The 72,089-nt window shown below is 39.2% G+C and overlaps 2 protein-coding genes across 5 annotated transcripts; both read right to left on the bottom strand.

Moving 5' to 3' along the window:
- Nucleotides 1–7,313: 7,313 nt before the first annotated feature.
- Nucleotides 7,314–18,782, bottom strand: prkra (protein kinase, interferon-inducible double stranded RNA dependent activator). Of its 3 annotated transcripts, none has more exons than XM_079821896.1 (8): nucleotides 18,717–18,782; nucleotides 17,987–18,174; nucleotides 17,818–17,899; nucleotides 17,662–17,728; nucleotides 14,978–15,095; nucleotides 14,806–14,900; nucleotides 10,982–11,144; nucleotides 7,314–10,895 (listed from the first exon to the last, which is right to left on the bottom strand). In XM_079821896.1, exons 1-8 carry the CDS (start codon nucleotides 18,737–18,739, stop codon nucleotides 10,738–10,740), a joined length of 894 nt encoding a protein of 297 aa, XP_079678022.1. In that variant the 5' UTR covers nucleotides 18,740–18,782; the 3' UTR covers nucleotides 7,314–10,737. The 3 variants fall into 3 exon arrangements, with proteins under 3 accessions (XP_079678022.1, XP_079678023.1, XP_079678024.1); XM_079821897.1 differs by having other exon boundaries at nucleotides 18,416–18,762; XM_079821898.1 differs by lacking the exon at nucleotides 18,717–18,782 and adding an exon at nucleotides 18,338–18,393.
- Nucleotides 18,783–37,257: 18,475 nt separating this feature from the next.
- casp10 (caspase 10, apoptosis-related cysteine peptidase) lies at nucleotides 37,258–70,068 on the bottom strand. 2 transcript variants are annotated; one of them, XM_079822284.1, is made up of 12 exons: nucleotides 69,713–70,068; nucleotides 57,295–57,393; nucleotides 56,488–56,786; nucleotides 51,990–52,095; nucleotides 51,759–51,894; nucleotides 51,441–51,499; nucleotides 50,293–50,320; nucleotides 48,973–49,038; nucleotides 48,833–48,888; nucleotides 48,225–48,336; nucleotides 42,155–42,653; nucleotides 37,258–38,803 (listed from the first exon to the last, which is right to left on the bottom strand). In XM_079822284.1, exons 3-12 carry the CDS (start codon nucleotides 56,784–56,786, stop codon nucleotides 38,647–38,649), a joined length of 1,518 nt encoding a protein of 505 aa, XP_079678410.1. In that variant the 5' UTR covers nucleotides 57,295–57,393; nucleotides 69,713–70,068; the 3' UTR covers nucleotides 37,258–38,646. The 2 variants fall into 2 exon arrangements, with proteins under 2 accessions (XP_079678410.1, XP_079678409.1); XM_079822283.1 differs by lacking the exon at nucleotides 57,295–57,393 and having other exon boundaries at nucleotides 69,713–70,050.
- Nucleotides 70,069–72,089: the final 2,021 nt, after the last annotated feature.

Here is a 72,089-nt window from a genome sequence, read left to right as displayed (position 1 = left end):
CTCAGTTTGTTGTGTATGGGGCGGCACAGCCGCTGACCAGTGCCCATGCTGACCCCTGACCCCGCCCAAAGCACCAACAGTGGCACTGAGCATCAGAACTGGACCACGGAGCAATGGAAGAAGGAGGCCTGGTCTGATGATCACATGTTCTTCTACATCACGTGGATGGCCGGGTGTGTGTGTGTGGCTTACCTGGGGAACACATGGCACAGGTGCATTATGGGAAGAAGGCGAGCCAGCGGAGGCAGTGATGCTTTGGGCAATGTTCTGCTGGGAAACCTTGGGTCCTCCATCATGTGGATGTTACTTTGACACGCACCACCTCAGCATTGCTGAGACCATGTCCAGCCTTTCATGGAGACGGTATTCCCTGTGTCTGTGGCTCTTTCAGCAGATCATGCGCCGCCACAAAGCACAAATGCTTCAGGAACGGTTTGAGGAGCACAACAACGAGTTTGAGGTGTTGACTTGGCCTCCAAATTCCCCAAATCTCAATCCAATCGAGCATCTGTGGGATGAGCTGAACAAACAAGTTCAATCCATGGAGGCCCCACCTCTCAATGTACAGGACTTAAAGGATCTGCTGCTAACATCTTGGTGCCAGATACCACAGCACACCTTCAGGGGTCTAGAGGAGTCCATGCCTTGACGGGTCAGGGCTGTTTTGGCAGCAAAAGAGGAACACAATATTAGGTCATAATGTTATGCCTGGTGGGTGTAGTATACAGTGATCTACTGGACCTCATTCATCAAACGTTCAAACAAAATCATTCTTGCGTTCAATTTGACCGAGCAGATCTGAATGTTTCACTTCGTTTTAATTTCTTAGATAATCATAAAGAAGTGTTTTTATTTTGTGAAATGTCGTCAGTAGGTTTGAGAAAAACAGTGTCAGTGACAGATGACCTCCGCCATTAGTAGAGCCGCACGTCTTCACTCACTGTGCCTTAACACATATTAAACCATATCAACACACCGAGCACAGTCCACACACACACACTCCATCCATGAAACGCCGTCTTCACACAGGTGTGCATCTACAAGACTTCATTTATTTGTGATTCTTGTGTTTTCTGTCCAGTGGACGTGGAGAGGCTGGACTGTCTGAATGTTTCTGAGCTGAAGCTTGCTGAGATTAGCCTAAGGTCCTGTTAGTTTCCCACCATTGCATGAACACACGCCCCAGCCTGCCAGTGATCTCTGATGCCTTATGTCCTCTTTAATGGTGTCCTGATGCCCCTGAGGCGTCCTGCACTGTGTGTGGGAGCTTCTGTCCTGTGGTCAGCTTTCCTCTGAAGAAGTGCAATTGTAGGACGACGACATCTCTCTCCGTTCACAGCTGCTCGACTGCTCTTTCTCCTGCTCCACACCTGCTGTTTCACATTTAAATACATCATAAGAAATACATATTTATGTTCTAAGCCATGATGTGTATCCCGTGTCCATTATTTATGATCAATCTCATTATAAAACCAGAATCTCTCTTAAATTAAAGAGGCCGGCCATTAGTCAAACACACTCAGCACATCATCAGTTCATTATTGGGCAAAGTCAATGAATTCTGCTTTTTGACTTTTGTTATTATCATACATTGTAATTGTCCAGGCTGTCCAGATATATTTAATAATAGTTTTGGCATAGCCTATTATTATTTCTTAAAAATATTTGGTTTGGTTATTTTAATGGTCCACTTTAGACATTCTACTAACTATAAGCAAAGACTTTATTATATTCATATAAACTGTGCACTCTGATTATTTATGAATGGGAGAGAAAGTACGATCAATGCACAATATGGCAATCGATGATTAGTAAAGTCTTCGCAGCCCCGGTTGCTATAGAAACAGGCCGTGTTCTGAGACGAGCGTGCGCATGCGCAGCTTTGTCCAGCCTGAAAATGCGTTTTTTTTTTTTTTTTACATGATTCAAGCATTTAGAAACAACATTTATGAGACAGTTGTCAGATTTCATTGGTGATTTCAAATACGAAATTTCATCGTATGCTTGGCAAACAGTTTTGGAGAATTTGATGTTTCCCCATTCAAAGAGAAAGGAGCTGCACTTGCATGACCGAGAGGCGTTTCCAAAATGGCCGCCGAGCGAAGTGACTTGTCTTAAAGGGACTTTAACCTTAAAATAACTTTGCAACTACGTCAACGAACTATTATTAGTAGTACTTCCGTTCCTTGATTCTGATTGGTCAATAGCTGTGTTTTATTCAAGATAAAACACGGCTATGACTGCTTCACCCAATGATTCTGTGTAGCTGCACAACAGCCTTAGCACCTTGTGTTTGTTCTCATTGATACTGTTCATTGGAGCTTATATTATTGTGTGATAGAGAGTACAGGTGCTTCTCAATAACCCCGGCTCGTTTCCTCACTCCTCCATCCTCCATCCTATGAACCGGAAACCGATGGAGCTCAGCCATCTTGCAGGACATCTCAACTCTTCCTGAGGAGTCATGAGCGAGGATGCACAGGTGAAGCCTTTGCGGAAGTGTTTTATCGACTAAAGGAAGGAAGCTAGGAAAGGAAACGAGGAAGCCTGACCCTACCTGAGCCTGTGCACGTTGTGTCCGAGCACAACCCGACACATTAACTGTAATTATGAGCCCGATTTAAACCCGACCATTTTTTTTTATACATGTAGACGTTCTGATGAGAATGAGCGAAGTGGAGCGATGTGATGCTCAGCTCTATAATCCGCTCTATGCCATGAACCGCTTATGATCCGCTCAAATCCCGCTCAGACATGACATTTCTCTGTACTGTAGCTACTATACCTGTTGTAGCCATTAAACAATGTATTTTGTTTCATATTTATGTTTAAATATTATGATGTTATTTTTAAATTTCATCTCGGCTATATTGATTGTGAAACGATGCCAATATGTCAGAAGACAGAAATGATTTTGAACACCTCATTAAGTTTTGTTTTGTAGAAAGCCTTTCTTTAAAGTGGATTTCGTTTTGTATAAATTGTATCTTAATTTTAATCAATGTTGCATCAGCCAATTGCCTGGATTTAATAAATAAGAAGCAAATAGACTATAGCAGACAATAATCGTGACATGAAGGCGCCAGAGCGATAACGATTGCTCTTGAACATGTCTCATAAATAAACCCAAACTCAGCAGCGACTGCCTCAGACATGAGGAATATGTGTATAGAAAGCTTGAAATGTCCACTTTTAAACAAAACAATTAGAACGAAAAGAAATAGTTAAGCAATGTGCAGTGTGTGGCGTCTCAGAGCGGTCCTGCGCGCTCCATCACTGCATGTGCTGTGAGTTTAACACACACTTAGACTAATCCTGACTTGTGCAACTTTGTACACATTGGTTTCTTAGTTGTAGTATTAGTTCTTACTTTGCTAAAAATATATATTATTTCTGATTATGGCTTCAGCCACGCTCCTAAGCTGTTAATTCCCTGTAAACTACAGCTTCACGGGACTTATTGCTTTAATTTAGGTTAGTGTTCTGGGCTGTGTTTCCCAAAAGTTGATCGTAGAACAATTGCCTCCAGTGGTCTCTACGATCAACTTAGGCTTACCATGTTTTTGGGAAGAGTAAAGACCTGTACACACCCGGACGAATATCGCGTGCGTTTTTCGGCGCGTCTTGAGTGTTCACACCCAAGCGATTTCCACTGGCGATGCGGCGAGTGAACGTGCACATTCAGTAGATGATGCGCTCCCGGTACACAAAGTGGTGCTCCGGCACTTTACGCTTCTGACACTCGCTCGTCACACAGAAGGAGAAGAGAGAGTATTTACGTGCTTGCCAAAACCACAGATATATTATGTCTATGGCCAAAACCATTCACACACTTTTTGCTAACTGGCAAGCAGCATTAGCAGCTCATCTTCTTCTTTGTCTACTTACTTCCTCTTCGTTGTATCAGTGTGTGCTCGGCAAGACCGTTTTGTGCTTGAGCGCCACCAAGTGGTGTTTTACTGTAACTTCAGCAGCTCCAGCCACGTGAACTAAAGCGCCAATCTCATTGGTCGGCCAGTTTTTAACGCGCCGCGTCAAAACAAAAAAACGAACAAGGCATTTTTTTTTTAAATGACGCTTTTACGCCTGGCGTTTTGCGCGTCGGTGTGAACCCTCACATTGGCGCCCTTTGTTTAGTCACAAGGCGTTAAACGTCGGCGATTAAACGCGCGCGAAAATCGTCCCGGTGTGAACAGGCCTTAATTCTTTATTAAACTGGATGTCTATTAAAATATGGCTACAGCAAGTCCAATACTCCAACACAACATTCAGGAATCTCCAGAAGGAATGTTCACACTTAAAAAATGCTTTTATTACTTATTACATGATTCCATAAAATGATACGTGAAAGCCATAGATGAGAACAACTAACCACATATTAAAGTATAGACCTATCAATATCACACTCTGATAACTTCCTAAATCACAAACAGTAACACACACACCAGCGGTGGATCTTGCTCAATTGTCGTAAGTTTTGGCTTATCTTGCGCTGGCTAATGTTACACAGCACCATGCAAAAATAACGGTTTACAGTAACAGATGCGACTGCTAATGTGGCATTCACAGACACGACAGATTTATTCTGTGTGTTGAATGGCCAGTTTGCGTGATCAACAACATTCAGTGGCACGAGCCACTCAAATACAGATGTGCCACCAACTGACTACATTTGAAAAATATGACCAATTTGTAAATGCGTTCACTAAATAAGGCTCTTTATTCAGGATTTGATGTCACAATTACGTCAGTATAGCAGCTGTCAGTCACTGCTGGAGGTGCCACAACATTGCCAATAAACATCCAGATCCACTGGCTTCTCTGAATGAACCGCAAGTCTCTCGCATTCACAGAAAATAACTTACACCTGCGGTGGATACATTATTATGACCACTAGACGGCCGCACACCATCATGAAAAACTTCTGGTTCATGTCAAAGGGATAGTTCACCCAAAAATGAAACCCATCATCGACTCACCCTCACGTCGTTCCTCCATTGACGGCTACACAACTACCACGATCATAAAGATCGAGAAACTGATCCATGTCGAGCGGTTTACTCCAATCTTCTGAAGAGACTCGATCGCTTTATATGATGAACAGATTTAATCAAGGCTTTCATTCACATTCATCAACTCACACATCAGTTGTGGAAGACACTTCAGCAAGAGCCAATGAGGTTCATTCTCGTGTAACGCAGCACGTTTGAGCTTCCTCAAGAGCCAATGAGGTTCATTCTCGTGTAACGCAGCACGTTTGAACTTCCTCAAGAGCCAATGAGGTTCATTCTTGTGTTACGCAGCACGTTTGAGCTTCCTCAAGAGCCAATGAGGTTCATTCTGGTGTTACGCAGCACGTTTGAGCTTCCTCAAGAGCCAATGAGGTTCATTCTGGTGTTACGCAGCACGTTTGAGCTTCCTCAAGAACCAATGAGGTTCATTCTCGTGTTACGCAGCACGTTTGAGCTTCCTCAAGAACCAATGAGGTTCATTCTGGTGTTACGCAGCACGTTTGAGCTTCCTCAAGAGCCAATGAGGTTCATTCTGGTGTTACGCCACACGTTTGAGCTTCCTCAAGAACCAATGAGGTTCATTCTGGCGTTACGCCACACGTTTGAGCTTCCTCAAGAACCAATGAGGTTCATTCTGGTGTTACGCAGCACGTTTGAGCTTCCTCAAGAGCCAATGAGGTTCATTCTGGCGTTACGCCACACGTTTGAGCTTCCTCAAGAACCAATGAGGTTCATTCTGGCGTTACGCCACACGTTTGAGCTTCCTCAAGAACCAATGAGGTTCATTCTGGTGTAACGCAGCACGTTTGAACTTCCTCAAGAGCCAATGAGGTTCATTCTGGTGTAACGCAGCACGTTTGAACTTCCTCAAGAGCCAATGAGGTTCATTCTGGTGTTACGCCGCACGTTTGAGCTTCCTCAAGAGCCAATGAGGTTCATTCTCGTGTAACGCAGCACGTTTGAGCTTCCTCAAGAGCCAATGAGGTTCATTCTGGCGTTACGCAGCACGTTTGAGCTTCCTCAAGAGCCAATGAGGTTCATTCTGGTGTTACGCCACACGTTTGAGCTTCAGCAAGAGCCAATGAGGTTCATTCTGGCGTTACGCAGCACGTTTGAGCTTCAGCAAGAGCCAATGAGGTTCATTCTGGCATTACGCAGCACGTTTGAGCTTCCTCAAGAACCAATGAGGTTCATTCTGGCGTTACGCCACACGTTTGAGCTTCAGCAAGAGCCAATGAGGTTCATTCTGGCGTTACGCAGCACGTTTGAGCTTCCTCAAGAACCAATGAGGTTCATTCTGGTGTTACGCAGCACGTTTGAGCTTCCTCAAGAGCCAATGAGGTTCATTCTCGTGTTACGCAGCACGTTTGAGCTTCCGCAAGAACCAATGAGGTTCATTCTCGTGTTACGCCACACGTTTGAGCTTCCTCAAGAACCAATGAGGTTCATTCTGGTGTTACGCCACACGTTTGAGCTTCCTCAAGAGCCAATGAGGTTCATTCTGGTGTTACGCCACACGTTTGAGCTTCCGCAAGAACCAATGAGGTTCATTCTGGTGTTACGCCACACGTTCGAGCTTCCTCAAGAACCAATGAGGTTCATTCTGGTGTAACGCAGCACGTTTGAGCTTCCTCAAGAGCCAATGAGGTTCATTCTGGTGTAACGCAGCACGTTTGAGCTTCCTCAAGAACCAATGAGGTTCATTCTGGTGTAACGCAGCACGTTTGAGCTTCCTCAAGAGCCAATGAGGTTCATTCTGGTGTTACGCAGCACGTTTGAGCTTCCTCAAGAACCAATGAGGTTCATTCTCGTGTTACGCAGCACGTTTGAGCTTCCTCAAGAACCAATGAGGTTCATTCTGGCGTTACGCCACACGTTTGAGCTTCCGCAAGAACCAATGAGGTTCATTCTGGCGTTACGCCACACGTTTGAGCTTCCTCAAGAGCCAATGAGGTTCATTCTGGCGTTACGCCACACGTTTGAGCTTCCTCAAGAACCAATGAGGTTCTTTCTGGCGTTACGCCACACGTTTGAGCTTCCTCAAGAACCAATGAGGTTCATTCTGGCGTTACGCCACACGTTTGAGCTTCCTCAAGAACCAATGAGGTTCATTCTGGTGTAACGCAGCACGTTTGAACTTCCTCAAGAGCCAATGAGGTTCATTCTGGTGTAACGCAGCACGTTTGAACTTCCTCAAGAGCCAATGAGGTTCATTCTGGTGTTACGCCGCACGTTTGAGCTTCCTCAAGAGCCAATGAGGTTCATTCTCGTGTAACGCAGCACGTTTGAGCTTCCTCAAGAGCCAATGAGGTTCATTCTGGCGTTACGCAGCACGTTTGAGCTTCAGCAAGAGCCAATGAGGTTCATTCTGGCATTACGCAGCACATTTGAGCTTCCTCAAGAACCAATGAGGTTCATTCTGGCGTTACGCCACACGTTTGAGCTTCAGCAAGAGCCAATGAGGTTCATTCTGGCGTTACGCAGCACGTTTGAGCTTCCTCAAGAACCAATGAGGTTCATTCTGGTGTTACGCAGCACGTTTGAGCTTCCTCAAGAGCCAATGAGGTTCATTCTCGTGTTACGCAGCACGTTTGAGCTTCCGCAAGAACCAATGAGGTTCATTCTCGTGTTACGCCACACGTTTGAGCTTCCGCAAGAACCAATGAGGTTCATTCTGGCGTTACGCCACACGTTCGAGCTTCCTCAAGAACCAATGAGGTTCATTCTGGCGTTACGCCACACGTTTGAGCTTCCTCAAGAACCAATGAGGTTCATTCTGGCGTTACGCCACACGTTTGAGCTTCCTCAAGAACCAATGAGGTTCATTCTGGCGTTACGCCACACGTTTGAGCTTCCTCAAGAACCAATGAGGTTCATTCTGGCGTTACGCCACACGTTTGAGCTTCCTCAAGAACCAATGAGGTTCGTTCTGGCGTTACGCCACACGTTTGAGCTTCCTCAAGAACCAATGAGGTTCGTTCTGGCGTTACGCCACACGTTTGAGCTTCCTCAAGAACCAATGAGGTTCATTCTGGCGTTACGCCACACGTTTGAGCTTCCTCAAGAACCAATGAGGTTCATTCTGGCGTTACGCCACACGTTTGAGCTTCCTCAAGAACCAATGAGGTTCATTCTGGCGTTACGCCACACGTTTGAGCTTCCTCAAGAACCAATGAGGTTCATTCTGGCGTTACGCCACACGTTTGAGCTTCCTCAAGAACCAATGAGGTTCGTTCTGGCGTTACGCCACACGTTTGAGCTTCCTCAAGAACCAATGAGGTTCATTCTGGCGTTACGCCACACGTTTGAGCTTCCTCAAGAACCAATGAGGTTCGTTCTGGCGTTACGCCACACGTTCGAGCTTCCTCAAGAACCAATGAGGTTCATTCTGGCGTTACGCCACACGTTCGAGCTTCCGCAAGAACCAATGAGGTTCATTCTGGCGTTACGCCACACGTTCGAGCTTCCGCAAGAACCAATGAGGTTCATTCTGGCGTTACGCCACACGTTTGAGCTTCCTCAAGAACCAATGAGGTTCATTCTGGCGTTACGCCACACGTTTGAGCTTCCTCAAGAACCAATGAGGTTCATTCTGGCGTTACGCCACACGTTTGAGCTTCCTCAAGAACCAATGAGGTTCGTTCTGGCGTTACGCCACACGTTTGAGCTTCCTCAAGAACCAATGAGGTTCATTCTGGCATTACGTCACACGTTTGAGCTTCCTCAAGAGCCAATGAGGTTCGTTCTGGCGTTACGCCACACGTTTGAGCTTCCGCAAGAGCCAATGAGGTTCATTCTCATGTTACGCCACACGTTTGAGCTTCCTCAAGAGCCAATGAGGTTCATTCTCGTGTTACGCAGCACGTTTGAGCTTCCGCAAGAACCAATGAGGTTCATTCTCATGTTACGCCACACGTTTGAGCTTCCTCAAGAGCCAATGAGGTTCATTCTCGTGTTATGCAGCACGTTTGAGCTTCCGCAAGAGCCAATGAGGTTCATTCTGGCGTTACGCAGCACGTTTGAGCTTCCTCAAGAACCAATGAGGTTCATTCTGGTGTTACGCAGCACGTTTGAGCTTCCTCAAGAACCAATGAGGTTCATTCTCGTGTTACGCCACACGTTCGAGCTTCCTCAAGAACCAATGAGGTTCATTCTCGTGTTACGCCACACGTTCGAGCTTCCTCAAGAGCCAATGAGGTTCATTCTGGCGTTACGCCACACGTTCGAGCTTCCTCAAGAACCAATGAGGTTCATTCTGGCGTTACGCCACACGTTTGAGCTTCCTCAAGAACCAATGAGGTTCATTCTGGCGTTACGCCACACGTTTGAGCTTCCTCAAGAACCAATGAGGTTCGTTCTGGCGTTACGCCACACGTTTGAGCTTCCGCAAGAGCCAATGAGGTTCATTCTGGCGTTACGCCACACGTTTGAGCTTCCTCAAGAGCCAATGAAGTTCATTCTCGTGTTACGCCACACGTTTGAGCTTCCTCAAGAACCAATGAGGTTCGTTCTGGCGTTACGCCACACGTTTGAGCTTCCGCAAGAGCCAATGAGGTTCATTCTGGCGTTACACCACACGTTTGAGCTTCCTCAAGAACCAATGAGGTTCATTCTCGTGTTACGCCACACGTTTGAGCTTCCTCAAGAACCAATGAGGTTCATTCTGGCGTTACGCCACACGTTTGAGCTTCCTCAAGAACCAATGAGGTTCATTCTGGCATTACGCCACACGTTTGAGCTTCCTCAAGAACCAATGAGGTTCGTTCTGGCGTTACGCCACACGTTTGAGCTTCCGCAAGAACCAATGAGGTTCATTCTGGTGTTACGCCACACGTTTGAGCTTCCTCAAGAACCAATGAGGTTCATTCTGGCGTTACGCCACACGTTTGAGCTTCCGCAAGAGCCAATGAGGTTAATTCTGGTGTAACGCCACACGTTTGAGCTTCCTCAAGAACCAATGAGGTTCATTCTCACAAGACGTTTGTTCTCGCGTGTCAAACAGGTTCGATTACGCTTCGGTTTCTGTTCGCTTATTAATGTTTATTTATATAAAACCCTAAATTTAATCTGTTCATCATATAAAGCAATCGATTCTGAAACTTATGACTAAACCGATGGATTATTTGTTAAGATTTACAAACTTTTCAAAGCATCAAAGTGGAATTTGCGTAGCTATCATTGGAGGGTCAGAAATCTCTCAATCACATTAAAGCATCTTCGTTTGTTTTTCCGAAGATAAACGAAAGTCTTGCAGGTTTGGAATGACATGAGGGTGAGTAAAAGACAATTTTCATTTTTGGGTGAACCAACCCTTTAACACAAATAACACATTGAAAACACACTGTAAACCTATTAATATGGTGTTTACAATGGCTTTATGAAGCAAAAAAAGACATTGGTCAGGTTTCATGAAGAGGCAAACACTGTCTTTCAGTTCATCTGACTGAATACAGTTTGAGGTTCAGCGTAAATAAATTACTATTTGGATGTAAATGAAACAATTTGCTTCATCCAAGAATAAACTCAGGGTTGTGACCCAGAAATTGATTTATTTTCTGCATAGAGCCGTGTCTCTTACAGCAGAATGTGTGGGTTGGCTGCAGTGCTCGTGTGAAACAGACCCGGGTCAGTCGCTCCGCAGCCGCTTCAGGGGTCAGAACGTGCAGGTCTGCTCTTGGAGTTCTGCATCACCAACATAATGTGCACGCTGGTTCCAGACATGTTGTTAGTGTTTATTAGCGACCATCTTGATGTACTGCAGGGCGTTGTGTGCCGCGGCGTTGTGGGCGTTACTGCTGGTCATCCCAGAGCCGTGGCACACCGTCACCGGCCTGGTGGACAGCTCCACCAAACACTGGTACTGCCCATTCACTGTCAGCTCGTCTGCAAAACACACACACACATATCTAACATTCCCAGCACTGATGACACAAAACAACACAGGAACAAAGTGAGGAACATGAACGTACCGATGTCTATGTAGGCGACCTGGAAGCCCAGCTCCAGAGAGACCTCCAGCAGCATCTGAATGTAGTCTGTGTTTGGGATGCTGAGAGGCGTCCTCTTCAGGAGGGAAATCTTCTCCCCCATCGACTGCCGGAAGCTTTCCACATACACGCGAGCAGGTGGACTCTGGGGACGCAGGGGACAGCGGTTCATGACTGGACATCTGATCTGATTTAAATCCCTAATCATCTTAAGTACAATCGCGAGCATATTGACGAGAGTGTGCACCTCGTGACTTGATGGTGATGATTCAATGGCAAAATAATTCCTCATGCTGAAATATTGATGCAACGGCTTGCAAATGCAAGTCAAATTCTATTTAAAAGGGTTTTCTTCAACTTCAGGCACTTTGATGTTCCAGGGGCTGGTTTATCTTTGTTACATGAAGGTCACAGTCTTTTTGTCATTTACTTTTGCTACTTAAATGTGTAGATCTTATCGTTTTATCCTTGTCCCAGAGCCAGATCTTCAATTCTAAACTATGCAAATTCATCATGAAGACCGAACGATTTCAGAGGAAACTGCAGGGGTTCTTGAGTTGATGAAAAGCTAATTAATTACATCATAAAAATGTTAAATTAAGATAAAGACACGCTGCATGTTTCAGAGTGAAGCGTGGCACTGTGTTCTTCATTCATTGTGATTAATTGGTGATATTGGCAAATAAGACATGTTCCTAGGTCAACAATATATATTTTTTTGATCCTGGAACAACATTCTTGTCTAAAAAATTGTGTCCTAACCAGGGCTTGACATTAACAGCCGCCATTTGCGGTGGATTTCAGCTGTGGCGTGTCACACAGTCACTCCCACAAGCCACTTTGGCAGGTTAAATTGTATTGTGGTCTTCTCATAAGGCATCTGTTATAATCGCATTGTGCATTATAACCAATCACTTGTGATTCTGTTGAGCTTATGAATATAATGTCTAGTAGGGGTGTAACGGTACACGTATTCGTATTGAACCGTTTCGGTACAGGGCTTTCGGTTCGGTGCACTGTAACTTTAACAGTTAACAGTCGACTTGTTGTAAGCACGGAACTAACTTCAATCCGAGTTCCCACACGAACATATTAAGTATTCAGTCCATTTTATCACGAAATTCAAACGATAAATGCAGTTTTGACGCTCTTTAATGTGACGTGAATGTATAGACGCGTCAGTTCATCTTCAAGCGGCAGCGCGCGTAAACGCGATAATCTCTTCCAAAAGAACAACACACCTTAAGAGATGTTATTTTATGTTTGAGGATACATTGAACTTGTATGAAATGTATCATATGTGGTGTAATTGCTCAATCGGTGTTTCAATGGTGGAAAGACAATAAAACAGCTTGTAAACAATGTAATGTAGCATCACATTTACCTCAGGCAGTCATTCAGAGTCCACAGCTGTTAACTCACTAGAGAGATTAACTCTTTCACTAAATATATGACCTATATTAGCCGGTATATTCATTATATTCTACTTAACCTGTTAGTGATGTCTTGTTTATTTAATGTATGTTTAAATAAATCTGTCATGAAAATGACAGCCACTGTGTATGAATGATTATATTTCAACAACGAATTGGAGAAAAAAAAATTATTATTAGATTTAGAAGTTAATGCAAAAACTGCCTTATGTGAAGCTTGAGCTAAAAATAAATAGCAACTGAATTTAGGCTAATAATGTGGGCTCTGTTGTTAATCTTTAATAGCAATGTGTAAGTAAGGGCTCCCTATAAAGTTTACAGCATTATCTTTAAGAAACTTTTAGTTATAATTTAATTAATTTAAGGACAGACACTATTTTTTTCAGTAAACCACTATTGAATAAAAATAAATAAAAATAAATTTTGTAAAACTGCTGTACCGAACCGTCAGTTTTGTGTACCGCTACACCCCTAATGTCTAATAATGAGAGGCGTTCAAGATTAGTCAGAGTTTTGTTCACTCACTGAAATCTGCGCTCTCATCATAAACAACACAGCAGAGATGTGCGTGCGATGTTCGCAGGAGATTCATTCATCATACAGTGTTTTTATTCTATATGTCGTTCCAAACCCGTAAGACCTTCATGTTCGAGACACATATAAAGATATTTCTGATGAAATCCGAGAGCTCTGATCCCTCCATAGACAGATATTTAATTATCACTCAAGTCCCAGAAAGGCAGTAAAAACATAATTTAAAAGGTCATGTGACTCCAGTGGTTCAACCTTAATGTTATGAAGCCACAAGAATACCTTTTGTGCACAAAATACAAACACAAATAACGCCTTTATTCAACAACCTCTTCACAGCTGTGTCAGTCACGTAGTGTAAACAGTCCCGAGATGAACGAAGACCTTACGGGTGTGGAACGACATTAATGACAGGATTTTCATTTTTGGGTGAACTATCCCTTTAATAAAATAAACTGTCACATGAAAATATGGATGTGTATTTCACTAGCTAGCTACTGTATGGGCTCATTCACACAATATGCTAGATTTAAATATGTCATAGCTGATTGAACACTGGATGAAAATACTGCTTGAGAATTAATTATATTTACACCAAAAAAATCTATCTGTTAGTGTTTCTTTGTCTAGATTAGAGCTCTACACACAACCTTATCAGAGCTAAATAGGCCTATTTGATGATCTGTCATGTTATATATTTCATGTAGACTTGATTTGGGTGTGAACAGTGGTCATTTACATATAGACAACAACATCGTGACCAGTGAAATGCTGTGGTTAGTGACTTTGGAAAACACTAGCCAAAGAGGCCGGTGAGCAAAAATGTTAATGTCAAGCCCTGATACTGCCCATAAGTTATCGCTCAGAGGGAAACGATGGGTGAATAACACTGATGTAGCCTGGGTGTAGTGAGCATAAACTGTAAACTTGTTCCTCAAACCGGACTGGTTGATTTAGCAAAGACGCACTTGGTGAAATCATGTTCATGACTTACTGAAATCCATGCAATTAGTGAATCTTTTAAAGGGATAGTTCACCCAAAAATAAAAATTAGCCCATAATTTACTCACCCTCAAGTCATCCTAGGTGTGTATGACATTCTTCTTTCAGACGAACACAATCTGAGTTATATTACAAAAGTCCAGGCTAATCCAAGCATTAGAATTTGATTTATAGTTGCTCTGTTTTTGAAGTCCATAAAAAGTGCATCTGTCCGTCATATAACTGCTCCACGCGGCTCTGGGGTGTTAATAAAGGCCTTCTGAAGCGAATCGGTGCGTTTGTGTAAGAAAAATATCCATATTTAAAACTTTATCAAGTAAACTTTCGACCGATCGCCTTCCCTGTTCAATTTATGGAAAAAGTGTTGAAAGTTCCCCTGCCGATGGAAAGACTAACGCGATCAGGTCATGACGTCACGAACACTTCTTGAGTTTCACTTTCAACATTCAACACTTTTCCACAGAAGGAGGTCGGTCGAAAGTTTACTTGATAAAGTTTTAAATATGGATATTTTTCTTACACAAACGCGTCAATTTGCTTCAGAAGGCCTTTATTAACACCCCAGAGCCGCGTGGAGCAGTTATATGACGGACAGATGCACTTTTTATGGACTTCAAAAACAGAGCAACTATTATAAAGCTTGGATTAGCCTGGACTTTTGTAATATAACTCAGATTGTATTCGTCTGAAAGAAGAATGTTATATACACCTAGGATGACTTGAGGGTGAGTAAATCATGGGCTAGTTTTAATTTTTGGGTGAACAATCCCTTTAAGCTAATCACAAATATGTTTAGTGAAAGAATCCCAACACATCTGTGAATAGATGAATGTCACTAACCCATGTGATCTCTGGAGATCCGGACAAGCTCTGCAGTTTCCCCAGCATGCGTTCGGCCGCTGCGCGTCTGGCCTGCTTTTTGGAGCTGCCCGTCCCTGATGAGCAAAACCACATCACAGAGCATCAGACCTTCCGCACGGAGCTCAGCCGGACATCAGTGAGTGAAACGCACCTGTCTCCTCCAGTCCCTCCAGCCGGCAGGTGACGGTGAACTCCTTCATGTGGTCCGGCCCCGCCTCCAAACACACCACATACTCCGGCAGACACCACACCCTCTGCATGGCCAGCTCCTGACACACCACATGACACGGTTTAAAGTCACCATGAAATCTAAATTGACCATTTTATTTACAGAATATTGCAGTATTTATTATAAATGATTTATCTGTCCACATTTTTTTTAAATACATGTTCCCTCATAATCTTTAAAGTGGGAATGAAATGGAAGTTGCACTACACTTTGCTTCTCTATTGTCCCGTAGATCCGAGTGAAACGTCTTCTCAAACAAGAACAAATGTAGGGGCGGGGCTTGATTTTGTCTGTGGGGAATTGATTGGATGGTTGTGGTTTGCTATTGGTGGATCTCAAATGTTAGTCTAGAGCCCTGCTTATTCAAAAATTTGATTTCATGGTGACTTTAATTAAAATAACATCCCCCTTGACAAAGGCGGAGCAACCTGTCAATCACATGAGATCTACCAATAGAGACAGAGCGTATTTAGGCCACGCCCACACCGGGGGGGGGGGGCAATCCAACGCTCTCCTTTGACTTTGCATTGCGTGAGGCTGCATCCTTGTCCTTTTGGACTTATAACAAAAAACACAGAACAATGTCTAAAAGCTGATATGTGACAAAGTGTACAGCAAACAAGCTAATAAACACAGAAATAAGTTTTTATAAGCTGTCAACCCAAAAAAACCGAGAGTTTAAGGAGACAAAAGTGGATAAAGGCAGTAAAACGTGACGCTTCAGCAGAAGAATGGGTACATTTGGGGATCCTGACACTCAGTATGCCTATGTGTAGGGTTGGGAACCGAGAACCGGTTCTTATGCAGAACCGAAACTGATTTTTGAAAAATACCAGAACCGCGCGAAATTCCTAAGTTTCGGTTCCGAAAACGGTTCTGGTGCAATGTGTGTGCGAAGCGCTGGAAGCGTATCCTTTCATAGCGAGTGACAGCCAGTGTTGCCAACTCCGTGATTTTCCCGTTTTCCACTGTTGCCGCGGGCTGTGTTTCATGTCCGCGGGTTGAAACGATTGTGCGGGTTTTGTTGTGAAAACCTGGCAACCCTGGCTCACCTCATCATGAATATTAATTACGTTGCCTGCCGCTTCCAGGAGGGCAACGCAGTTCAGCACTGAAAGCCCTCGCGCTATTTACGGTTTTGCGTCTGATATTTTCTCGTTGACCACCAGCATAGCGAAGAGAAAGTCACAAGTATGGATTCATTTCCAAAGAATGAATGATAATGAAGCAAAATGTAACACGTGAAAAGTTAATAACATGCAAAGGAGGCTGCACTAGCAATTTGACAAAACATTTGCTACAGCACAGAGTGCCTCAGGGCTTATACCAGATTTATAGTGTAAGGCCTATATATATATATATATATGTATGTCAACCGTTGAGTCACCATGGTTTAGGTAAGCGTTTAGGCACAATTACCTTTGTAATGCTGAATTGCAATTTATTATTTACAAGTTCACTGAATAACTGAATTACTATTAAATTAATATATAACTAATTAATAAATATAACTAATAAATATAATTTATAACTTGGTTTTATTCAGAGACAGAGAGATAAAATGTAATAAGACAATTTCAGAGGTGTTCATTTGAAAAAAAATGTGTTGCAAGAATGGCTTAATTAATTCTGTAATATATGTACAGTTCAGGACTTTTTTGACATTGCCAACCTGTAAATAAATTTTAGAGCAAGTAATAAACACAAAATGGATTGTTTGAGTTGCGTATTGTGCCTTTTTCCTTTACCACTATTTGTTTAATAATTTTAATGGAACCGGAATCGTTAGGCGGAACCAGAACCGGAACCGGAACCGAAAAATTTCTCACGATTCCCAACCCTACCTATGTGTGCAGTAAATATTTTGTCCCTGTTAAGTCAAATATCCAAAAGTCAGTTTTATATATTATATTTCCTGTCGCTGATTATGTTCCCCTCTAGTCGCCGTAGTTATCAGTGTAATATAACGTGTCGCGCTCTGTCTCAATGGCCTGTATCCACTTTTTTGTCCTTAAACGCTCGTTTTTTGGGTCAATAGCTTATAAAAACTTCTGGGCTTTTGGTTGTGGGTTTTGTTTAGCTTGTTTGCTGTACACTTTGTCACATATCAGCTTTTAGACGTTGTTCTGTTTTTTAGCTAGAAGTCCGAAATGACAAGGATGCCGCTTCACGCAGTGCAAAGTCAATGGAGAGCGTTGGATTGTTTTCCCCCCCGGTGGGCGTGGCCTTCAGATTATGACGCGTGTCGCTCGGTCTCTATAGCAAACCACAACCATCCAATCAATTCCCCACAGACAAAATCAAGCCCGCCCTACATTTGTTCTTGTTTGAGAAGCCGTTTCACTCAGAAAGGATGATCGCAAATTCCTTTTCAATCTAACTTTAAATACTGACAAACACGTCCGAAATTGCATACTGTCTGAATTTGAACTTACTTTGCGATCGTTAAAAAAGTACGTTCTATATAGTATGAATGAAATTCGGACATACTATGTTGGCAATGGCATACTGTTTTCCTCACACTAGGAGGTATTTGAATTCGGACGTAGCAATACTGTTTCCCATGATAACTATAATTGTTGTGCTTCAGATGAAGAGCTTGATACCTGCAGTACTCCCACAGGATTGGTCCCATCCCCGGCTTCAGGAGAAAGGCCATTGTCTCTCTGACCACTGTGAAAGATTCAGAACATTTGGATCAGTGTGAACTGAAGTGAGTGATATATAATAGTTTGTATCGCTCTCTACAGTGTGTGTTTTACTTTGGATGGGGGTCTCGTTTCAATAATTTTAAGGCGGCTTCTGCAGCTTCATGTTTAGCCGCCTTTTTAGTGGATCCTTGCCCTTTAAGAACAAAAAGATTATCTATTAAAGTACACTATATTATACTCATACCATTTATAATAATCAAGTAAATAAAAGATGCGTGACCTTTGCATGAGACGTCTCCAATGGTGACGGTGAACACGAAAGAAGGCTGGTGCGCGTCTCCGTCAGCGTGAGTGTGTAAGAGCTCGTACTCGGGCGCGCTCCCGATTTTGATGCCATACTCGTGCAGGATCTGGATTGGTGTTTTATCCGGACAGCAGACGCGTGGATGAGCCATGGCGACACTGGGACTAGAACAAAATGGTGTTACTACCTCGACATAATAAAGAGCGAACCAAACGAAAGGACACAAACAGCCCAAAAACATATACAATGTAAACAACAACACATCCTGCCCATTAAAACCAGTCTGGCTCCCAACCGCTGCAGATATTACATTAAACAGACACGTACGTGTTGGGATACAACAATCGTTATACATATATGTAGAAGAAAGAAGAAAAGCTTGTGTTAAATGTAAGGGCTCCTTACTGAGAATCAGCCATTATTGCTACCCGTATGCCGCTTCTACTTTGATTGGCAGAAGCACTGGCCAATAGAATTCTTCTATACTGACTAAGCCCCGCCCCCCAAACAGTACTCGCCAGAGCCCCTCCCCCAGGAGAAGCCGACAAGCTAAGCTCAAATGCGTAACGTTGCGGAGGAGGCTAGAATGTGCCCTTCCTGATTGAAAGTCAATGGAATAGACTGCTTGGACATCTCATCACATTATAAACTGACGCCTGTCCGCTAATCTTTAACGGTATTTGTATAAATGTATGGCAAATGTTACCCGTTTTGCGCAGAAGTTGCCATCTTCTCTTTCAATGAGAATCTCCGACTCCGCCTCTCATTCGTTTGTGTTGGTTGTAACCATCCGGATTCAGATTTAAAGGGACAGTTCACCCAAAAATGAAAATTCTGTCATCATTTACTCATCCTCAAGTTGTTCCAACCTGTTATGAATATGAGTAGATAATGACAGAATTGTTCATTTTTAGATAAACTATAAACTATCTCTTTAACCTTTATTTTGGTTTGGTAAAAGGGAGCTACGCAGTGCATTAGTAACAACATCATACACGTATGTAATCAAAAGTAAAATATCTCAAATAAACAATAACCGTACTATGGAGTCTGTATTTAAAACACATACAAAAGTATTTGCTACACTGTTTTTGTCCTTGTGTGGTTTCTGGTGGAATTCCCTGCAGTGAATTGTAAAATGTTTTCACTTCATTTTAAAGACTTTTAAAACCATTATGAATGAAATTTAAGACCTATATCATAACATCAAAAATACCTACAAAGGAAATGCAGTCACAAATTTGGACTTGCAAAGTAAATTATTGAAAAACTTTTTACGACCAATGATATTTGACCCACTCACTTTTATCGTCTCTAATTCAGCACATGTCTGTTTACCTACCCCTAACCGATAAACACTTATTATTAAACACATGTTCTTTATTTCCACTTTTCTCATATTTTCTTCATTTTTATTGAAAATAAATGCCTTTCCGATCTGATATGTAATGGGAAAAGGGAGAAGAGTGAGTCCAGCAAAAAGGCGGATTCGAACTGCGAGTCAATTTGCGTCAAAACTTGATGCCATGCATCTTACCCCTACAGTACTGCTGCTCGCGATGATGTGGTGATTTCCGTAATTTTGTCTTTCCTAACCAGACGTTTAGCAAACAACGCCGTATATTTGTACTAAATGTAAATGCATCTACTCCAGTAAAAAAAAAAATGTATAAATCGAATTAGAGCGGCTCTTCTGTCGGACAACATCTCCAGAGCGCTGCACACCATCATATGACTAGTAAGTCAAAGTCCAAATAACAGTATTTGCTGTCCTAACTTAATTGACATAAGTACCAATGTAGAACATTATATAGAAACTGTGTCTGAACATAACTGTGTAGAACATTATATAGAAACTGTGTCTATTCCTCGTTTAGTGAGGTCAAACATTAAATCTACTGTAAGATCTAGGAAAAATCTAATTGTGATTAAACCAGAAAATCTCAATATTAGTGAACAAAACCAATTTTGTACTAACTTAATTGACATAAGTACCAATGTAGAACATTATATAGAAACTGTGTCTATTCCTCGTTTAGTGAGGTCAAACATTAAATCTACTGTAGGATCTAGGAAAAATCTAATTGTGATTAAACCAGAAAATCTCAATATTAGTGAACAAAAACAATTTCTAAAACTAGGTCTTCTAAACATTAGATCGCTCACACCTAAGGCGGTTATTGTAAATGAAATGGTCACAGATAATAGTTTCGATGTACTTTGCCTTACTGAAACCTGGCTTAAGCCAAATGATTATTTCGGTCTAAATGAGTCTACTCCGCCAGGATACTGTTATAAGCATGAGCCCCGTCTGATTGGTCGTGGCGGCGGTGTTGCAACAATCTATAGAGATATTCTTAATGTTACCCAGAAAACAGGTCACAGGTTTAATTCATTTGAAGTACTAGTGCTAAATGTCACGCTATTAGATGTAAGAAAGAAATCTGTATTATCTCTAGCCTTAGCTACTGTATATAGACCTCCAGGGCCCTATGCTGCTTTCCTAAAAGAGTTTGCAGACTTTCTCTCAGATCTATTGGTCAACGTCGATAAAGCATTAATTGTTGGAGATTTTAACATACACGTAGATAACACAAATGACGCGTTAGGGGCTGCGTTTACAGATCTATTAAATTCCTTTGGGGTCAAGCAAAACGTCACTGGTCCCACTCATCGTCTTAATCACACACTAGATTTAATTATATCACATGGAACCAACCCAACCGACATAGATATTATACCGCAAAGTGATGATGTCACTGACCATTACATGGTAACTTGCATACTGCGTACTGCTGAAATCTGTCATGTTGCGCCACGTTATCGACCAGGCAGAACAATCCTTCCAACCACTATAGATAGATTCTCAAATACCTTACCTGATCTGGCTCAGCTGCTAAGTGAACCCAAACAAACAGATGAACTAGAGGAAATGACTAGCAGTATGAGCACCATTTTCTCTAGTACATTAGAAATTGTAGCACCAATTAGATTAAAAAAGGTTAGAGAGAAAACTAAAGCACCATGGTACAACAGTGCTACACATGTTATCAAGAGAGAAACTCGTAACTTAGAGCGTAAATGGAAACATACTAATTTAGAGGTCTTTAGAATCGCATGGAAAGAAAGTATGTCACGTTATAAAAAGGCCCTAAAAGCAGCCAGGGCTGAGCATCTCCGCAAACTAATAGAAAATAACCAAAATAACCCAAGGTTTTTATTTAACACTGTGGCTAGACTAACAAATAAACAAGCATCGCCTGAACAAAATATTCCGTTACAGTTTAGTAGTAATGATTTTATGAACTTCTTCGCTGACAAAATAGAAAGCATCAGAAACAAAATTGTAAATGTACAATCATTAATGATGTCTTATGATTCAACCGCAATTATCGCCCCTCAAGAACTACTACACCGCTTTACAACCATAGGACAGGAAGAGCTAAATAAACTTATCATTGCATCTAAACCAACAACATGTTTATTAGATCCAATACCCACTAAACTACTGAAAGAGTTGTTACCTGTAGTGGAAGAGCCTCTTCTCAATATTATTAACTCGTCTTTATCTTTAGGTCATGTTCCAAGAATATTCAAGTTGGCAGTCATAAAGCCTCTCATTAAGAAGCCACAATTAGATCATAATAACCTAGCAAATTACAGACCAATATCAAATCTTCCATTCATGTCTAAAATACTAGAAAAAGTTGTGTCCGCTCAATTGTGCTCTTTCTTGCAAGAAAATGATATCTATGAAAAATTTCAATCAGGATTCAGGCAGCATCATAGCACAGAAACTGCACTCGTTAAAATCACAAATGATTTACTTCTAGCTTCTGACCAAGGCTGTATCTCAATACTAGTTCTACTTGATCTTAGTGCTGCGTTCGATACTATAGATCATAAAATACTATTAGATCGACTTCAAAATTACACTGGTGTTCAGGGACAGGCATTAAACTGGTTTAGATCGTATTTATCAGACCGCTACCATTTTGTCTGTCTAAATGGGGAAAAATCAAAGATAACATCAGTAGACTATGGGGTGCCGCAAGGATCCGTGCTAGGCCCTCTGCTATTCTCAATATATATGCTGCCACTTGGTAATATTATAAGAAAACATGGAATTAATTTCCACTGTTATGCTGATGACACTCAATTATATATTTCATCACGACCAGATGAAAACGCTAAATTATCTAAACTGACAGCGTGTGTTGATGATATTAAACACTGGATGACGTGTAATTTTCTGCTATTAAATTCAGATAAAACGGAGGTGTTACTTATTGGTCCAAAAAATTGCCCACAAAACCTCTCACAATACAACTTTAACTTGGAAGGATGTCCTGTCGCTTTATCCACTACAGTAAGAGACCTGGGTGTTATATTAGACCGCAACTTATCTTTCGAAAGTCATATTTCATATGTTACAAAAACGGCATTTTTCCACCTTAGAAACATTGCCAAGCTACGTAACATGCTATCTATTTCTGATGCAGAAAAGTTAGTTCATGCATTCATGACCTCGAGACTAGATTACTGTAATGCTTTATTAGCTGGTTGTCCTGCATCCTCAATAAACAAACTGCAGTTAGTTCAAAACGCAGCTGCTAGAGTGCTTACTAGGTCAAGAAAATATGATCATATAACACCAATTTTATCATCCCTACACTGGTTACCTATTAAGTTCCGTATCAATTACAAAGTATTGCTACTGACCTATAAAGCCCTAAATGGGCTAGCTCCAGTGTATTTAACTGATCTTTTATCGCCCTACAATCCATCGCGCTCTTTAAGATCACTAAACTCGAGGCTTCTGGTCATTCCTAGGATATCCAAGTCCACTAAAGGAGGGAGGGCTTTTTCACATTTAGCTCCTAAACTCTGGAATAGTCTTCCGGATATTGTTCGAGGTTCAGACACGCTGTCCCAGTTTAAAACTAGATTAAAGACGCATCTCTTTAGCCAAGCATTCACATTATAATTAAGTTTTATACTACAGTTAAATCGCACCAACAGCATTAATATTCTGAACAGCAGCTATGCTAATTATTTCCCATCTGCTTTTCTGTTGTTATCTCGGGACACTAGTCCCGAGGTAACTAGTTCGTCAGCTCCAGTTTGTATCCAGCCTCTGATGGAGACTTCAGATGCCCCGACACCTGTGATGAGACGACTCGACGCCAGCGTTGTTATGGCCTAAAATAATACATGATTGATTAACTTATCCTAACATTTTTTCTTTAACATTCTCTTTTCTAACATTTTTCAATGTACATTTATGAAATGCACTTTCTGTGAAGCTGCTTTGAAACAATGTGTATTGTGAAAAGCGCTATACAAATAAATTTGAATTGAATTGAATTGAATTGAATTGGATGCGTGTATAAATCGAATTGGATGCATGAATAAATCGAATTGGACGCATGTATAAATCGAATTGGACGCGTGTATAAATCGAATTGGATGCGTGTATAAATCGAATTGGATGCATGAATAAATCGAATTGGATGCGTGTATAAATCGAATTGGATGCATGAATAAATCCAATTGGACGCATGTATAAATCGAATTGGATGCGTGTATAAATCGAATTGGATGCGTGTATAAATCGAATTGGACGCGTGTATAAATCGAATTGGATGCATGTATAAATCGAATTGGACGTGTGTATAAATCGAATTGGATGCGTGTATAAATCGAATTGGACGCGTGTATAAATCGAATTGGATGCATGTATAAATCGAATTGGACGCGTGTATAAATCGAATTGGATGCGTGTATAAATCGAATTGGATGCATGTATAAATCGAATTGGACGTGTGTATAAATCGAATTGGATGCGTGTATAAATCGAATTGGACGCGTGTATAAATCGAATTGGATGCATGTATAAATCGAATTGGACGCATGTATAAATCGAATTGGATGCGTGTATAAATCGAATTGGATGCATGTATAAATCGAATTGGACGCGTGTATAAATCGAATTGGATGCATGTATAAATCGAATTGGACGTGTGTATAAATCGAATTGGATGCGTGTATAAATCGAATTGGATGCATGTATAAATCGAATTGGACGCGTGTATAAATCGAATTGGATGCATGTATAAATCGAATTGGATGCGTGTATAAATCGAATTGGACGTGTGTATAAATCGAATTGGATGCGTGTATAAATCGAATTGGATGCATGTATAAATCGAATTGGACGTGTGTATAAATCGAATTGGACGCGTGTATAAATCGAATTGGACGTGTGTATAAATCGAATTGGATGCGTGTATAAATCGAATTGGACGCGTGTATAAATCGAATTGGATGCATGTATAAATCGAATTGGATGCATGTATAAATCGAATTGGACGTGTGTATAAATCGAATTGGATGCGTGTATAAATCGAATTGGATGCATGTATAAATCGAATTGGACGCGTGTATAAATCGAATTGGATGCATGTATAAATCGAATTGGATGCATGTATAAATCGAATTGGACGTGTGTATAAATCGAATTGGATGCGTGTATAAATCGAATTGGATGCATGTATAAATCGAATTGGACGCGTGTATAAATCGAATTGGATGCATGTATAAATCGAATTGGATGCATGTATAAATCGAATTGGACGTGTGTATAAATCGAATTGGATGCGTGTATAAATCGAATTGGACGCGTGTATAAATCGAATTGGATGCGTGTATAAATCGAATTGGATGCATGTATAAATCGAATTGGACGCGTGTATAAATCGAATTGGATGCGTGTATAAATCGAATTGGATGCATGTATAAATCGAATTGGACGTGTGTATAAATCGAATTGGATGCGTGTATAAATCGAATTGGATGCATGTATAAATCGAATTGGACGCGTGTATAAATCGAATTGGATGCATGTATAAATCGAATTGGATGCATGTATAAATCGAATTGGACGTGTGTATAAATCGAATTGGATGCGTGTATAAATCGAATTGGATGCATGTATAAATCGAATTGGACGCGTGTATAAATCGAATTGGATGCGTGTATAAATCGAATTGGATGCATGTATAAATCGAATTGGACGCGTGTATAAATCGAATTGGATGCATGTATAAATCGAATTGGACGCGTGTATAAATCGAATTGGATGCATGTATAAATCGAATTGGATGCATGTATAAATCGAATTGGACGTGTGTATAAATCGAATTGGATGCGTGTATAAATCGAATTGGATGCATGTATAAATCGAATTGGACGTGTGTATAAATCGAATTGGACGCGTGTATAAATCGAATTGGATGCATGTATAAATCGAATTGGACGCGTGTATAAATCGAATTGGATGCATGTATAAATCGAATTGGATGCGTGTATAAATCGAATTGGACGCGTGTATAAATCGAATTGGATGCGTGTATAAATCGAATTGGATGCGTGTATAAATCGGATTGGACGCGTGTATAAATCGAATTGGATGCATGTATAAATCGAATTGGACGCGTGTATAAATCGAATTGGATGCGTGTATAAATCGAATTGGATGCATGTATAAATCGAATTGGATGCATGTATAAATCGAATTGGACGCGTGTATAAATCGAATTGGATGCGTGTATAAATCGAATTGGATGCATGTATAAATCGAATTGGATGCGTGTATAAATCGAATTGGACGCATGTATAAATCGAATTGAATTGGATGTGTGTATAAATCGAATTGGACGCGTGTATAAATCGAATTGGACGCGTGTATAAATCGAATTGGATGCATGTATAAATCGAATTGGACGCATGTATAAATCGAATTGAATTGGACGTGTGTATAAATCGAATTGGACGCGTGTATAAATCGAATTGGATGCGTGTATAAATCGAATTGGACGCATGTATAAATCGAAATGGATGCATGTATAAATCGAATTGGATGCGTGTATAAATCGAATTGGATGCATGTATAAATCGAATTGGACGCGTGTATAAATCGAATTGGATGCATGTATAAATCGAAATGGATGCATGTATAAATCGAATTGGACGCGTGTATAAATCGAATTGGATGCGTGTATAAATCGAATTGGACGCATGTATAAATCGAATTGAATTGGACGTGTGTATAAATCGAATTGGACGCGTGTATAAATCGAATTGGATGCGTGTATAAATCGAATTGGATGCATGTATAAATCGAAATGGATGCATATATAAATCGAATTGGATGCGTGTATAAATCGAATTGGACGCGTGTATAAATCGAATTGGATGCGTGTATAAATCAAATTGGACGCATGTATAAATCGAATTGAATTGGACGTGTGTATAAATCGAATTGGATGCTTGTATAAATCAAATTGGACGCATGTATAAATCGAATTGAATTGGACGTGTGTATAAATCGAATTGGATGCGTGTATAAATCGAACTGAATTGGACGCGTGTATAAATCGAATTGAATTGGACGCGTGTATATATCGAATTGGACACGTGTATAAATCGAATTGGATGCATGTATAAATCGAATTGAATGCGTGTATAAATCGAATTGGATGCGTGTATAAATCGAATTGAATTGGACGCGTGTATAAATCGAATTGGATGCTTGTATAAATCTAATTGGACATGTGTATAAATCGAATTGAATTGGACGCGTGTATAAATCGAATTGAATTGGACGCGTGTATAAATCGAATTGGACACGTGTATAAATCGAATTGGATGCATGTATAAATCGAATTGAATGCGTGTATAAATCGAATTGGATGCATGTATAAATCGAATTGGATGCATGTATAAATCGAATTGGATGCATGTATAAATCGAATTGAATGCGTGTATAAATCGAATTGGATGCATGTATAAATCGAATTGAATGCGTGTATAAATCGAATTGGATGCATGTATAAATCGAATTGGATGCATGTATAAATCGAATTGGATGCATGTATAAATCGAATTGGATGCATGTATAAATCGAATTGGATGCATGTATAAATCGAATTGAATGCGTGTATAAATCGAATTGGATGCATGTATAAATCGAATTGGATGCGTGTATAAATCGAATTGAATGCGTGTATAAATCGAATTGGATGCATGTATAAATCGAATTGGATGCATGTATAAATCGAATTGGATGCATGTATAAATCGAATTGGATGCATGTATAAATCGAATTGGATGCATGTATAAATCGAATTGAATGCGTGTATAAATCGAATTGGATGCATGTATAAATCGAATTGGATGCATGTATAAATCGAATTGGATGCATGTATAAATCGAATTGGATGCATGTATAAATCGAATTGAATGCGTGTATAAATCGAATTGGATGCATGTATAAATCGAATTGAATGCGTGTATAAATCGAATTGGATGCATGTATAAATCGAATTGGATGCATGTATAAATCGAATTGGATGCATGTATAAATCGAATTGAATGCGTGTATAAATCGAATTGGATGCATGTATAAATCGAATTGGATGCATGTATAAATCGAATTGGATGCGTGTATAAATCGAATTGGATGCATGTATAAATCGAATTGAATGCGTGTATAAATCGAATTGGATGCATGTATAAATCGAATTGGATGCATGTATAAATCGAATTGGATGCATGTATAAATCGAATTGAATGCGTGTATAAATCGAATTGGATGCATGTATAAATCGAATTGAATGCGTGTATAAATCGAATTGGATGCATGTATAAATCGAATTGGATGCATGTATAAATCGAATTGGATGCATGTATAAATCGAATTGAATGCGTGTATAAATCGAATTGGATGCATGTATAAATCGAATTGAATGCGTGTATAAATCGAATTGAATTGGACGCGTGTATAAATCGAATTGGATGCTTGTATAAATCTAATTGGACATGTGTATAAATCGAATTGAATTGGACGCGTGTATAAATCGAATTGGATGCTTGTATAAATCTAATTGGACATGTGTATAAATCGAATTGAATTGGACGCGTGTATAAATCTAATTGGACATGTGTATAAATCGAATTGGACGCATGTATAAATTGAATTGGATGCGTGTATAAATCGAATTGGATGCGTGTATAAATCGAATTGGATGCGTGTAGCGTGTATAAATCGAATTGGACGCGTGTATAAATTGAATTGGATGCGTGTATAAATCGAATTGGACGCGTGTATAAATTGAATTGGATGCGTGTATAAATCGAATTGGATGCGTGTAGCGTGTATAAATCGAATTGGACGCATGTATAAATCGAATTGGATGCGTGTATAAATCAATTTGGACGTGTGTATAAATCGAATTGGACGCATGCATAAATCGAATTGGATGCGTGTATAAATCAATTTGGAATGCGTGTATAAATCGAATTGGACGCGTGTATAAATCGAATTGGACGCGTGTATAAATCGAATTGGACGCGTGTATAAATCGAATTGGATGCGTGTATAAATCGAATTGGACGCGTGTATAAATCGAATTGGATGCGTGTATAAATCGAATTGGACGCGTGTATAAATCGAATTGGACGCGTGTATAAATCGAATTGGACGCGTGTATAAATCGAATTGGACGCGTGTATAAATCGAATTGGACGCGTGTATAAATCGAATTGGATGCGTGTATAAATCGAATTGGACGCGTGTATAAATCGAATTGGACGTGTGTATAAATCGAATGGGACGCGTGTATAAATCGAATTGGACGCGTGTATAAATCGAATTGGACTCGTGTATAAATCGAATGGGACGCATGTATAAATCGAATTGGACGCGTGTATAAATCGAATTGGACGCATGTATAAATCGAATTGGACGCGTGTATAAATCGAATTGGATGCATGTATAAATCGAATTGGACGCGTGTATAAATCGAATGGGACGCATGTATAAATCGAATTGGACGCGTGTATAAATCGAATTGGACGCGTGTATAAATCGAATTGGACGCGTGTATAAATCGAATTGGACGCGTGTATAAATCGAATTGGATGCATGTATAAATCGAATTGGATGCGTGTATAAATCGAATTGGACGCGTGTATAAATCGAATTGGATGCGTGTATAAATCGAATTGGACGCGTGTATAAATCGAATTGGACGTGTGTATAAATCGAATGGGACGCGTGTATAAATCGAATTGGACGCGTGTATAAATCGAATTGGACTCGTGTATAAATCGAATGGGACGCATGTATAAATCGAATTGGACGCGTGTATAAATCGAATTGGACGCGTGTATAAATCGAATTGGACGCGTGTATAAATCGAATTGGACGCGTGTATAAATCGAATTGGACGCGTGTATAAATCGAATTGGACGCGTGTATAAATCGAATTGGATGCGTGTATAAATCGAATTGGACGCGTGTATAAATCGAATTGGACGTGTGTATAAATCGAATGGGACGCGTGTATAAATCGAATTGGACGCGTGTATAAATCGAATTGGACTCGTGTATAAATCGAATGGGACGCATGTATAAATCGAATTGGATGCATGTATAAATCGAATTGGACGCGTGTATAAATCGAATTGGACGCGTGTATAAATCGAATTGGATGCGTGTATAAATCGAATTGGACGCATGTATAAATCAATTTGGAATGCGTGTATAAATCGAATTGGATGCGTGTATAAATCGAATTGGACGCGTGTATAAATCGAATTGGATGCGTGTATAAATCGAATTGGACGCGTGTATAAATCGAATTGGACGCGTGTATAAATCGAATTGGACTTGTGTATAAATCGAATGGGACGCATGTATAAATCGAATTGGACGCGTGTATAAATCGAATTGGACCCGGTATAAATCGAATTGGATGCGTGTATAAATCGAATTGGACGCGTGTATAAATCGAATTGGATGCGTGTATAAATCGAATTGGACGCATGTATAAATCAATTTGGAATGCGTGTATAAATCGAATTGGACGTGTGTATAAATCGAATTGGACGCGTGTATAAATCGAATTGGATGCGTGTATAAATCAAATTGGACGCGTGTATAAATCGATTTGGACCCGGTATAAATCGAATTGGATGCGTGTATAAATCGAATTGGACCCGTGTATAAATCGAATTGGATGCGTGTATAAATCGAATTGGACGCATGTATAAATCAATTTGGAATGCGTGTATAAATCGAATTGGACGTGTGTATAAATCGAATTGGACGCGTGTATAAATCGAATTGGACGTGTGTATAAATCGAATTGGATGCGTGTATAAATCAAATTGGACGCGTGTATAAATCGATTTGGACCCGGTATAAATCGAATTGGATGCGTGTATAAATCGAATTAGACCCGTGTATAAATCGAATTGGATGCGTGTATAAATCGAATTGGACGCATGTATAAATCAATTTGGAATGCGTGTATAAATCGAATTGGACGTGTGTATAAATCGAATTGGACGCGTGTATAAATCGAATTGGACGCATGTATAAATTGAATTGGATGCGTGTATAAATCGAATTGGACGTGTGTATAAATCGAATTGGACGCGTGTATAAATCGAATTGGACGCATGTATAAATTGAATTGGACGCGTGTATAAATCGAATTGGACGCGTGTATAAATCGAATTGGATGCGTGTATAAATCGAATTGGACGCATGTATAAATCAATTTGGAATGCGTGTATAAATCGAATTGGATGCGTGTATAAATCGAATTGGACGCGTGTATAAATCGAATTGGATGCGTGTATAAATCGAATTGGACGCGTGTATAAATCGAATTGGACGCGTGTATAAATCGAATTGGACTTGTGTATAAATCGAATGGGACGCATGTATAAATCGAATTGGACGCGTGTATAAATCGAATTGGACCCGGTATAAATCGAATTGGATGCGTGTATAAATCGAATTGGACGCGTGTATAAATCGAATTGGATGCGTGTATAAATCGAATTGGACGCATGTATAAATCAATTTGGAATGCGTGTATAAATCGAATTGGATGTGTGTATAAATCGAATTGGACGCGTGTATAAATCGAATTGGATGCGTGTATAAATCAAATTGGACGCGTGTATAAATCGATTTGGACCCGGTATAAATCGAATTGGATGCGTGTATAAATCGAATTGGACCCGTGTATAAATCGAATTGGATGCGTGTATAAATCGAATTGGACGCATGTATAAATCAATTTGGAATGCGTGTATAAATCGAATTGGACGTGTGTATAAATCGAATTGGACGCGTGTATAAATCGAATTGGACGTGTGTATAAATCGAATTGGATGCGTGTATAAATCAAATTGGACGCGTGTATAAATCGATTTGGACCCGGTATAAATCGAATTGGATGCGTGTATAAATCGAATTGGACCCGTGTATAAATCGAATTGGATGCGTGTATAAATCGAATTGGACGCATGTATAAATCAATTTGGAATGCGTGTATAAATCGAATTGGACGTGTGTATAAATCGAATTGGACGCGTGTATAAATCGAATTGGACGTGTGTATAAATCGAATTGGACACATGTATAAATCGAATCGGATGTGTGTATAAATCGAATTGGACGCGTGTATAAATTTTATTGGACGTGTGTATAAATCGAATTGGATGCGTGTATAAATCAAATTGGACGCGTGTATAAATCAAATTGGACGAGTGTATAAATCGAACGTTTGAAGCGAAATAGTTGTCCGTTCGAGGCGAAAGGGGCAAGTGCTGTTTACAAGATGGCTGATGTTGGTTGAGCCATTCATCACGAGCAGGCTCCTGATTGGTTAACACGGCGCGAACAGATGCCAAAGTTCAGATTTTTCAACTCGGGCGTCAGACATGAATTTGCTTTAAATGCATGAATGCACAAAAAGAACCAAATAAAACCACTCGCGCAAGACGCTCAATTCGTGCCAACTGGACGTGCGAACTGGATGCGCGAATGAGGCGAAATCGTGTCAACTCGTCTTTACATTGACTTAGCATGGAAATCACTTGCTCCAGACACTCAATTGACTGTTCGCAAAGACCCGGCCCCTTTAGTTACTGTTGCTATGTCCGACAAGCCATGGCGCCCTCACACCACACACGTTCTCACGTTGAGAAAACACATCGCGGAGCAAAGAGGACACTGAAAACACGCCGACAGACAGGACAGAGCAAGTTACTTTTGATATGAAACAAAGTCTCAACTTTGAAATTGTCCTTTTTTAAAGAAATTTAAACAATAAATAGTGTTTTGTGGCTCTTTAATGTGCTGTGATCGCTGTAGCGCCTCAGTTAAAGCTGCTCGTGAACCGATCATCTCTTCCTTCTAGTTCATTGATAAGCATGAAATTCACGAGTTCACACGTACATCAAATTAAATGGAGTAAAGATTATGCGTATTTGGCGTGCTGTCCGGGCTCGGAATTTGGCCCGAACCCAGAGTATCCCCCCCATGATGAAGATAGTCTAGAACTAGACTGTATTTTATTATGGATTGTGTTGACGTCTAATGAGTTTATTAAATCAAAGTGAGGAGATGGGGTGGTGGAGGGATGCTAAAAATAAAAACGGTCAACGAAAGAAGGTAAATATGCTGTAAATATACACACACCTCTTATCGTTGATTAAATCGATTGGCTTGATGTGCTCCACATGTGTTTAATTAGGTTTAATTATCTGAGGGTGCTCCACTTGGGTTTGATTAGGTTACATTATCTGGCGTGCTCCATTGTTTAGATAGGTTTAATTATCTGGACGTGCTCCTCCCGAAATTAGTTACTAAAACTTCACTAAACATGAATGAACACTAAGAGAAATGTTGTTTCAACCGTGGAAAGACGTCAGTACACACCGTTTTTCCAAGTTCAAGTCCACCGATGTTAATCTACTAACTCGCCTGACTTTGGCGTTGTGATTGGTCAGATCGCCTGTCAATCAAACTTGTGGCGAAGGGTGAATTTGCGTTCAGTGTGAACTCAGCATTAAGGGCCCGCGGTGTGTGTAGATAGAAACTTCTCATTCTAAGGTAATAAAAACATAACGGTTCATTATATAAGCCAGGTCTTTATACTCCACTGAAAACATTGTTATGTACAACCCCAAATCAGAAAAAGTTGGGACAGTATGGAAAACGCAAATAAAAAAAAAAGTGATTTCTAAATTTACTTTGACTTGTATTTCATTGCAGACAATATGAACACACAATATTTCATGTTTTGTCTGGTCAACTTCATGTCATTTGTAAATATGCATCCTTTCCTGTCATTCAGACCTGCAACACATTTCAAAAAAAGTTGGGACAGTAAAGCATTTACCACTTTGTAATGTTGCCATTCCTTTTCACAACACTTAAAAGACGTTTAGGGACTGAAGACACCAAGTGATGAAGTGTTTCAGGTGTAATTTTGTCCCATTCTTCCTGCAAACAAGTCTTAAGGTGGGCAACAGTACGGGGTCTTCGTTGTCCACACATTCTCTATTGGAGACAGGTCGGGACTGAGGCAGGCCAGTCAAGTACCCGAACCCTCTTCCTCCGCAGCCAGGACTTTGTAATGTGTGCAGAATGTGCTTTTGCATTGTCTTGTTGAAATATGCATGGACGTCCCTGGAAAAGATGTCTTCTTGAAGGCAGCATATTATGCTCCAAAATCTCTATGTACTTTTCAGCATTAAAGGGTTAGTTCACCCAAAAATGAAAATTCTGTCATTAATTACTCACCCTCATGTCGTTGGACACCCGTAAGACCTCCGTTCATATTCGGAACACAAATGAAGATATTTTAGTTGAAAGCTGATGCTGAGAAAGGCTTCAGATAGGCCTCCATTGGCATTCAGTACATTGACACTTCCAAGATCCATGAAAGGCACTTAAAACGTCGTTACAAAGTCTATCTCACCACAGTGGCTCTACAATAATCATACAATGCGACGACAATAGTTTTTGTGCGGAAAAAAAAATCAAAATAACACCTTTATCCAACTTGTTCTTGTCTTCCGTGTGCGCCTCCACGACGCATGCGCGAGAATATGACGTAGCGCCGGTGTTCGGGAATCGATGAAATACACACTTAAGCCCCATTTTGAGCACTACGCCGAGACCTAAAGCACGATCAATGTAGAATCCAACAGCTTAGACACGCGCGTCTTCCTCTGCTCGTAAACAAATCGCTTTTGGGTCATATGTCCGAACGCCGGATCTGCGTCATATTCTCGCGCATGCGTCGTGGAGGCGCACACGGAAGACAAGAACAAGTTGGATAAAGGTGTTATTTTGATTTTTTTTTCCGCACAAAAACTATTGTCGTCGCATTGTATGATTATTGTAGAGCCACTGTGGTGAGATAGACTTTGTAACGACGTTTTAAGTGCCTTTCATGGATCTTGGAAGTGTCAATGTACTGAATGCCAATGGAGGCCTATCTGAAGCCTTTCTCAGCATCAGCTTTACACTAAAATATCTTCATTTGTGTTCCGAATATGAACGGAGGTCTTACGGGTGTCCAACGACATGAGGGTGAGTAATTAATGACAGAATTTTCATTTTTGGGTGAACTAACCCTTTAATGGTGCCTTCACAGAAGTGCAAGTTACCTTTGCCAAGGGCACTGACACAACCCCATACCATGACAGACCCTGGCTTTTGGACTTGTTGCTGGTAACAGTCTGGATGATCCTTTTCTTCTTTGGTCCGTAGCACACAGCGTCCATTCCTCCCAAAAAATACCTGAAATACTGATTCATCTGACCACAGTACACGTTTCCACTGTGTGATGGTCCATCCCAGATGCCTCCGAGCCCAGAGAAGTCGACGGCGCTTCTGGACACTGTTAACATAGGGCTTCCTTTTGGCACAGGACAGTTTTAACTGGCATTTGTGGATGTAACTACGTATTGTGGTACTTGACAAAGGTTTGCCAAAGTAGTCCTGAGCCCATGTGGTGATATCGCTTATAGATGAATGACGATTCTTGATGCAGTGCCGCCTGAGGGATCGGAGATCACGGTTGTTCAGCTTAGGCTTGCGCCCTTGTCCTTTACGCACTGAAATTCCTCAAGATTCCTTGAATCTTTTAATTATGTTATGCACTGTTGAATGTGAAATATCCAAATCTCTTCCTATCTTTCTTTGAGGAACATTGTTTTTAAACATTTCAATAATTTTCTCACGTATTTGTTGGCAAACTGGCGATCCTCGGCCCATCTTTGCTCCTAAAGGATTAGACCTTTCTTGGATGCTGCTTTTGTACCAAATCATAATTACAATCACCTGTTGACATCACCTGTTTCAAATCACATCATTATTTAACCATTTTACCTCATTACTAGCCCTAAATTGCTCCTGTCCCAACTTTTTTTTAAATGTGTTGCAGGTCTGAATGACAGAAAAGGATGCATATTTACAAATGACATGAAGTTGACCAGACAAAACATGAAATATTTTGTGTTCATATTGTGTCTGCAATGAAATACAAGTCAAAGTAAAATTTAGAAATCACTTCTTTTGTTTTTTTTTTGCGTTTTCCATACTGTCCCAACTTTTCCTGATTTGGGGTTGTATATTATACTACATTTCTGTCAATAGATCCTCATAAATACTACACACTGCACCTTTAAGGGGACTTTGGTATTATGCTAGATGCACAATAGTCACGCATGACAATAGAACAAACAAAATACATAAATCTGGTTTATGTTGGTATCTTACAACAACAAAAGCTAGTCCAGTGGTGTGCTATCTAGTTTTAATAACATGATCACGTAGGGTGGAAATATAAGTTCTCAAGTAATTAAGTAATCAAGTAAACGGTCAGTAATAAAATAAGGACAAATAAATACAACATAAAGATACAGATAGAAACGGTGCTTTAAATGTAAGTACTGTTTTGTCCCCTGTTGTTGATGTTTAATTAAAATTAACAGCACACACAGGAGCGGGTTTATATCAAAGGCTATATATAAAACTTGAAGGCACTTTGGTATATATTAGGTTGTTTTCACTTTAAGATAATGCATGGATCCAATACTGACCGTGAAACAGGAAGTATGTGCATGTGTGTTTTATTCTACTATGGTAACTTGCTTAGGGATTTTGTATTGACTATAACGCTGGATCACGGTGTCATAGAGACAGGGGGCTGGACTCATTTCACTCAAGCAACCAATCACTTTCTCAGGATCATCATGAAGCTATCGAGCCACGCCCTAGCAAACATTTAGAGCACCCTAGCAACTGATCCCATAGACTGCCATTCAAAGAGATCAACAAGGATATCTTTGGATAGAAGTGTCATAGAAACATGAGGGTGGGCTCATTTGACTCTGGGCAGCAAACAGCCAATCATGAATCACCTTCAACACATCCTAGCCCCGCCCTAGCAACAATTGTCGAGCACCCTAGCAACCCAAACCCAAAGAGGAATATCTTCAAATCCGACCATCAAAGAGGCATGGGGGTTGGTTTATTTTAATTATACTCACAAGCAGCCTTTGGTGTAGCATCACGCCACTCGCTAGAAACCAAACAGAGTACCCTACCAACTGTTTAACAAGAACTATAGCTCTGCATCACAGCATCGTTGTGACTCTTTTGACTCATGATAGCAGACAGGACTTCCAGAATGCTAAACATGCTAGCAGTGAATTACTACATGCTAAAAGCTATTCGCTTAGGGTTAAAACATGATAAAAACAAGTCAAAATGCGCCACCATCATGCTAGCAAAATGCTAATTGTGTTAGAAACATAACATAAACACAAAAATGTTAACAACATGCTAATCACGTAAGCATCTTTATAAAAACATTCTAGCAGTGTTAGTTGTGCACGGCAAGCACCACTCACATTTTCTTCAGGAAATTTTCCAAATTTTAAGACCTGCCAAGCACTAGATGAATTTTAATGATGTCCTGATACAGAAAACCATGTAATTCAGTAGGGTGTCCTAGCATTTACACATGACTGTACACAGACTTTCTGCTGGGTCTTAATGTTAGGCCTTAGAAAGTCTTAAATTCTCTGAAGTATTGAGTTCTAGGTCTTAAGTCATTTTAAACAGTTGCATAAACCACTAATAGATTTTAAGACTGTTAAAGTCCGTTACATAGTCTAATTTGATACCGAAAAGTAGACTGGTTACCCCTAACTAACTGCTAGTTGTTTGTACTAGTTCTTATGCCACAGTCTTAATGTAATGGCTATGTTTATGCAACTGGCCCCAGGTCTTAATTGTCCTTAATTTGTTTTGATCCTGCACAATCTGCACAAAAACTCAATTCAGTACTGACACACAGACATTTCAAGTCAAGTCAACTTTATTTATATAGCACTTTTTACACTGCAGATTGTTTCAAAGCAGCTTCACAGTGGTACACAGCAAAATAAAGCAACAGAATTTGATTCGGTTGCACGACACAGTTTTAGCTAAGCTTTATCTGTCGGACATATGGTCTCACATTTGACTCTAGAATACTTTGGTATACAGAGTTCATGGTCCACTCAATGACTGAGGTGCCCCGGTACTGTGGATAAAAAACAAGCCTGAATGCTGAGTCGAGAGCAGCAAACTGACAAAACTTCTGCTTTTATAGAGGAGATCACAGTTGCTGGGGATCAGTTAATCAAAGGCATTTGATTAGCAGTGCCTGACCGTTACTACAGTAAGTGTGTCCGAACTTTGTCACCCATGGCTTGTCCATTTTGGCTTTATTTTTGCTAAATAAATAATGACACGGTGTGATATGTCATGTGTTGTTGTTCATCGGAGGTTTTATTTTACAAATTAAGACCTGCCTGATTTTTTTAAATTATGTCCTGAACAGAAAACCTTGGAATTCAATAGGGTGTCCAAACATTTTCACATGACTGTACATGCTCAGGACTTCTCTTAGTGTAGCCGATTTTTACATCTCATTAATATTTAGTAGGTCACACTTATTTGTTTAAGGTTTAAATGACAAACAGCAGCACCAGACTTCCCTTTTAGCTTGAAATGTCATTATTTGCCCAGTAAATTGTGAGTTGCAACAGGCTACAAACTACACTTAGTCCACATTTAAGGCATTGAGACACTCTTATCTACAGCAACAAACAAAAGTGCTCAGATATGAGAGATTTGAGCAGTGCAATACAAAGAAGTGCAATAATCCTAATACAGGTTTTCTCATCATACCCCTTATCCCAGCATGAATATACATAGGAATAATTTGGAAATATAATGTGCAATGAACAATTTATGATTGTGCAAGATTGTCCTGTATTAAACAATACGACAACTCAACAGGCTACTGTAGGTTATTCACATCCTCATCTATCTGTAAGAAAATAAGTGTTAGAGAATTTTCTTACAAAGATATTCACCAAAAACATTGCATTTATCATTAATTTGTATGTACAGTAGCTGGCAGATCTATTGAACCATGTCGCCAGGTGTGCAATATGTGGTCGTGTCCTGCAGAAGGACTCATGGAAAGGTCCATTCAAGTTGTAATGTGCTCGTTGGAGGCTACATTGTGTATTACTGGCCATACATATTTGTTGGAATTACTTTTGAAGTGGCATTATAAATATCTAAAATAGTATATTTTGTGTGGGCATTTTTTTGTAATGCCTTATTTCAAGTAAACCCAATCTAAAAATGTAAACACTGTTGACGAACAGCAGGTAAAGTGGAGGAGTGCAGCATGACATTACTGAAGGGGTGGGCGAGTTTTGGGTGGAGGGAAAACCACTCTCTTGGTGAGGGTGAACTCTGGCTGTGGCATCTGCTTCCTCAAACCACTTCTGTCCGTCTTCTTGCTCACATCAGCGTTCACCTGCGTCAGAATGGAGAGTAGATCTATTCCCCTACATGCACATAAGATAGAGAGACATAGTCAGAGATCAAACTGAACTTACAGATACTTCCAACTCAATCAGTGTATAAACCCTCATACACTAACCGAACTGTGTGTTAGGAATTAAATACTACACACTGACGGTACGGATACACTTTTGCGGCACGACTGAAGCGTGGTGTTGCGACACTTCCCCTCATTTGTATGTTTGAGCCAGCGGGGCATGTTATGTTTTTAAAACCCGCGAGCGACTTCCCCCAGTCTCCATGTGCTCTACTTCTATTGGATAGTCACGTCGCGTTCAACATATTCATTTGCATAAAGATGGGCATTGGCCTGCTTTTTGAAGCACTTCCCGGGATGCTTTTGCGGGCGCGTTAAAGTCGCTTGACATCACCCATAGGAATAAAGTGGAGTGTGGCGCGACAGAAGTATCGCACAGAGAAGTGGATCTATATCGTGAATACTGTGTACTGTACCATACTCATACAAGAAAAAGAAAATAAAATGATCAGAAATAGTGAGTAGGGGTGGCCGATAGACCTGTAGACACGATTAACCGGTAGAAATTGGTCCACCGGTAGAGATTTCGGACTATTGGCTCACGTGACGTTGCTGTGCTGCGCGTTCACGAAAGCTTATCGCTTTTTAATAGTGCTGTCAAAAGATTAATCGCATTAAAATAAAATAAAACTTTGTGTTTACATATATATGTGTGTGTGTACGGTGTATAATCAGTATGCATATATAAATACGCACGCATGCATGTATATATTTAAGAAAAATGTGTTATATTTATATATAATATAAATGGTATAAATATATATACAGTATATGTATGCAAATAAAATGGAATAAGAGCAATAAGACGCTACAGAGAATTTAGTTTAGTTCACGGGCTGCGACGACCAGTTTAGGTGTGTGTGCTCGTAAAACCATATATCAAAAACAACGAACCCTTTAAGAGAGACATTGCCAGTTTAAAGTTGTTTAAACTGGCAATGTCTCTCTTAAAGAGTTCGTTCACACAAAAATTTTAATTCTGTCATTAATTCCTCACCCTCAAGTTTTTCCAAACCTGTAAGACCTTCGTTCATCTTCAGAACACAAATGAAGATATTTTCCAGAAAGGCAGTAAAGTCATCGTTAAAATAGTCATGTGACTCCAGTGGTTCAACCTTAAAAGGTCCCATGGCATGAAATGTTCATTTTATGAGGTTTTTCAACATTAAAGGGGTGGTAAACCACGATTTCACTATTCTAACTTTAGCTAACGTGTAATGTTGCTGCTTGAGCATAAACAACATCTGCAAAGTTACAACGTTCAAAGTTTAAAGCAAAGGGAGATATTTGCTTTTAAAGAAATCAGTTTCTAAGGACTACAGCAAACAGCCGCTAGGGACTACTACACATTCACCCAGGTTTTGCTGACATCACCAGGCCCAATATTTACATAAACCCCTCCTCCGGGGAATATGAAATAAGGGGGGGTGAGGCCATTTTGTATCGCGGCGCTGTTGTGGTATAGTAGGCTGGAGTGTTGTTGCCGCGATGCCGAGGAAACGCTGTTATTTTCATCCGGATTGCAGGTCTGGGGTACTTGCTCTGTTCAGCCTTCATAGGGACGGGGGTGCGTTGCAGAGCGTTTAACATAAAACATGTTATATGCACGTGTGTTTGAGTCAGCGGGGAATCAGGCGCGCGCAGGGCTCCCTGCAGCACATCTAACAGAGGAAAACATCCACCGTCTTCGCGATTTCAATGCCAGATTTGCACAACGTCAGCTGCGTGAAAAAAACACTGCCGGTGCGTGGATGCACGACGCGCGCGCTGCACATTTCACGGAGGACAACACAAACTTCCACAAACTTCGCGAGTTCAATACAGGATATGCACAACGGCTTGTCCTGAAAGCTGGATTTACAAACAGAAGCTGTTCACGGGCCACAACCTGTAAGTCTGATTTATTTTTCATCGATGTGTTTTCCTGTAATAGGTTGTAGCAAGTAAACAGATGACAATGCTGTTCTGCAAACCAGTCTGTTAAATGCTCATTCATACTTAACGTTATCCGACGAACACCTAACGTTACAAACACTAACGTTAAAATCTCAACAGCGAACCTGGCATTAGTGTAAATGATTCTTTGATTAGAGCTTTTATGTATTGTTTATCTACAGGCATGCTAAACATGGTTCTGTGTGTGATTTGGCTAACTTACTAGTTTAAGCCAGTGCTTAGTGTTTGTTTTGGGTTAGTTCTTGCGACAGATATTTGGCTATAATCGTTCTAAAAATACAAAAGTTAAAGTGCCATTCAGTAGCGATCACTATAGATCCGCAGTCTTTACTCTTGAGGACTGAGCAGGTTCTGCTCGATCATCTTCACTCAAATGTTCTGGGTCTGATTCGGGCTCAGATTGGTGTGGTTTTATTGACGCCGTTGTTTCTAACACTGACCAAAGCACAGCCTCCGATAAAGGTAAGGGGCGTGACGTTTCCGACATACGTGCACTAGGCGGTTAGCGAATCACAACACACTGGGCCAGCTAACCAATCTGAGCCCATTGCGTATTTTTGAGGGACTGGCTTCATACAACCCGGAAAGCATCAGACCGTTTTACAAGGAGGGACAGAGCAGTGTAGAATAAAGGTCAAATATATGAAAAATAAGGCAATTTTTTTTAAAACGAAGCATGAACACATGTTACAGTGCACCCCACAAACACAGTCAAGCCTTCAAAAGAATGTGTTTTACCACCCCTTTAATATGAGTTAATTATGTATTTGTGCTGCGATTCTCGTTCGGCTCACGCTGTATTGAGCAGACACGTTCTCTAACTGAACTAAATTATTTTATAACTATAAAAATCAAAACAACGGAGGGGGCGGTGCCGCGGTGGCCAAGTTATGTGACCGGTGTTGTGTCTGAACACCGGTAACACCGACTATCATAGCAAGCCTAGTAATTAATGACAGAATTTTCATTTTTGGGTGAACTATCCCTTTAAAGGGTTATCATTTACTTTACCTCAAGTTGTTCCAAACCTGTATGAATTTCTTTCTTCTGCTGAACACAAAGGAAGATATTTGGAAGGATGTTTGTAACCAAGCAGATCTCGGCAGCCATTGACTATCATAGTGGGAAAAATACTATGGTAGTCAATGTCTGCCAAATATCTTCCTTTGTGTTCAGCAGAAGAAAGAAATGTGACACATGTCCTGTACATACTATGCTATTACTGTCGTGTGCAGACAGACAGTAGCATAACGATAACCCCTTTCGTGGTCTTCCCAATATTATGAAAAATAGGCTACCATTCATGGGAATAGGATCATGTTGTCTTTACTGGTGTGCTCACCTTGGCACCAGCAGTTGTAGGTTGTCGCAGAGGGACTGCATGAACCAGGTTCCCTTGTCTTTTTCCCTGTATGAGACATAGTGTGGCACAGTGGACATGGCTAACAGGTAGTCCGCCGCCTCAGGGATGGAGTCTCTGGGTACAGCTGCGTCGCTGACTAGCGTGTCCTCATCTCCTGGGAAAGTTTGACGAAACACTGCTCTCTGGTTGTTGGTACCCCTGCAGGCCTGGATGAAGAACAGTTTGGGTTTGCTGTAGAGGGAGGAGCACTGAAGTGGACTCAGAGTCTTCAACAGCTCTCTGAAGGTGACAGTCTTTCCATCTACCCCGAAGACGCCATCTACACATCCGTGGCTCAGCACGCAGCACACCACGCAGTCCGCCAGCCTATGGTCACGGGCAGCCAGGTCCCTCAACACCTGCAGCATGCGGACGCTATCGCAGTTCTGTTCGGACAGCACCTCAAAGCCCAACCACTGGAACACAGCCTCCAGACTCTCTGTAGGACACAAACACAAGTTACGCACAGTGATGAGCCCAAGTAACCACTTCAAAATAGTTCATAATAAAATAAGACAAAAATCGTGTGGTTTACTTGCTGTCATCTTCCTCTTTGGTCATGGTCATGGTTCGCTGGTTTGCATTAAGAAAAAGTGAGGTTAATGTTATTGTGTGCTTGAGTACTCGATGGCTTCCGTCTAGTGGTCAAAGTACTCGACTAGTCTATGCAAGCCCTACTAGACTAGTGGATAAAGTAGGGAAAGAACTATCCATTCCATTACAGTCCCCCTGTAGTCAACTTAAATCTCGTCTTTTATCACCAAAACGACATATTTAAACATTTAACTCATGTAACTCTACACCCTTGCCTCATTCAGTATACGCGGTTCTATTAATATGCAAATTAGCCCCGCCTCCGCTCACTCATGCCGACCTAGTTGTTGACGTGATTGTTAGAAGGAAGTTTGTGAATCGATTTCAAACTGTGTTTTTGAGACTGTCTTTGGTTCACTGTTGTTGACTTATGAATTTGAACATGGTTTGTCTGAACATCTCTTTACTGTGGCATACACATAAAACACTTTTTCAATGAAATGATTGTTAGGCTGCATTAACTGGGTCAGCCGGAACCGGGAACACTTCCCATAACACCTGATGTACTCGTTACATCATCAGAAGAACGGCATCTACGCTAATGATAGTCTCTCTGTTTTATCCCGAGGTTTACTGCAGTCAGCCGGATCCGGGCCGTATCCAGTTCAGATGGTAGACCTGCCCAGAGAAGACCAACACAGGACCCCGAAGTGTCTGAGAGACCGTGATTAGACGCCCCCTGCAACTGCCTCATCGACACGGCATCTCAATAAACCCGTCTCCAGCGTGTTGACTCAGATTGTTCGAATATTACAATTAAATAATACTTAAATCGATATGTCATCCTCAATAAACCCGTCTCCAGCGTGTTGCCTCCGATCATTCAAATATTGCACTTTAATAATTATTTAATCAACATCATCCTCAATAAACTGGTCCCTCGAATATTCTGATCTATTATGACCTCCGAGCTGTAAAGCTGCCAGAATAATAATAATAATAATACGCTGTTTGTTAATTGGCCAGAGGAGAACTGGCACCCCGACTGAGCCTGGTTTCTCCCAAGGTTTATTTTTCTCCATTAGGTCACCTGATGGGGTTTTGGTTTCCTTGCCACTGTTGCCTCTGGCTTGGCGTGCTCAGTTGGGGACACAACATTTTTCAATTAAACATCGAAATAAATCTAAATAATAAACTAAATTAACCATTTAAACTAAATTACTGGTCGAATTATTGATCTAAAGCCCACACTATCACTGTATGATAATTGAAATGAACTGATGACATCAGCGTTTTTTTCCAGAATGGCTATACAGCTGAATAAAATTATGCAGCATTATTTTCCTGTTTAACACTGTAAAGCTGCTTTGAAACAATCTGCATTGTTAAAAGCGCTATATAAATAAAGTTGACTTGACATAGACATTAGTTCCCACACAAAAATATTAAAGGGTTAGTTCACCCAAAAATGAAATTTCTTCCATTAATGACTCACCCCAATGTTGTTCCACACCCGTAAGACCTGCGTTCATCCTCAGAACACAGTTTAGGATATTTTAGATTTAGTCCGAGGGCTTTCAGTCCTTTGAATGTAAGTGTATGCACACTTTGCTGTCCACGTCCAGAAAGGTAATGAAAACATCATCAAAGTAGTCCATATGTGACATCATTTGGTTAGTTAGACTCTTTTGAAGCCTCGACAATACATTTTGGTCCAAAAATAACAAAAACTAAGACTTTATTAAGCATTGTCTTCTCTTCCGGTTGTGTTTGAATCCGCATTCTCGACGCCACAGAGACGCTGCAGACGTAAGACGCTGTGACGTGTTATCTGGTGCGACAGAGCTTCGTTTGTAGTCTGAGGGAGACGCACGCTGTAAACAAGCATTGTTTGTATTGCTATATTTTTTTTAAATGGTGCGTAAGTGTGAGTGTCCCAGATGCCCTAATCGCCAAAGATAACCAGATAACACGTCACAGCGTCTTACGTCAGCAGCGTCTCTGTGGCGTCGAGAACGCGGATTCAAACAAAGCCGGAAGAGAAGACAATGCTTAATAAAGTCTTATTTTTTGTTATTTTTGGACCAGAATGTATTGTCGACGCTTCAAAAGAGTCTAACTAACCAAATGATGTCCCATATGGACTACTTTGATGATGTTTTCATTACCTTTCTGGACGTGGACAGCAAAGTGTGCATACACTTACATTCAAAGAACTGAAAGCCCTCGGACTAAATCTAAAATATCCTAAACTGTGTTCGGAGGATGAACGCAGGTCTTACGGGTGTGGAACAACATTGGGGTGAGTCATTAATGGAAGAAATTTCATTTTTGGGTGAACTAACCCTTTAAGTTTTCAGTCCATTTTATCATGAAATTCAAACGTTAAATGCCGTGTTGACGCTCTTTATTGTGACTGATCACTGTATACGCACGTCAGCTCAAGCTGCGACGCGGCGCGCGATCATCTCTTCCTAAAGACTACACATATAAACAACATTAAAGGGTTAAAGGGTTATTTCACCCAAAATTATCCCATTATTTACTCTCCCTAAAGTCATCCTGGGTGTATATGACATTCTTCTTTCATACGAATAAAATCGTAGATAAGGTCCTTTCACACTGGACGTGATTTTGACACACAAATAATTGTCGATTATATAGTTTATAGATTATATTGCGCCAATTATAGTCGATTTTTGAAACTCTTGCAGCGTCAGAAAAGGCTTAAACCAATCACATACAAGGAAACAAAGGTCACGAAATGTCCAGTAGATGTCACTAGCTATTCAATCAACATTAACATTGCCAGGTATCGCATTTCTCACGAGATTACAGCTGTAGTTGTGTTTACAGCTGTACAGATGCAGCTGTGTTTGCCCACTATAGGCTACAGACATCGATAACTAACTTTTTGAGTTAAAACTCGTAGATTTTTTTTCTAAGCCTAATTGTGTTCGCGACTATTGAAAGTGAATGTGTTTCCGTCAGTACGACTGTGGCACTTAAATGTTTGCATTGTTACTCAACTCCGGATCGATTGGTTCCTGAAGTGTGTGTGTGTCTCGTCAGATGCGGTGCTATGGTCTCTGGAGGAGCTCCTCAAATTGTCCCACGGACATTGGAAAGTAAGTGCGGAACCGGCCATGATAAAGTTTTAGCTCCTGTATTAGCATACTCCCCTTCAGACTCTCTGTTCTTTAAGACTGGGTGCAACCTAAACCTTCGTGTCGTGGCTGGTGTGAATGGTTTTGACGTGAACTATTAATATATTCGCTTTTCCGCTTCGCTTTTTTGTTACGCGTCCAGTGTGAAAGGGCCTTTATATAAAAAAAAGTCCAGGCTAATCCAAGCATTATCATGGCAGTGAATTGTTGCCCCGTTTATGAAGTCCGTAAAAGTGCTTCTATTCATCATATAACTGCTCAACACGTCTCCGACTAAAATAACTAACTTCCGGCTGAAAGCCATACGCAAGTCGACTTACGGGCGAAAGAATAACCCCTGACCTGGCTCATGCGTATTGCCGAACGCAGAAGCATAGAGGACAGAGCAAAACAAAACTCAAATTGCGTACAGCTTTCCACCAGAGGCTAGTTATTTTAGTCTATAAAGTTTTAAATATGGATATTTTTCTTACACAAACGTACCGCTTCACTTCACTTTATTAACCCCCGGAGTCGGGTGGAGCAGTTATATGATGGATAGATGCACTTTTATGGACTTCAAAAACAAAATTCACCGCCATTTCAAATCTTGGAAGAGCAGGACTTTTTTAATATAACTCTGATTGTGTTCGTCTGAAAGAAGAATGTCATATACAGCTAGGATGACTTGAGGGTGAGTAAATCATGGGCTAATTTAAATTTTTGGGTGAACTAACCCTTTAAAAATTTATTTTCATCACAGGGGGACTTTAAGCATTGCAAATGACATAATCCAATTAAAAGTGATGAAGAATAAAATACTGTTTAAAGGATTAGTTCAGTTTAAAATGAAAATATATCCTGACTCTTACAAGCTTTTTAATGGCAGTAAACGGGGCTCACGAGTTTGAAGCTAAAAAAAGTGCATCCATCTATCATAAACATACTCCACATGGAGGTTAATAAAGGCCTTCTGAAGAAACAATATATTTTTATATATGTTTATTGTAAAATGTGCATTAAGCATTTTGACAGTATAGTGAGACCCACTTGATTTTTGTCACTCGCAATTAGGGTTGGGTACCGTTCACATTTTAACTGGTACTGGTACCGGTACCCAACTGTACCTTTTTTCGGTACTTTAGGGATTTACATCAATAACAATAAATCACCTGTAAGTCATTTATAGAAGTGTTATTGACATTATGCCAGAGCTGCCCTGGTCTCTGTCTGCCATTGTCTGTGATGTTTGTATACTGTAATATTTACTAGATAGTAGGCTACTAGGTACTTAAATTTAATTCATAAAAACAAGCATATTATTTTTTTCTTTTTAATTTCATTTCTATGAAAAGATTTCCCACAAATGATGTGCTGTGAATTTTCTGGTAATCAAATGAAGACAAAAGACATTAATTTAATTTATCTTTTAATATAATTAAACTTTTTTTGTCAAACAAAGTTCTGCACAACTGAGCTTTATACGGTTAAAATTGAAACATTAAAACAGAAAATGTTTAATTTATTACTTAAAAAATAAAGTTTTGATTATTATTATTACATTTGTGTTAGTATTATTAATTTGAGACATATCTAAATTCTACTGTACAACAGTGATGTATTTGTCAAGATAAACCAGACTTTTATTTTGACGGGTTGCCGTTCCTTTGAGTTTCTGTGTTTATGATATGACGGTAGTTTTTTCTCAAATGACACGGTAAAATGCTCATAAAGTGACTCTCAGTGGCTCTGGAGATGACGGACATGCGTTCATGTCCTCATATGAGACGTCAGAGATGGAAACATGCGACCGTCATAGTGATAGTGAGCGCGATAGTGAGTGTCTGTGTGTGTGTGTGTGGTAAACCACGCTTCTACGGCATTCATTCACACAGAGACATGCAGGATTCATATTTAAATAGTTTTTTTGTGGTTTAATATTTACAGACACTAGTCTATATCACCAGATAGTTCTCAGGTACCAAAATTTGGTACCGATTGATTTAATGTGAGTCGGTATTCGGTAGTACCACCGTAATTTGGTCGGTGCCCTTAAAAGTACAGAGTTCGGTACCCAACCCTACTCGCAATGCTTTGTGGGGCGGAGCTAAAGAGCTATTTTTGCGCAATTCGCTCACTTGAGATTTTCTGGAAAGACCAGAATATTCTAAAGGCTAGGCTCTTTTGACTTGGGCTGCTAACGAAAACCCAAGCAACCACAGAGAAACACGCTAAAAACCACTCAGCAACCAACATGCTGATAGTGTAATGATGGTTATCAGGCTATTGGCTTGATGACTGGTTTAAGTAGTTGTGTTTGTTACACTAACCTTTGTCAATGTCTGTTCCTTCTCTTTTTGGCATCCCGCCTGCAGTGAAGTCATAGTTGTTAATGATTACACAGACTCCTCTCCTGTCCCCTTTCATCTCATACTGCTGGATCTAGCATTCAAAGGAAGCAGTGTTATAGCGCGTGAATGTGAAGAATGTCTGGTTTGATTTAAGCAGGGTTGTCCAGCATCACATAACATATATACACTAATATAGCTATCTACACAGATCATGGCCAAATTGAGCAAAATTAATAAACACTTATTAACTTGTTACACCCAGAGAAACTTGGTGTTCTCTCACAAAAGTATTGCATTTGCATTCCTCCCAGAAATGTTGTATTCAATTGCATTCTCTCGCAAAAGTATTGTGTTCCCTCGAGACACTTGCAAACTTGAAACTGGAAATGTCGCCCTCATTTTCGAATGCAGCAGACTTTGTTCAAAATATTGTGAATAGGAAACAGTTACAGAGAAAAAGTGCATGTGGCTTAATGTAATAAAGATAGCAGTGCCGAAAATCTAAAATATGTTTGTATATGTTTGATTTAGCTTGACGTGTATTGAACCCAGAATAAAGACCTAATGTGTGAAAGGTTGGAGATTACCTCTGGATTTTCAGCCAAGGGCAAGTTTGAGCTGGAGTCCAAATTATGGCTCTGATCTAAGACACAGAGATGAGACATTTTTAGTATAGGTTAAAAACAGAGATCAAACATGGTGTTGTATTGGACATTTACTGCAGTACCTTCACTAATCTCAGAAACTCCTTCAGTCAGACTAAGTCTGTCCACCTGATCCTCCATTGTACCAACTGCCAAAAAGAACAACGCCAGACAAATATGTTTTGAGTTGGTTACATTGATAATTTTTGCATGAATTCCCATAATTTTTCTTGTATAGTCTTTAGAAGTAATTTCTAGATTATGTTTCGCTAGACAAAATGATAGTCGTTCTGGTCTTTATACTGACACCTGTGTCTGTTTTAGACACAGTTACACTTAAAGAAGATCAAGGAAAATATACCGATGCCACAGTATAACGAGACACTCAGGCCCTTAAGAGAGCAGCCCAAACAAAGGAGCAACAGCTAGAAGAAAACAAAACTAGAGGTATTTCGCATTTTGTGGAAGGACAGTGTTACTGCATAGAGAAAGGCCTTAAAACTGTTAGATCTGCTTACTTTTCAACTCTCTTAGAAGAGAACAAACACAACCATAAGTATTTATTTGATATAGTGCCTAAATTAAAGCGAAATAAAGCTTCAAATTCAGATGTTTCCAAACAGCACCGCAGTAATGACTTTATGAATTTCTTTACTTGCAAGATTGATAATATTAGAGAGAAAATTATAACCATGCAACCAGCGCCAATTGCGGGTGAATTTTGCAATAGGTTGGTTTCACGTGACGTCACACTGCTGCATCGCGAGAGCGCGAAATTCAGATGGAGGGCAGGAAGTGAAATCTAAGGATCTGCCGTCTGAAAAAATGCCAATGTTTTGTGTTGTTTACGGCTGATCAAATCGTTCAAATCGAGAAAAAGAAAAGGGTTTTTATAGAGGGCACCGTAGGGCACCAAGTGCTGAGGGGTCACCACAAGTAGACCCCACCAGCTAAGATCTACAAAGTCACGAATGCCACCACTGCGGGCACCATAAAGTAATTACGCTTAGGGCACCAAGAAGGCCAGCAGCGGGACTGGTTATCAGTTTGTATCAGTAAATGAAGAGATATATTAATCAGTATGGAGTACTGCAAGGCTCAGTGCTAGGACCGTTGCTTTTCACCCTGTACATGATACCACTGGGAGATATCATTAGGAAGCATGGCGTTCATTTTCGCTGTTACCTGATGATACTCAGATCTATATTGCTCAGCTTTGAAACAATCTGTATTGTATAAAGCACTATATAAATAAAGGTGACTTTATAGAGATAAAATGACACATTCCCATTCCATCTATACCGCATGACATACTGTAAGCTGCAGAACTGATGGCAGCTTTGATGAATTATTCAATAAAATGTGTAAAATGTATTTCTGCAAAGCATGTAAAGTAAATTCACCTGATGAGACTGATGTCGGCAGTGAGAGCTGTGGAACGAAGACAGAGAGAGACAAAGTTTTACAGCTGCGTGGTAAGTGCTATTTTAACAAGGTGGAGCACAAAAGGAGATGCTTAGCAGAAGGTCCATGCTGCTCTTTTCCATACAATGACTGTCGAGCTCCAAAACAAAAAATACAAAACAAGTAGTCCATATACAGCATATACACTGTTCAGGAGTTTAGGGTCTGTAAGGGGGGGGCTGTATTTAACTATATTAAAGGGGCTATATGCGTTTTTCTGAAATTTAAACTCGCGTTTGACACCTGTGGCCAAAAAACAGAACTGCTCTTATTTTCTGCTCGCTCTCGCAGCGGTGGTGACGTCACATCCGCAGACAGCGCGGGAAAAAACGACCCGCCAGAAAATAGGAAAAATAGGATACAGGCTTATAGGTGCACCCACTGTGAGCGGACAAGGTGTCAGTATGCTCATCAGGAGATGTTTGAGTCATAAATGGTAAAATAAAAAGGCTATTGTTACGTTTATTTTGGGGAAAAAGTTGCATATAGCCCCTTTAAATTGATCAAAAGTGTCTGTTACAAAATATTCAAATAAATGCTGTTCTTTTGAACTTTCTATTAATCAAATAATGTATTATAGTTTGATTATAATTTGAAGCAGCACAACTGTTTTCAACATTGATAATAATCATAAATGTTTCTTGAAAATAAATCATAATCATTCTGAAGGATCATGTGACACTGAAGACTGGAGTAATGATGCTGAAAATACAGCTTTGAGCACAGGAATAAATTACACTTTACTATCTATTCACATAGAAAACAGCTATTTTAAATTGTAATCATATTTAACAATATTAATATTTGACAGTATTTCTGATCAAATAAATGCAGCCCTAACATTTTTAAATCTTACCGATCCCAAACTTTTGAACTGTAGTGAATATAATGTCTTTTAAAGTCAAAAGATATAAAAAGTCAGTACTCAATGGAAATCTGAAAATCTCTAGCTTTCAAATCTTATACATGCATACACATGGAAATGAGCATAATACATATTTCCCACTCTTGTGTTCCACAGAAGAAAGATGATATGAGGATGTGTAAAATATGTTCATTAATGCAAACTAGGCAAATTAAGTTATACCAGATCTGGTGTGGACGACGCGGAAGAATGACTCTCCTGAGCAATAACCATTCCACCAACTGCAATGGGACAGAAAATAATGCAATTATTCTAATTCCATAGAATACAAATATAATAATTGTATATCACGCATAAAATCAATCAACATCATTTTGTAGCAGAAACTCAAGATCAACACCTCAGACAACAGAGGGTTTATATCATTGCAGTCTTGATTTACAGTAGTTTCACTTATTTTTAATATAATAGAGGCACATTAATAAATCATAGATATCTATTCCACACATCACATCATTAAATAATAAAAGTCACACTCACAACACTCTGTTTTGTACTGAACTATTCTTTTTTCCAAACCAGGATGAATGCTTGCTATCATTTTCTGCAAAGCGTCCAAATTATCTTCAGCCAAAAGGTCTTCCTTCTCCATCTCCAAAAACAACTGCAACAGCGTCTGAAAGACATGTGTTTTAAAGAAGGTCTAGTCAAACACCACATGCAGAAACGTGACGTCAGAGAACTGAGGATCTGTGACGGCGTCTCTCTCACCATGTCCTTCTCCAGTTTTCTACGCGGTAGTGTTTTGATCAGTAGGAATTTGATGTTTTTCAGGTCCTGATCACAGATGGACTCTGACACCTCGTACAACAACTGTCTGAAATGCAGAAAAATAAATACTGGTCATTATTAGTTCCTTGTAAAATACAGTCGCCGCAAAAAAGTCTACAACACTACGTCAAACACAACTAGATGAGTCAAGTTTGATGACAAACTTTGATGTTGGCTCGATAAAGTCTGAAAATAATGCTTCTTATTTTTAAAAACATATATCGTGTGTCGTTATGTGTAGTGAGTTGGCTCGTGTGATTTGAGTTTCGCCCTTCAGAACTGTGAGCATTGATGCACCCTGGGTTTTGTGGTGCATCGTGGGACTTTTTAGGGAGTGACCGTTTCTGCGATTGAGACTGCCCTTACTCCCAATCAGTGCCCTGACTACTGAACTAGGAAGCTGATTGAGACGCACCCAAAGCCACTAGATGAAGCCTGCAACCATTAGCCAAAAAAAGCGTAACAGCTACAGCTGAGTGGATGTTTCTCCATTTGATGTGAGTAGCTATAGTAGGTTAGTGCCTCCTTTTTCTGAGAAAGATGTTGAGAGATATTTTGCTCATTTTGAAAGGGTGGCAACCACAACCACAAGAACCGTATTTGCTTTTACAAAGTGGGTAAAGCTCAGGAAGCTTATTCCGCTCTAAGCCTTGAGAAGAGTGCTAAATATGATGAGGTTAAAGCAGCTATTTTAAAGATATATGAGCTGGGTTCTGTCCACCACTCTTATGTTGAGTTGGAGAATCGGTTTGATCGGTGGTGTACATCTCAGAAGGTGGAAAGTAAGGTTGAGGAATTACAAACGGGTTGTGTCTGTTTATTTGATCGAGCAGACGGCAATCTTGGCAGATGAGTTTGTTTTAATCCATAAGGTACATTTTGGTGACAAACTGGCCCAGAGTTTCAGGCCCGGTTTGTAAAGTCTGTGCCCTTTTCCTCATCACCTGCCAAGAAGATGACTAATGACGGTTCGGTTTCAGAAAGGGTTTGCTTTTATTGTAAGAGACTAGGCCATCTCATTACAGATTTTCCTGTTCTAAGTAAGAAACCGAAATTCGCTCTGGCGTTCTCAGTTGTTAATGTTGAGTTATCTGGCTCGTCATCATTTTTGATGGATGATTTTGTGCTTGTGTCTTCTGATCCTGAATGAAGGCAAGCTATCAAGATCTGGAGAGACACTGGAGCTTTTCAAGCCGTGATTCTATGGCTTGTCCTTTAATGAAAAGTCAGCTCAAGGTTCAGAGGTAATGTCAAAGGTATTGGTGGAGGATTTTGGTCTATGCCTTATATAACATGTAAAGTTATGTCTCTGGGGATGTTGTTGTGGCACTTTGTTCCCAGGTTCCTATTGGTGTGTCCTTTTACTCTAGGGAATGATTTAGTTGGCGATAAAGGTCTTGCTGCCCCTGATTTCAACAGACCATTCAAGCTAGCTGTGGATGCTAGTGATTTTGGTGTGGGTGCTGTTCTTCTCCAAGATGATTCAGTAGGAATTGAACATCCTCTGTGATATTTTTCTAAGAAATGTGATATCCATCAGAAGCACAATCCTACCATTGAAAAGGAAGCTTTGGCTCTTATTCTTGCTTTGAAACATTTAGATGTGAATGTGTCATCCAGTGTCTCACTTGTTGTTTACACTGATCATAATCCTCTAGTGTTCCTCCACAGAATGAGTAACTCTAACCTGAATGCAGTGGAGCCTGTTTTTGCAGGGATATGATCTTACATTCCACCATATTTGTGGGAAGGACAATGTTTTGGCGGATGACCGGAAGTGATTGTATATGTCCATGCTGATGTTGCCATAGGTTATCCTATAGCAACAGTTTAAGGGTGTTATGTCCTGTTGTTTGTTTTCTTCTAGTTCCCTGTATTACCAGTTATAATTTGTGATTCTTTACAGTTGCCTGGCAACTCACCTGTGACCCACTGGTTAATTGATGACACCTGAAGGGAGCCATTTTGAATCCAGGACACCTGCTCATTCTCTCTCTGGTCTTGTAGCCAGCACTGCAGTAGCAGTGTTGTCATTTATAGTCTCCTTTTCTTTTATAATTCAATAAACTTTATTTTTGATTGGCAGACTTTGGTCTTTGTGTCCTTTATGTTGCTTCCCTAGAGCCAGGGTTGTAACACATGTTTCTAGCATGATTTAATACACTGCTAGCATGTTTCTAGATAGATATAGAGGTTGAATACAGATTAAATACATAGTAAGAGTTCATGTTTGAAAGTTTTGACCCCCCTCAATTAAAGTCTGTGGGATTTAAAGTCTAGAAAATATTTAGCAACCCGAGTCAGAACAATCTGACCCAAGTTTGGTGGTCATAGCTAGAACGGTTTGGGCTGCATTCTTTTAAGAAATGTTGGTCTCAAAAGAAGCAGCAGCTTAAAGGGATAGTTCACCCACAAATTAAAATTGTCCCATGATTTACTCACCCTCAAGTCATCCCAGGTGTATATGACATTCTTCTTTCAGACGAATACAATCAGAGTTATAGAAAAAAAATGTCCTGGCTCTTACAAGCTTTATAATGGCAGTGAATGGTACCCTCGATTTTGAAGCCCAAAAAAGCGCATCCATCCATCATAAAAGTAATCCACACGACCACATAAAGGCCTTCTGAAGCAAAGAAAAACATCCATATTTATAACTTTATAACTATAATCACTGGCTTCCAGTAACGGTCGTACGCAAGTCTAGTTCGGAAGGGTACAGTGACCTCTGACCCGACGCATGATGTATTGACTAGGGATGCACCGGTTGACCGGCCAAAAACCGGAACCGGCCGGTTTTCTTTGTATTTTTCTGCCAAATTTTTCCGGAAGTGCGCCCGCGTGCACATACGCCTATATTGCAATCATTCGCGAACATGTCACTTGTGTGTTACAAACGGAAACTGGAAAACTGAGGGAAGAGACGAGATGCTGAAGGGAATGAAGAGCCGCTTTCCTGCGCGAGCTGAAGTTGCGCGATCTTCCCTCTCCGCACCTGCACAAGCGCAGATAGTGAGCGTTTGTTCAGCTCAGCTTCTCACGTGTTGGATCGGATGAGAACGAAACAGACTAACTCGTGACAAAGCCGAAATACTTCTTTTTGTAGCCTAAAGAAGAACATGCATGCACTTTAGAAATGAAATACTATCAGTTCTGTAGCCTATAAGATGATCATTTTTAATTTACCTTAAAATTACATTGACTTAATTTGATTTAAAAAGCACCTGCTGTAGCATCTTAGTTTTTTTCGTTGCACTAAACATTATTTGATTGAACATTTTGGAACAATTATATACTTTGGTTTTATTTAATTTCACTGGTAAAGACTTTTGACTTTTTTTCTTTACACTGAATTTAAAAACAAATGCTGATTTAAGTAACATCTTTGTTTGGATTGCAGAATATGCAGTTGTTGCCTATAATTTCACCTTTCAGCCTTTTAATTTCCAATTCAATTTCCCATTGATTTCAGATTGCGGACTTGTTTTCATTAGCCAAAAGCCAATTAAGCCTGTTAAATACCAAATAAACATCTTGTTCATGTATACTTTAGTTCTTTTATTGTGTAAAAAAAAATAACAATAAAAAAAAATCGGAAATCGGTATCGGAATTGACCAGTTTTCTTGAAAAAAATCGGTATCGGAATCGGCCATGTAAAATCATGATCGGTGCATCACTAGTATTGACATATGCGGAAGTGCAGAGGATAGAGCAAAACAAAACACCGGTCACAAACTAGAAGTCTAAAACGAGAATTTATAAAGAGAAATACCAGTGGATTTCGATATAAGAGAAGAGGGGCTTGAGTTTGTTGCCCAGCACTATTTGTTTGAACCGCGAGAGGAGTCTCCTCTCACCTGTGCTTGCGCTACTCCTCCATCCTACGTCATGCGTCGGGTCAGAGGTCACTCTTCCGCTTGCGTACGGCCGTTACTGGAAGCCAGTAATTATAGTTTATAAAGTCATAAATATGGATATTATGCTTACACAAACCCATCATTTTTTGTGTTTGTCATATACACCTAGAATGTCTTGAGGGTGAGTAAATCATGGGATCTTTTTCATGTTCATCCCTTTTAAATTATACAAGTGTTTTTTGGATAATAGATGTTTTCCTGGATGCATGACCTGAACACGTCTCTATAGACCTTATTCACAGCAGCGCCATCGCGAATGAGAGCGAGGCTGTGCGGGATACTCATCTCTTCAGTGGGTTGTACTGTTATTTATAGAAACACTGCAAAAATATATTTCCAAGGAATTTCAGTAGACCAAAAACTCCAGACAACATGAGCAGTGGGAGAATTATAAGTGATCAAGGAGATTTATACAGCTTTTTACATGCCACTGAAAACACGGTGATCCCTCTCAGCCTCGCTTTCATATTGCCATGGCGCTGCTGTGAATAAGGTCTGTTACTAACAGCTGAATCCTCACCTGTATGAGGAGATACGTGGAGTTGCCGTGTCGTTGGTTTGCGTAAAAGCATCAAAGTGCAAATTCCGGATCAGATTGTTCCGTTTCATGATCCTGAGCAGCTCCAGAAGCAGAGATGAATCCTCCGATGACAGCAGGTCCCTTTTCTCCAGAAGATGGAAGAGTTGTCTGCCCGAGGTCACAGTGCTGAGGTCTTTTGAACTGAGCAGATCGGAGCACAGGAACACCATGTCCTGCACCTCATCGCCAGAGAGAGACTCCTGTACCCGTAACAGCACCTGCTGAAACTCCATCTCCATCTGTCAGACAAACACAGAGGCTCTGCTGTAGGACACAATGCTGTCGGAGTAAAGCTGATGTGTCAACATTTCATTTAAAGTGACCAAACGGAAACGTTAAGTCGTTCAATTTAGTCATCAAAGGCCAACTTCCTACCAACTCCCCATGGACGAAATCCAGTCCCGCCCTACATTTTGTTTCTCATTCCAGAAGCCATTTCACTCGCATACATGTAGGGGTGAGCGATCTTCCCAAAATTTCATATCACGATCTTATAACAAACAATCACGATCTGAATCGCAGCCTTCCTAATTTTGAGACGTACTATCGGCCTGGAACAAGCCAACTTTGAACTATATTTGCACAATTTAAAACACAGTATTGCATTAAGCATTGGCTTTAACTAGTTTGTAGTCTCAATAGGGTGAATTCACTTTTTCCAAGTCTTCTCAATGGCAAAAAGTGTCCCAATCATGAAATCATGTACAGCTCAAATTGAGTAAAAAGCGGGTTTTTTATACAACTTACCAGATTGTCCGACCTCCTCGCTCACTTTCTTCCAAGCAAGATCCTTTTTATTCCTGTTTCTATAAAGTGTGAAGATGTATCGTTCAGCTCCGGGTAGGGCTGTAACGATTTGACCAAAAATAAAAATCTCGATTAATTGACAATTTTACCTCGATTACGATTAATTAACTATTATTTTGCTCTTGTTTTTTTTTATTGCTTTCCTTTTTTTGCCCTCATAATTCACTGATAAGGTTTGTACAGTAAATATTTTCCACTATTAAAGGTGGGATATTTTTTTCTAATGAAAAAGTGCATTTCTTTGTGATTTTAAAATACTTGAAGGAAACAGTTCACTTTTCACTAGTTATTGTCTATGGGGCAGATTTCTGCTTGTTGTACATCAGATACATTAGCACAGCAGGCCTACATTTATTTGAATGCATTAATGAGAGAGTGATTGTGTGTGTGAATTACTCATACCGTCTCTATTCATTATGAAGCTGTGGTTTGTACTTCAAAGGTGATACAATCTATAACGGTTGAGTTTCTGTGCTCCTCTCTGCGCGTGATCTTCACGTGATGTGCGAGCTTCTGTCTGAGTGTTCGTGTGTCACAATATATCAGGCATTAGTTCAACATAATCCACATCTGATGGTCTAACATCACTTCAGTGTTCAAACTGGCAGGCCTTAAAACACATACAAATGACAAAGCTTTGTGAGGACGCTGGTGAAAGTGATCTGGCTTCGGGGCTTGCGCGCGCCGTCTCTGTGTGTGTATCAGCGCATATAACAACTGTAATTAACTTGCGTGTATAAACTGTGTAAAACATGCCATTACCATAGTAATTCTGAGCATCTATAAACACAGATAACTGCTCCTGCATCTTTCCGTGTGCCTGCAAACTGCACTTGATGTGACTGACGGGGCGGAGTCACGTGACTAAAACCGAAATAACCAACATGGGAAAATTACGTCGGTTAGAGGTTCTAAATATCGGTATCGATTAGTTTTCGATTAATCGTAAAGCCCTAGCTCCGGGTATCCACATATGATTTTGTCCTCATTGTTGTCACTACTAGAGCAAGCTCCTGATTGGTTAACGCGGCGCAAATACTTGCCAAAGTTCAGATTTTTCAACTCGCGCGAATCACGCGTCAAACGCTCAATTTGCGCCATTGCCTTAACATGTAAATCACTCGCTTGAAACACTTCATTCGCGTCTGGTATGAACGCACCATTAGGCTTTAAGAGCGAATGCATGGATCTAATATAATGACACGCATCTGATTTCTTTCCCAACTGTTTATTCACCTAAAGGGTTAATTCAGTGATTTAGCATTAAGCTTTGTATTTAAACTGGGTCATTTATGTAGTAGAAATGTGAAATTATTTTTGAATTTGGTGCCTTCTAGACTGAGAAAAGACAGAAAATGTATTTTTGTCTCATGGGGATGAAAGACAACAACTCCCAGAATGCACTTGCTTCGCTGCCCACCGCGGCTCCACCCCAACGTCGGTTTCATTTTTATAGTAATACAATCCCCAGTAGGAATCAGATTTTGAGGAACATAATCCCTCTCTATGAGTCCATATAATGCCATTGAATGGGTGCCGCTCAGTTTCAAGTGTCAACCAAACAAAAAATATTTGTTTGTGTTTATCTGAAGAAAGAAAGTCATGGGGTGGCATGAGGGTGAGTAAATGATCATTTCTGAGAACTGAAAGTAGATGCGGCTTGAAACAAAAACAACATTCAATTTCCACATATGAACTGGCAAGCAGTGTGGCGTGATCTGAAGCCACTGGTCTCACTCTTCATGACCCAGATATCAAACGCCTGCTTTAAGCTGATGACCTGGTGAACAGGGGAACCTCGACCTGATAGCAAAATACTGCAAGATCTGGGCCCAACCTCAATAAAACTACTATTACCATCCTGACAAGATCCAGATCCCAGGAATACAGACCATATCGACATACAATACAAGCGCATCTGAAAATAGCAGAGGAGAGAGGAGGCAGAGTGAGCTGCTGCGGGGAAAGTGCAGCATCCACTTTCCTAAACACGAGCCATGCTTAATATTACGGGCTTTAGAATAACTGGCAAGATATGAAGTTTAAAGCAGACGCTCTGACAGACACATGTGCTGACTGGCAGATAGACAGCCTACTTCTGCTGTTTAATGCGTTTGAGATGTGTCATAACTTACGCCTCACAGGGATATTCTCCATCTGTAAATGTTAGAAACTCATGCAAATATGTCCATTTCGTGTCTAATCTCCGCTAAACTTCACAGATTTCTGTGAACGAGTGCTGCCACACACATGCAAACGGACAGAGCACAATAGAATAGGAACGCAATAATTCTGACTAAATACATATTGCTAAAATATTTGTAGTTGGACAATAAATGTAGCATGTGTAGAATTTTAAGTTCACTATATTTGTTTTCATGGCCTTCAATATCAACATTGTTTGTAGGACAATTTTCTTTTAAATAAATACAGATATTTTCTTTTATCTAAGTAGAACATTTTAGAAAATAACGAGATATATACTGCATATCGCCATTTAATCATACAATTCCGAGATCTGATTTTTGCCCATATTGCCCAGCCCTCTCCAGTGTTATTTTACATTTGATTACTTTATTCCATTTCTGTTGTATTTCTGTACCTGAATGCTAGTGTTAGACCTACCCAAAAAACTTTTCTCTTTATTTCATTTGTATCTTTATTCCATTGTAATTTAATTACAATTGCAGAGATTGAAATTCAGCTTCCATGTGCTGTGTAAACTCTTGAGCATTGTAAAAACACAATGCAAACATTAAGGTGAGAAAAATGTAATTCAATTTTTTTTTTATTAAATGTTTAAAATAAAAAAAATAAATAAAAAAAAAGACCCCTAAGGGGGTTGGGAATTCCCCCCCATTTTCCAAAACGTAACGCAACCCCTGACAGAGCATATTCACACAAGCAACTAGCCACAAAACAAGGCCTTTTATGCCACAGATGCACAAACCAGTTTTTGGCCCTTCATGCCATGAGATTTTTTTTTAAGAATTTAACTTTATGTTTAAAAAATTTTTAGGGATATGAAAATTTGGTTTTGTAGTAAGTGGAATAACAATAAAGTCTTACATTGTATGGCATTTTTACATCATTATATCACTTACTGGGGAAAACTCGAGCATAGCAACAAAGTAAAATTTGGACCGATACTGATAATTCTTGATATTTGACAGCCGATGACTGATATACTGACAGTGGCCGATAAATCTAAATCCACAATTTTCAAAAAATTTTGAGAGCCTGATTACAAAAACAAAATTCACGTCTCAAACACACAATTATGATTTTCTCATTATAATTGTATAAGGTCTATATGACAGACTTGAGCTGCACATGTTGCACTGAACCATAATTTCCTTTCTGAAGATTTCAATTCATATAAAAGTGATTCAAACCCATCATGATGAACAGTGTGCATCTGAAGTGTCACAGATGAAGGAAATAAGGCAGCGGCTATTTACACTCGGCTATTTAGCGATAGCTGATATTTACACTAAGTGAAATAGTTATATATTCTATTTACACCATGTAAAAGTAGCTGTTCTTTACAATATGTGTAAATAGTAATTATTAGATTAAATTTATACTATATTTTGACAAAAACATACTATTTGCACCTGTTGAACAGGATGCAATAATAACAGAGAGTGTAAATGATTATATTTATAAAAAATATTAAATGGATGCCGCCTTAATGGGACAATAAAAGCCCTACACCGACACCTAACCCTACCCAATAAATGCTTTTATTATTATTAAACATTTCGTCAGGCACTTTACATTAGGAAAATTAAAAATTATTTCCACTTTCAGAACATTTTCTTAATTTGTATTGAAAGTAAATGCCTTTCCGATGTGATTTCGCAAAATTTAGTTTAGGTTTCTTTAAGATTATAGGCATCTCTGTTGCTTGACCAATTTTGGTAGAATTGTTTGCTGGACCAATATTTAATTTTCCTAATGTTTTGAAATGATAACCGTAAGTTATTGGTAGGGCTGTGCGATATTGAAGAAAAATGAGATGTGCAATACCTTGTTAAATAATGCGATATACGATATACGATATGATATTACGTGTGTAAAATCTATTTAAATTATATATAAATAATTATTTAAAACTTCATAATGATACCATTTATGTGTTTCACAGTCTATGAACATTTACGGAAACCCCAGGATGTTCTTGGTCCTTGAAAAAAAAAGATCTCTAGACATTAGACACATTTCAAGGTATACTACATTTACACACACACATTTTGCAGTTATTCTTTAGACTTGGAACTTAATTCCAAATGTAACTTTCCACTTTTAGGGTCAGTTTATAATGGGAAGGATTCAAGTCTCAGCCATGACGTATAACACTTTTACATTTAGGTACATGCTGAACATTAGGTTTGAGAGTTCTCTAAATGTTCTTTATGGGGCGAGAATTCATTTTTAAATTCATGTTAGTGGTGTAGCTCACATAATATTGGAAGGCGATGGCGTGTTTTAACCATACATAATACCTAGGGATGAAACGGTATGGAAATTTCACATCAAGATTATAGTGACCCAAATAATCACGGTTATCAATATTATCACGGTTTTGTTCAAATGAGATGAAAGTGTTCAAAAAGAACAGATGCACACACTTAAAACATTTCAACCAGTGTTAATTTCGTTGACGAATAATTTTCGGCATAATTTTCGTCAACAATCTTTTTTCACTGACGAAAACGAGACGATAACTAAATAAAAACTAGTGTTGGATGACAAAAACCATGACGAAATTCAACTGTCATTTTCGTCAAAAAATAAAAACGAGATGAAAATGTTAGGGAGGAACGATTAGGGAAGAGATCCAGTCAGAGCTGATGTCCTGTGTAACAGATGCTGATCTAACCTCTGGAAAACACGGCTCATGCATCCCCAATCCAGCGCTCCAGAGCGGCTCAATCAATGAATAACACACATTTATGCCAGACAATTGTTTATGAACTAATGCTGATGAATAATGACATTGTTTACTTTACGATGTTTATATAGTAATATGTTTTAGACGGCTGTAACAACGCATATTTTATCTCCTGAACTTGAATGAGCTCCTGCAACTGCAATAGAGGCACAGACATTTCAAAATAAGAGTCCCGGTGTATTTCCAGCATGTTTATAATTAGGGATGCACCGATATGAACATTTTGGCCGATACCGATAACCGATAATTCTTAATATTTGAAAGCCGATAACCGATATATTGGCCGATAAATCTAAATACAAATTTTAATAAACTCTGAGAGCCTGATTACAAAAACAAAAGGCTCACCATTAAAAGCCATGTCCCAAACACTTCAACATAAATCAAACCTATACACTACAGTAGCCTATTTGAACCAGTGTGAGATTCCTTACCGTTTCAAATTAATTTTACACTCCTATGGCCAAATTTTTTTTTTGTTAGTATTAGTTAACCAACAATGAATGAACAATACTTCAACAGGATTTATTAATTTTAGTTCATGTTAATCTCAACAGATTCAGACCCAAAGTTGTGTCTTTTAACATTAGGTATGAACTGTGAATGGACTGTTACAAAACACAAACATTTTATTACTAAAATAAACAAAGGTTATTGCTCTCTGTTTGTTCATGATAGTTAATGCATTAATAAAATGAGACCTTATTTGTAAAATGTTACCAAAAATTATATTGTCTAAAAAATAAAAATAATATACCTAAATAATGCAAACAAGTAATTGAACAGCATTACTTAGGCTGCATAATAAAGAATCAGAATGCAAGTGCATGAAATAACCTCCGCACAGACGATAAAGAAATGGTTTTAATCAAACCATATTGTTGATGGAAATGATACGAGAACAATAAAAGTGCTAATTATAAAAAATAATGCTTCTGTGTTTTTGAAAAAAAAAAATATGTTTAATATTACAGTAATAGTAAACATCTGTAATATTAGTCTAGTCTATTAGGAATAATGTTGCTGTTTGAGAGCGCGCTGAAGCTGGAGAGAATGAACGAACAACCATAAAGCGCTTAGAAGTTTAATTAACAACTAAACGCATCATATATGAGAACAATCAGATATTTATACAAAATAAATATAATATTACAACTTATATTAGCAAAATCACGCATAGGTGAAGGGTTATAACTCCTGTGGATGCTCTTCCCCTGTTTGAGAGCGTGCTGAAACTGAAGATGATCACCGGTACAGTGAAGCACTGCGGGTTATTGACTTAACCAAACACATCCTATATGACTTTAATCAGATGTTTATACTACAAAAACGTAATAGTACGACTTACATATGCTTAAAATGACGCGAATGCACAAGCGAACTTGACTGTGCTGGTCAGAATGCGTTGTTGACGCTTCCCACAACAGCGCGCTGAAAAACAACTAAACCCAGAGAATTCACTACGTTTTATAACAGAAATATTCTCATTGCAGTGTTATGTATAGGACAGTCCCAGTAGTTATTAATGCTGTGCATTTCTGTTTGAAATGCGCGCGCCGGTATACAATGAAGTGCTTACTGCATCGTTAATTAACTCAACCAAACGCATCCTATATGGGATTATATACACAAAATAATAAATATAATATTACAACTTACAATGGCACAAAAGGCTGTGAATACACAAGCAAACTTGACTGTGCTCGTCATGAAGGTGTAACTCCGTGGGCGCGCGCTGAAGCTAAAGACCGGTACAATGAAGTGCTTTACTGCATCGTTAATTAACTCAACCAAACGCATCCTATATGATATTACATACACAGAATAATAATAAATATAATATTACAACTTACAATGGCACAAAAGGCTGTGAATACACAAGCGAACTTGACTGTGCTCGTCATGAAGGTGTAACTCCGTGGGCGCGCTCTTCCCTCAACAAACGCGCTGAAACACAACGCTCTTTTACAGCCTATTCTATTCTCATTATCATTTTATGTAGATTATAGAAGACTTGCGCTGCACATGTTGCACATAACTATATTTTCCTTTTCGAAGTGATTCCAAACATATTTAGAGCAATTCAAACCCATCATGGTGGACAGCGCGTCCGTCTCAGCTGAAGGAAATAATACATTATCTATCGGCTTGACTATATCGGTCAAATTTTCTTATTGGACCGATAACGATAACATCAAAAATAATCATTTATCGGCCAATAACGATATGTTGCCGATATATCGTGCATCCCTATTTATAATTAAAAGTCACGCATTATATATTTGTTTTTGGTTACACAATAAACTGTATTTAATTTCATTCCCATTTAATTCCTAGTCAGGAGGAAAGACCAGTGTTCACTAAAATTAAAAAATTCTTCATTACTTGAAATTAAATAAATGTTAACTGAAATTAAAATAAATAAATAATAAATAAATAAATAAACAAACTATTTGAAGCTTTAGCGTAACCTGATATGGCCTACTGACTAAAACAGAAATACAAAGTTATAAAAACTATATAGATGTTTTTAGAAAACAAACAAAAAAGTGAATTGAGCTCTTTCGTGTATTTTTACTGTCAAAAACAAAATAATGTCAAAATGTCAGTTCAAGTGACAGTCAGTTATGTAATGCTTAAATGCTTAATGTACAATTTAACTAAACTCATTAGATTTTAGGAGACTAAATACTGTATTTAGTCAACTAAAATCTTATGATATTTAGCCGACTAAAACTAGACTAAAACTCAAAACAATTCAGGTGACTAAAATATGACTAAAACTAAATGGCATTTTAGTCAAAAGACTATGACTAAAACTAAATCAAAATTTGCTGTCAAAATTAACACTGATTTCAACAAGTTTTATATTTGAAAATCAACAAACAACAAATAAATAAAGCAGCTCTTTGCACTTTTTAAAGCTAGATTCTGTGGGATTTACTTCCTTATAATGGCTGTCGTCAATAGCAACGCATAAATAATAATTTGGTGTAAATATAATATCTAATATTATCTCTGTAAATATATTCTCAAGCAATATTCTCATCAGTGTTCAGCTATGATGCATTTAAATCAGCATATTTTGTGTAAGAGCCCAAACAGTATCCTAGTGAAATAAAGCATATCCATATTTTCATGATTTGACTGTTTATTTTATTAAATATCAAAAGGTGTGCATCATACCTGACACCTAGATGAACACTTTACTGCTCATTTTATGACTCCAAGTCATTCTCTTCAAATGCTATTGAAGTTAGAAACGTGTATATCAATGTCGTAACTTTAGAGACGGTCCCTAAATTCGCCAACTTTATGCCAGTCATATCAGATGCTCTGTGGTTCTGCTGTGTTTGTTTGAAGCTACTTTCGCTGCTAAAATAGAACAGAAAACAGTCAATCACTGTATGATGAATGAATCTCCTGCATACATCCCACGTTTATCTCTGCTTTGAGTGCAGATTTCAGTGAGTGAGAGCGCATTCTGAACAAAACTCTGGCTGATCTGAACGCCTCTGATTTTCAGACATTGCATTCATAAACTCAATAGAAACACGTGTAAGTGGTTATAATGCGCAACGCGATTATAACAGACGGCTTTTGAGAAGACTACAATAAGTTCAACCGCCAAAGTGACTATAGTGTGCAGCCGAAATAACCCTAATCATACCATGGGCAATTCATAGACTATGGGCACTTTCATGTCCTCTGATCATATTTTATAAAAAAACATTTAATTTGGAAAAATTCACACTTTCATAGTTAAATGTACAATGAAAAAGTACTTTAGGAACTTTTTACCGGTAGTCTATAATGATTTTTTCACCTTTTTAAACATCATTATACATGCAAATATTGCTGTTTTGTGCTTGTCCCAGACTTTTGATCTTCAATAATGAAAAAGAAGTGTAAAAAAATTATCTTTTTATATATATATATATGACTGAATAAAGTATCAGTAAAAGAATCAAAACATAATTGAGGTTTTTAAGGTATTAAGCTATTAATGTGATTTTATATATAAAATGTAGTTGTCCCACAGTATTGCCGTCATTTCCACCACAACGCTGTAATGTCCCTTAAAAAGTTTTTTGGGAAAGATTGTTTGGGTAGTTTCAATGGAGATGAACAATGACATCACAGCACATGTCTGACATGGAGGAGATTTTACATTTCTTCAGCAACTCTTATTAAATATTGCTTAAAATGAAAATATTTTTATTGTATGTCATTTCCAAACATGGCGTAACAGCAAATGAGTTTGTAAATAATCAGATTTAAAATTTTAACACAAATAGATGTATTTTGTATGCATGCAATGCTTGCTACCAATTCATAGCTAATCTGTAATACTAGCTTGGATTTTTTTTTTTTACAAAATACTGTAGGATTGACATTTATGCTTACAAGGTGCAATTCATAGATTGAGTGACTACATATGAATATTTTATTTATTGAAATGTACAACGCTAATGTATTTATTCAAATATATATTTGTTGAAATGCCTTTTCATCTATTTTTAAGATAACATTTTTCATGTAAATGTTTGTGGTTAAAGTTGTTTACAGTAAGACTGTAACTGTTCATCTGGTTATGGAACCAAACAGACTAATGACTAATGATTTGTTAAATGGGTTTCAAATACATTTGTTCTGTTTTTCTACATGGACGTCCATTCATTGTCATTTCCACAACACCCAGTCATTTCCACCACCTCATAACTTTAAAAAAAATAATGTACAAAATTCTATATGCTAATCAAATATTTGCATGTGATGGAAATTACATTTGTTCAGTGCGGATCAGAAAATATAATATAATAAAAAATATCCCCGAAAACAAGATACAAACTCAGCTGAGACAACAATGCCATAGAAAGCCACAGACACAGGAAAACGTGGCTATGACAGCACAGGAAGACACACAGATCTACACTGCAATCACAACACAACTGAGCCAAATACACACAAATACAAGAACAAATCAAACACATTCACATAAAACAGATTTAAACATATGCTACCGCCACACACATACATAAACTGCTCTTCTTATTAGGTGAACACAAGACTATTTTTGTAGTTTGTAGCCTTTCCATTTTTCTTTTTTAAACTGTATATTTGGTATTTCTTTCCATTCTATCTATATGCAGGACATATAGCAACAAAGTAAAATTGCTGCAAGTAAATTGTAAATGCTGCAAGGCAATATGAATAAGAATGTATAGTGTGAATATTTATCATGCTAATAAAGCACAAACAAGAGATTTTTTCCATCCTCATGATGGTTTGGTCACGCCTCAGCTATTCCTTTGTTGCTGGAAATGCTACACTTGAAAACATCTGAACTACTGTCATGCTACCGAGAAAAATGAAGTTAGTGTGGTAACTTTGCTCATTACTGTTCAACGCTGGTGTTAGTCAGTCTCTCTGACTCACAGTCATAATCATAATCAGCCGTCTATAGGTTAGATAAAGGTAAGCAGATGGAGGAAGATGCATCCTTTAATAACAATGTGCATTTCCTTTTCAATGATAACATATTTAGCATGTGCAGGATTATGGTGAATCAGCCAATGTGTTATTACAGGAAATACATTTGGTTGTTATAGAATCTTACGCCACTACTGGGGTAAACTTTTACAGAACGTACAGTATAAATGACTTTTGATATCATTCTTATTAATATATATTTTTTTAAAGTGTCATTAAATCAACTATTCTATTTAAAGTTGCATTTTGACAATTTAGTTGAATAACCGATGACAGACAAAGCAATCCCAGTAAAATAGATTCATCTGAAAGGTTAAATTATTCTGTGGCTTATGAATATTTACATATTTAACTGCCCATATTTTAAATGAAGATATGTCATAATAGCAACACTATGAATGCAAAATGAATGATTTCACTCAATAACCTGTAGGTTTTAATGAAAACAAAGATGTCTAAAACCTACTAATATAATTCCTGGAAATGCTGAATAATAACCATATTAATTACACTAATTATTCAATTTAAAAATAAAAACACTAGGAACAACACTACACTCAGGGCCCATCTTACCCCAAGTTTTATTTTTTTACTTCAAAATGATTTGCTAATGATTTGCAAAGGTATCATTATGTTTTGACTTTAACTAATTGTTAAGCAATATGTCAGTGTGGTTATGGGTTTTGAGTTAATTTTCAATAAGTTAACTGATTAGTCCTGATAGTTATACTACAATACTTATTTTGGGAAAATGTCTTTATTACAGTGAAGTTATTAAATATTTTTTATTATGAAAAATCATGAACAATATGCAAAAAAAAAAAAATGTGTTGTAGTATAGCTATCAGGACAGCAGTGATGTGTGAACTGAATTTGGTGACAGTAGGCTACAGTGTATTACAGTGTATATGCAAAATATATTTGTTGCTGGTTTCGGGGAAAATAAAGTTGTAGCTGCTTGTCTACGCTACTAAGAGGCCTTATTTGTGTAGTAACAGCGTTTAGCTCACTATTGATCCGGGAAATTTGAATCTGTGAATATGCAGCCAACTTTACTTAAGTTTTAAACTTTAGCGATTCATATATTACTTAATCTATTAATCATATAGAAACTTCATTTGTTGCTGATGCAGTAATAAATGCTTTAGTTCTTCATGAGTCATACATTAACGTGTGATTATCTGTGCATAATGAATTAATGCATAGGCCTATTACTCGTATTGTAAAGTGTTACAGTTGTCTTTTCTTTTCCATAGATTGTCGAAATGGCATCTCGAATGAGGAAAAAATATGTGGGGCGTGACTTTATTTTGTCCTGCGGGAATTCGTTGTATTGCTGCGATCTCACGTGACAGCTGCCCTCGCACGTCATCAAACAAGAATTTTGATTTCATGGTGACTTCAAGTTCATAAATCAATAACTGTTAATATGTATAATTATTATGCTCTCATTTATGATTCTATTTACATTTATGTTTACATTTGTATTACTTTTCTCAGTTATGTTATTTCTGTGGGCCAGGCAATCACACTGCAATCGTGTCATGTGACTTAATCAGTGATTGAATTAATGCACCTGTCTATTGTTTAAATAAAATATGCCAGTCAGAGTGACTGGATGTCGTGAAAGAGCAAAACGTAGTCCTGTGTTGTCTCTGGAAACCATGCTCTGCTAACAATAACTCATATAGATTGTACCCAGGAATCAATATTTTTGGTGTATAGATAAATATTCAAGCGATTTGAATTATTATAAGCCGATGATAACCAATCCCCAGTCTAAAAAATAATAACAATAAAACATCTTATGTTACGCGTCCAGAAAAACAACAACAATATCGATCCGAGTCAAACTCAATCTCGTGACAGAGGCTTCATGGCAGAAAAGTGACCCAAACTTGTTCTTACCTCCTTCAGTGAAGTCGACAACCTTAGTATTCACTGTGAAGATACCAGGACTTTGTCGCGAATATTTGCAACATTAATTTATACCTTACAGATCGAAAGTAAAGTTACTCTGTCTGTGGACACGCCTCTTCTGACTAACTTATTCCGTTTGTATTGTAAGACAACCCTTTTCTGGTTATTATGTTTTGTTTTCGATATTCCACGCACGACATGAGAGACAAACGGCGAATATCCCCCAAAATAGTATTAATGTGAAACGTGGGAGGCTGATAATAACTCCCACGGTTTTTTCCATTGAACAATGTGCAAAAGCATCCAACATAGAGTGCCGAAGTAATGACGTCACTTTGTAGGCCAACCCGGAAGTTAGCGGCGCATGGGTTCCCTCGATCAAAAAGCCATTCATTTTCCCCATAGACTTTTGGAAAATCGCAAAAAATAAGATCTGTGTTCAACAAAGAGTAATGACCCTTACACGTTTTGTCTACCAAGATAATCTTTACAAGTTAATCCAAAATGTATACATTTTGAAGCCCAAATAAAGCCGTCAGATATAAAATGCTAACGGTAGGCTATAAACGGACTACAGCACACCATGGTCGCGGATCAACGTCATCATCAAGCTTCCTCAAACTTTATTTAAAAGCACGCTCGCTCATTATGATCTGCGCTGTGTATGAACACTTATCCACTTTTTCATGAGAAATATTGCCCATTCGTTTTTTCCAAAAATGTTAGAAACTAATTTTGTTTATGCGTGCCTCTCTGAGATTTATCTTTTGTTAATGTTTTTTCAGACAATATGATTATCACTGTGATAACATTAAATTACATGAAACTCAACCCAGACTCTTTTTGTTAAATGCAAGTTTATGTATGATCAATAATACAAAACGTATAATAAGCTACACATGAAATAAAGCAAACAATTCAGTCAAACATTCAAAGTCAGTGCTAGTCGGCTAACTTACAACGGTAGTTATAGCCTAAAAAATAAACAAGTAATGAAACTTATCTTTGCACTCAGCCTAAACGATTTGCCAGGGAACAAATTATAGATCCATGAGAGCAAATATGGGCCGTTAAATCTCCACAAGACTAATTATAGCTGGAGACGCCACAGAGACATCAGAGCCAGCGGCAGACGGCAGAAGGACTAGCCGAGGAAAGTCAACTCTCGCCGGCTAAACAAGCGCTGACCGCCGCTGACTCACTGGAGCTCACAACTCCGATAACACCAGATAAAATGTTTAAATAGGCACTCTTCTTATAAATAAACCACAGATTTGAGCTTTAAACAACTACATTATCGACTGAAAAAGTCTTAAAACTAAGTTGTCACACATTAACAGTAGATTTTAACACAAAAAGACATGTAAACACAGCCCATGTCAGCCATTTCTCAACGAGACAAACATGTGAAGAGAGTAAACTCCAAATGTTCAAGCATCCAACTTTGCGCGAATAGCGCGATTTATTCACGCCACATAAGTTCTTCATTCTTATGCTGCGTTCACACCAAACGCGAATTGAGCGTCAAAATCGCGTCTACCGCGTCTAGTTTCACGCGCGTACATTTTGAATGCATTCGCGCGTCAGCAGAGAATTGGACGCGCGTAGAAATCGAGCGCTGGAAGCGAAATTGACGCGCGTTCAAGGCACTCCAGGAGAAATATGTCATAAAACACCACTCTGCCTCTTTTCATTTTCATTAAACATATATATTAAGCATTAATAGCCACACAAATGTGGTCCAGGCAACTCCTACATTATCTTCACTGCATGTATGTTTAAATATCCTTAAAATATAAAGTTATTAAACTTCTCTTTGCCCTCAGTCAAAACGATTTGGCAGACAACAAATTATAGATTCATGAGAGCAAAGCTCGGCCGTTAGATCACCACAAAACGAACCACTACAGGACATCAGAGCCAGCGGCAGACGCCAGAAGGACTGGCCGAGGAAAGGCTGCCTTCGCCGGGGTTATGAGCAGTGATTGCCCGGTGATCGCCTGGATCTCACAACTCCAAAAACACAAGATTATTTTTTTTAAATAGGCGCTCTCTTTATAAATAAACCACAGATTTGAGCTTTAAACAACTACATTCCCACCTGAAAACGTCTTAAAACTACATTTTGTGACACAATAGTACTGTTTTTAATTTATGCAGGGTTTCTCATACACGTCACTTTACCACGTGACAGCAGCGAGCAGGCTCCTGATTGGTTAACGCGGCGCGAATTGACGCCAAAGTTCAAATTTTTCAACTCGGGCGTCAGACGCGAATTCGCTTCAAACGCGTGAATGCACAAAAGCACCATTCGCGTGTAACGCGCGTATCGCGCAAGACGCTCAATTCGCGTCCAATTCGCGCC

This window comes from Gobio gobio, assembly GCF_949357685.1.
Source record: "Gobio gobio genome assembly, chromosome: 7".
Lineage (NCBI taxonomy): Eukaryota > Metazoa > Chordata > Actinopteri > Cypriniformes > Gobionidae > Gobio > Gobio gobio.
This window is presented reverse-complemented; position numbering and strand designations above follow the sequence as displayed.

Coding starts and splice junctions, on each gene's coding strand:
- prkra (XM_079821896.1), bottom strand. CDS start 18,739: ATGGCAACTTCTGCGCAAAACGG. Junction 17,900..17,986: donor TGGAGACGTCTCATGCAAAG/GTCACGCATCTT, acceptor TTGTTCTTAAAG/GGCAAGGATCCACTAAAAAG. Junction 14,901..14,977: donor GGAGGGACTGGAGGAGACAG/GTGCGTTTCACT, acceptor TTTGCTCATCAG/GGACGGGCAGCTCCAAAAAG.
- casp10 (XM_079822284.1), bottom strand. CDS start 56,786: ATGGAGATGGAGTTTCAGCAGGTGCTGTTACGGGTACAGGAGTCTCTC. Junction 49,039..50,292: donor GCCGACATCAGTCTCATCAG/GTGAATTTACTT, acceptor TCTTTTTGGCAG/TTGGTACAATGGAGGATCAG. Junction 38,804..42,154: donor CTACAACTGCTGGTGCCAAG/GTGAGCACACCA, acceptor ATGTGCATGTAG/GGGAATAGATCTACTCTCCA.